Source organism: Coenobita brevimanus, chromosome 56, assembly GCF_032717465.1.
Source record: "Coenobita brevimanus isolate Jiangsu-jjx chromosome 56, ASM3271746v2, whole genome shotgun sequence".
Lineage (NCBI taxonomy): Eukaryota > Metazoa > Arthropoda > Malacostraca > Decapoda > Coenobitidae > Coenobita > Coenobita brevimanus.
Window position 1 is genome coordinate 28,373,142 of NC_137009.1, and position 60,450 is coordinate 28,433,591.

General features: G+C 34.3%; 1 non-coding gene across 1 annotated transcript; it reads right to left on the reverse strand.

Annotated features, from left to right (window-relative positions):
* Positions 1-28,187: 28,187 nt before the first annotated feature.
* LOC145401829 (small nucleolar RNA SNORA69) lies at positions 28,188-28,316 on the reverse strand. The gene has a single exon (XR_013897671.1). It is a non-coding gene; the product is annotated as a small nucleolar RNA SNORA69 (small nucleolar RNA).
* Positions 28,317-60,450: the final 32,134 nt, after the last annotated feature.

A 60,450-nucleotide genomic window follows, 5' to 3' on the forward strand; every position in this document is an offset into this window, starting at 1 on the left:
CACACTGCGTTTGAAAGACTGGAGATCATAGGCAGCAGGAAATACAGAGGGAGAAAGTTCCAGAGTTGACCTGTTGCATAAATGAAGGACTAGGAGTAACGGTTAACTCTTGCATTAGAGAGTTGGACAGAAAAGGGATGAGAGTTTGCTGCTAGACGGGTGCTACGCGCCCGTCGTAGAGGTGGAGGAATGCATGCAGACAGTTCAGAGGAGCAGTGACCATTAAAACAGCGATAGAAGAGAGATAAAGATGCAACAGAGACAAAGGTTGAAGGGAGTCAGTAAGAGGAGGAGAGTTATTGAGGCGAAAAGCCTTTGACTCCACCCTATTGAGAAGAGCTGTATGTGGGGAGCCTCCCCACACATAAGAGTTGTACTCCACACAGGGGCGGATAAAACCCCTGTATAGAGTCAACAATTGTGCAGGGGTAAAGAAAGAACGGAGTCGGCTTAGCACACCCAATCTTTTGGAAGCAAATTTTACAAGAGATGTAATTTTATCTTTCCAAGATAAGTCCCGAGTAAATGAAACCCCAAGCATGTTCAAGGATGATGCAGGATTAAGCTGAATAATATTAAACATTAGTGGGTATACCTGTGGAAGATATTGTCGGGTTGACAGGTGTGAGAACTGAGTCTTAGATGCATTAAAAACAAAAATATTATTTTTACCCCAGTCAGAGATACGAGCCATGTCAGAAGTAACTGCTGAGATGGGCGTTGCGGGAAGCATTAGGATATAACTGGACCCTGTATCGGGTGTCTAGTTTGGTTTGGCTTGTGGGATGGGGAGGGATTGGAGGGGGGAGAGTCGGGCTCTTCTGTTTCTTCAAAACAGTTCGACATGAGCTAAGAACCGTGCCTTTTTCTTCGGTGAAAACGCTAGTTATGAAACGTTAATAAATGTTCTTAAAACTCATTAGGATACCCAATAAATTGTTTTTAAAAACCAGGACACATTTCAAATGATGAAAAAATGCTGCGTAGAAAAATTTAAAAATCTTACTTCTGTATGAGGAGGTGAAGTAATATAATATTTTTTATTCACAAGTGAAATCAGCTGACTTTGGATGTTTTTATTGAACAATAAGTTTCTTTGATGACGGGTTCGTCAAATAATTTCAAAAATTTAGTTATAAGGGCTAAGGATTTAAAATGGCATTTTCAGCACTGATATATATATATATATATATATATATATATATATATATATATATATATATATATATATATATATATATATATATATATATATATATATATATATATATATATATATAAAGTTTACATAATCTATGACAAATGTCGACCATGATCCTCTGGATATTTCACTAAGCAAGCCTTGTCCGTTGACTTTCATTCATCACAACGGTCATCTCATGGAAGAAAGGTGGAATCTGGTTGGGATTAAAAGGACAGTTGAAGGAGTAACTGATAAAAATTCAATTGCAGTAAAGTAAAAAGCCGCATACATTTAGATGAGAATGTATTCAATATTTGCTGAAAAACCTAGCTAATTGTTTCTGAAATTCCGAACACAGATGAAAAACTGCAGCCTAAACTATCTTCCTGTAATGAGCTATGAAGCAGTAAATTAATAATAATCGATTAACCCGATGAAGAGCAAGTATTTCTGGTGTCTATTGCACAATAGGTCGCCTGATGAGGGATTCGTCGAGAGAAGTGAATAAATTAGAGCAAACTGGGATTTCATTTTCGTTGTTCGACTGAGACTTTGAAATGGCACCTTGAGGCTCTTGATTAATAAGGGTCATATTAGAGCAGTGGTTTTTATCCAAGGGGGGCGTGGGTACGTTTCGGGGGGAGGAGGGACTACATAGAAAAAATTGTGAATAGTATTAATGTGTGTGTGTGTGTGTGTGTCACGATGAAGCACTGATTAATACTCAATCATATTTTGTAACTGCTTCAGCCTTCACAGCTCATTTATCTTTTTACCTGTTAAAAGCTAGTTTCCTTCCTTCTTTGTGAGTTTCCAACAATCACCTTCCTGGTAGTGGAGTCTGAAAGGTGTCGGTTACGATAAATTTTGCAAGAGCTTTTGCGATGTGCATACGAGGTTTTCATAAGTGGTATTCTGAGGAGTGTTATTGACCGTCTTAAGACCAACATCAGCAAACAGTAGTCTGCGCCAGCGCGTGTTCACCAGTCAAGTAGAGGAAGGTTTCTCTATTTAAACCTGGGTAACCAATCACCGTTCACCAGAAAAATTACGTCATAGTTGTAGCACGCGATGTTTCCACACCGCCAGTCATAATTTCCACGACTATATTGAAGAAGTGGAGGATCACCAAAATATTCTGTATAGAAGAAGGACAGCGAACTTCTCAGAGGAAGCAATAAGTGCGCTGATTCATAATTTTTTCGACATTGTATCATGTAGCACCATAATTTAGATGTTTCTTAATTACATTGGCTTGTTTAATCGAATTTATGTGAACACAAAATCATGAGGCTGTAATTTGTAATAGTACCTGCTCCGATATCTTATACTGGGATCGTCTACAAAGGTCCTCTACCACATGTAGTTAGTTTTTTGTAGAATAAGTGATTTAATTCTAAGGATTTGGGAATGTATGATTAACATGATTTTAGAAAGATAGGAGAGTTGTAAGTCTTAAGATGTACTTAGGCTTGCCTCCCACGCAGCATAGGGTTTTCTGGGGCTCCAGAATATGCAATGAAGTGAAAAGTTGCTCTTACTCCCAAAGATGGTGGATTTGTGAGGATTTTTGAGCTTTCAGAATCCGCTCCCTGCTTTTCCACTCTCCAGTTTGGTCGTTTCAAGTTAAAATAAGAAACTAATAAATCTTCTTCTGCAAGACAAACCCCAACACAGTTTAAATGTGTCTGTTCCTCTAATCTCCCCTTATCTCTTAAAAAAGAGGTAGTAAGACAAGCTAATGAAGTTTGAATTGAAGAGTTAAGGTCCACTTGACCCTGTGGCAATCATTTATGTAGAACAAAAAACAGATTTCTGTTGCGTGTTATTAATGTCGCATTGAGATTGCATTATCTTAGAACAACGAAGACAATAGAACGTTGTTTTTCCATCGACGGTGGTCTCATTAAAAAGATTCAGAAATTGACCAAAGGGTGAACTTGTGTTAACTGAAAGCAACCGCTTTAGTAATAAAAAAAAAGTTCTGGAATAATGATAAACACCATATGTTTTCAGTACAAAAGCAGAGTATGCAACTTCGACAAATTTATTGTACATTTATTGGGAAACTGCCAATTGATTTAAAATTTCGAATGGAGCTGATGTAACAAAACAAAAAAAAAGAAAACGATTCATATTTGAGGTTCGTTTGACGAAGGGGTCATCGAAAAAAAAAGAAAAAAGAAAATTACTTTCGTGTATGGCCAAGGATTTAAAATATTTTTATATTCTTGATCAAACCAAAAAAAAAATAAATGGATGTTTTACATTACAGAAGCGTGTATTTGACAACATTAGGATATGAAATAATTGTTTTGAATGGCCCCTAAGAATTTGGTTACTAGAGCCCATAGATTTTTCATGCAAAAAAAAGAAAGAAAAAAAAAAAGCTTACCACAGGATTCACCCGAACCGCTCTCGATGCTATGGCATTTTTACTTGCAGGCATATATATATATTTTTTTATTATTAAACGTTTCCATTCATTCAAGTATAATGATATTACCAGCCATAATCTCAAAGCAAAAAAAAAGTTTCAAAAAGGAATTTGTTACGACTGAAACGGACGTTATAGCGGTCATTCAAATTCTATTGCAGTGATGCTAAAATCCATTTCAACCAATGCATACTAAATCTGTGGGAACCAAATACTTCTAATCTGAAAAGTTTTGAGGGAAAAATGCAATCTAGAAAAAATGAACATTTCTCTTTGATGAGAGGTGAAGTTGCATGTAAAATATAATCGATTCATACGTTAAACAAGCTAGCATTTCATGTGTTTATTGCACAGTGAAAAATGTTTGATGAGGTCGTCGAGAACTGAAAAAGTTACAGCTGTGATTTTATTTTCACATGTTTTGACATGGCGTCTTGAGACTGTTGATTAAACTTAAATGAAAGAGCAATTCCTACACAATAATAGATCGTGTTATTCCAAATGAAATATATTTGTGGGTAAAATAAGTTCCATCTCGTATAGAAAAATTATAGTAAGAACATGATGAAAGTCCTCTGATTTTCATGCACGTCAGAGGCAAGAGGGTTCCTGATTTCAGTAATATTTACAAGTTTTATAAATGTCGGCATGATATGAACTGGATTTTTATCTCAGCGAGCAGGGGCTGATTTTTAAAAGTAAGAAGTTGGTAAAAAAAAAAGTATGTGAACTTGTTTCCAGTGATTGCAACCGCTTTACAAAACAGTTCTACTACAGTGATGTTAAAGCCCTCGTTTTTTCCGAGAGACAGTTGAATATGCATCTTCGGTAATATTTATTAAGACACAAAAACAAGTTTTTTAAACTTCTGACATTTCTGAGAGAGGAAAAATGCGGCATAAAAAATAATGTTTGCTACTATCGATTTACATGTGATATTAGCTGGTATTTATGGTTTTTATTGAACGAATTTTTGAAGCATGGTTCTTTTGATGAAATGGTGGTAGAGAATTATATAAAAATTTTGGATTTTTTTTTTCTTATCTGACGAGAGACTGTCATTGTGAATCTTGTTTAAATTGAAATAAAAAACAAGGATTTTTTTGAATTTATAGAGGGTGATGTTAGACCCAAAGACTTATTTCCAAGAGAAAAATCGCTCTGAACCCTGATGATTCACATAACAAGAGTAGCACTCAACAGAGCGAGTACCTCTACCAAGGCCCAACAGCCCCCGTATTAAAGCATATTTAAATCCGGTAGATCCGGAATAGTATATGGACCTCCGCTAAAATGTACACATTCGTATATACAAATATCGAAAATATACCTGATTACTTTTATCAATATTCAAGCAATATTCATGGAAATATTAACAATTTCAAAGAGCCCTGTCACAATGTTCAAGAGAAAGGAAATTCCTGGATAAGCATCTTTATCCGGATCAGCACCAATATGTAATGGAGTCTACTCCGGGCCAACACCCATTCATCTACCAGGTTTCTTGGAAATCCATAGTAGTTTTTGTTTACTCCTGCTCACAAATAAATAAACATGCAGACAAACAAAGAAACGGACATGGGTAACCACCTTGGAAAAGGTAATAAAACTGAGGACGTACTGACAAGAAAATAAACATGACCTACTGTTAAAACCTTTAAAATGACGAGATATATAATAATTAAACATTAGGAATTTGGTTGCTCAAGTCAAAAGGTAATGCATGAAAAAAAAAAAAAATGTTGACGAGGCTTTGATGTGAACGTCACCAGAGATTTTTACTTTCGCACGCATTATAAGATTTCTCATTCATCGCATCCGTCACTGCGTGGAATAAAATATAGATCAAGGTTTGAATCTGTTACGAATGAAAACAAAAATTGTGTGTAATTAATGACTGGAGTGATGTTAAAAGCAGTGATTATAATTATATGGGTGAATATGCAACTTCGACATATGTACAAATTAACTCGTTAGGGAACAGTCAATTCCTTCTGAACCTGAGAAAATATTTTAGGATGAAATAAATGAGACCTAGAAAAATAGCAATAATAATCGATTCAACCGATAAAGCTGGCATTTGAAGCGTTTATTGCAAAAGTTTCGTCTGATCGGGGGATCACGAACAAAATGAAAAACAGAGCTAGAACCGATTTCATACCAATCTACACGACGTTGGCATTGAAACTTAATTTTGAGACGATTAAACTGAAAAAAAAGAAAATAATAATCTCTGAACCTGATAAAAGGTCGTGATAACACGTATAAAGAAAATGATAAAGCGTTAATCGTCGTTTAAAAATTAAATAAATATTTCAAAACCACACTGGAAGACAGCAGATTTTTCGTGCTCTACAGATAGAAGAAAACTGCAGATTATAAGAGCAGTGATATAAATGTTGCCTTCCGATTGTTCAGATTTTTTTCTTTGCAAACAGTGTCTGTTAGAGTATCTTTTGTAATACAACGGTCGTCTCGCTGAAATTGTTATGAGTATTCGTATGAACTTGTCATAAGTGAAGGAAACCTCTGTATAATTCAAAACAGTTGTAATAGAGTGATGGAAAACCCCGTGTTTTGCGGAGTGAAAATTTATTTAAAAATTTCAGATAATATTTTAGAGCAAAAGTGGAGATCAAAAATGTTTTCCAATAAATGAATGTCAAGTAGCAAATAAAATATTATTACTTCACACGTGACGTGTTTATTGAACAATAAGTTTCTTTTGATGGTGTTCGCCAATAAATCTAAAAAAAATTAGATAGAAGGGATTTTCTTTTTTTCTGTATGCCTAAAGACATAAAATGGCATTTTAAGCTTCTTGATTAAGTTTAAAGAAAAGAATAATGGGTTGTGTTACAGTAGACTCAAAGACATACTTCCGTAGGTTAATCTTTCCGAACGATGATACATAGTATTAGAAAATAAACGAGGTATTGATACTCAGGCAAAAATAACCTCCAGAAAAAAAAAAATGCCCATGAAAACCGGAGATATGTAGGGTCTAAACCTGAAGAATTTTGTTACTAAAGTCCGGAGATTATTTGTTTATGATAAATAGAAAAAAAAAATGAACAACAACATTTTCTGAATTTTTAACTTCGAAGAAAGTCTTTTTTTCTCCATTCAAAGTAACCGTCACTTCAAGGTTAAAAAGAGTAAAAAAAAATGTTACAAATGGAAGTAACCGTTGAGAAAGTAATTCATAACATTTCTACTGCAGTGAAGATAAAAGCAGAATGTGTTTGGGTGAAACCGCTAAATATGAAACAGAGAAATATACCAAAAATTCTGTGGAATCTCCTAAATTTCAGAAAACTTTTGAAAAGGGGAAAAAAGGCAAGCTGGAAATTTTTTTTTCAAAAATCCTGCTTTAAGGAGAGATGTAACATAAAACAGAATCTCACGACAAGTTTAACTGGCTCGTATTACTGATATTTATTGCATAATGATTTTCATTTGATGAGGTTGTTGAGAAAACAAAAAAAGAAAGCTAGAAGGGATTTTATTTTATCTGTATGACGGGGTTTCAATTGGCACATTGAGCCAATTCATTAAAAAAAATATATATATTCTTGCACATATGAAAGGGTTATGTTTGTCGCTGACGATCTCGAATGTAAAATCTCTTCGACATGTGATTACTCGTATAAAAAATATTGTTATCTAACATATCGCCAAAATGCCGGGAATTGAACCTTGGGAAAAGAACGAGGTCCTCCAATTTCCAACCGTTAGTTCGGGAGGATGACAATCTCGGCATTCGGACAAGTAGAAGCACTTAATCTATCCCCATCACTTACGGGATTGTCTCATCTCCGGTTATCAGTTGGGAATCGGAGGAACTGTCTTCAATGTTGCAACAAGATAACTTTTACCTGGTCGTGATGTACTGGTATGCTTCTTGGTTCGCACCTCAGAGTCGCAAGTACAATTCCCAGCATATTTGCAATGTTATGTGATTTACAGGTTTCTCCGGTTGAGACTGTATTGAAAGAAATAAAATGGCTCCAAGAAAGAAAAAAAAAAATGGAAGTCCAAAGATTTCTAATAGATTGGCATATATATATATATATATATATATATATAAAGCAGTTTTGATGAGCCTCGGCAAATGGTTACGCTTTCTTGAGACTGATTTTCTTCTTATCATGCAGAGAGTGTTAAATGTTCTTTTTTTACTTCATTGGACTCCAAAGGGTTAAAAAAATACATACAAGTGTGAGAATGGCACGTGAACATGCTCTTTCTATTAGAAAGTAATATTGGTTATGAAAAAAATCCTCGTTTCTCCGATAAAAATGCAAAATAACATACCCACTTGTTTTATAAATTACTGCTCTATGGACAGGTGAAGTTACCATAAAAATATATATATATATATATATATATATATATATATATATATATATATATATATATATATATATATATATATATATATATATATATATCATTGAGTACATATATTTCAATTTAGCCAAAAGGATCAGGATCTCATTTTCAAGACTGAATAATTTAGATGGAAATGAAATCCCTGAGGTATTAATGGAGACTGCTTGCTATGTCAAAAATTTAAATATAAATAGCATTTATAATACTTTACTTGAATGCACCTGCAAGCCCTTTTTTTTTTTTTTTTTTTTTTTTTTTACTTACTGTGAACTAATAATCTACGGACGAGTAACAAAACTCTTAAGTTATTTTCATGTGTAAGAGGATGAGAATGCAAATTTAATTTCTTAACCATATAGGTAAAAATAACCGGTCTAACTGTAAATTTCACAAAATGTGATTGATCTTATCATTTTTTAAAGCATGGCTTAATATCAGATAACGGATGAATCGATATTTTGTTCAAACACCCCATGAAGATAAAATTTTTAAGAATTTCTCTAGACCGCATTTTTCTATCATGTTTTCTGAATTTCAAAAAAAAATCCAAGTAAACCTAACGTACATTCTTCAAAATATCATAATTAGCGGTTTCACCGAAAAGACAAGGATTTTAAAATTAACCCTTTTGATTTCTTTCGACATACTCCTAAACTATTTGGTTTTTGGCTCAGTTTTTTAACCTTTCATTAAGACCACCATTAATGTAAAACAAATGTTATTTAATAGTCCGTGCTGGCATAGGAAACAATTATGTCAATTTTACTGCAATCTGCATATTTTTTTTTTTTTTTTTTTATGACGCACGAAACATCTGTGGACAAGAGGTGTTCTCATTTTCTATATTTCATTTTCATCCTACTTTAATTACACCCCTACCCAAGATTTTTGTTTATACAAGTAATCAGAGTTTTAATTGATTTACCAACAAATATAATGTCCCTTAATAATGTGCAGATTTTTTTTATTGCTTAATAAACATTATATTCTCTGGTTACTCGATTATTATTTTATGCTTCTTCACTTCAGCTTGGCAAGATTTTGTTTTTCCAATTAGCATTTTTTCGTTCTCTGAAATGTTTTCTGAATTTAAGAAGCAATTGTGTATGTTTAAGAAAGAATTTATTGTACATTTGTTAAAAGGTGCATATTTTGCATTTTCACACAAAAAATCGAAATCATTTAATATTAATTCAAAACAAATGTTTTCAATTACTCGTTTAAAGGTTAGTTACATTCGTAACTAGTCCACACTTGGCACTTTTTAATCCCTGAAGTTTAGGCTGTTTAAAAAAAAAATTGATTATGCTAGCTGATCTAAAAATGGAAAGAATCTCAGGCGATATTTATAATAGTTCATATTGATTCTTCTACAAGCTGCTCCATTTTTATATGAAATATCTGGGGTCAAGAAACCAAATTCCTTTTGTTTATTAATGTTATATCTCAATTCTCTAATAATATTTTTACGTCCTTGAAGTTTTTGTTAATCTGCCGGTCAATACCTCCATATTTTTATTTTTTATCACTATTCTGAGTGATTCTCCGCACGGAGGTATATCTCCATGTATTTATAAACTCGATACTTATTTCTTTTTTCAGGTTAATCAAGAACTCAAAATGTCAGCTTCAATGTTTTGTAAAAAAAAAAAAAATTCTAGCTATGACAATCACTAGAGGTGGCAGTCACTGTTGAGATGTTCAAACGTGCACTGATTTTATCTTTCAAAGGATATGACCACATCATTTGAAAAAAAAAAAAAAATCCTTCATGATGGGATAAAGATAAATATCCCAGGGCGACATTTATTAGTAAATGTCAGTGTTCGTGAAATCTGCAATAGTCATTTATCCGTCAATCACGAAATATCTGACCGTGACGTTTTTATATTCTGGAAATCACCTTAATCTGACAGTCATTACCTTCTCAGTTATTTTATACGAGTTTTCACAGTCCTAGGGTATATTATGTCCTATTGTTATGTGTAGAAATTACTCTTTCACTTTAGCCGAGTCTCCAGATGCCATTTGCAAACATAAGAGTACACATTACAGTAAAATTCTTTCTAGCTCTAACTTTCCTAGTTTTCTCGACGAAGTCCTTGTCAAACGATTATTATTGTGTAATTAACACCTGAGATGCTAGCTTATGTAACGTGTGATGCTATTATATTCCTACAGCAACGATGATTACGTATACATTTTTTGTTAGTATTTTTTGATCGTCAAATGTATCTTAAATTTTGGTACGTATTGATTGTTTCCAACATATTTAGTTATCTAACAAGTGGCATATTTAGCGCTTTCACCAAATATACGTGGTTTCTAATATCACCGCAATAAAATTGATTTTAATTACTATTATAGCGGTTGCCTTCGATCGGTAGGAAATCCGATTGGGAACTATTTTTATCCTTCAATCAACGGACAATCGAATGAAAAAAAGCTCATCAGTGGAAAACGCATGCGGTGAAAAATTCATGGTAACACATTTTTTCTTTTGTCATTCACGATAAATCTACTGACCTTAATAACCAAATGATTAGGGTTTAACAATTAACATGTCAGATTTTCCAAGAACTTTTTTTCTAGAAGCTAAAAACCTCATCACTATTTTTGATAAAAGATATTACGGTTGGGAGAATTACATTTTGGCGTCTAACTCAACCTTATATACAGTATTGCCAATGATATAACTTTTTGTACAATTTAATCATGAAATATTAACCATTATAAATAACAAGAAAATAAAATTAATCCTATCTCTAATGTTTACAGTTTTCTCAATGAACTCCTCGTCAAACGATCTTAGCCCTACAATTAACACCTGTAATACTGACATGTTTAAAATGTGAATCGATTATATTTTACTGTACAGTCGTGGTCACAAAAAATCACCTATCGTCCGCTACTCCGTATCTCAGACTGCCTCATTTATGCGCGGCAAGTCACAGTGGAGTACGAGGGGCTGAGAGGGAGGGGCCAGAGAGAGAAGGGAAGGTGGATGGGGGGACGAGTGATGGTGTGAGGGTGGAGTTAGGGAGGGGACGGAGGGCTGGTAGTGGAGGGAGAATAAAATGCGAAGTGGTCGGTGGTCGCATTACTTGTCTATTTTCTTTCATTGAGGGCATGATAAAGGAGATAATATTCGGTAGATATGTTATGATAGATAGAAACAGCAAGTCAGATGATGAGAAGGTATTGTGTCTGCGAGAATCGAGCAATGCTAAACATGCTTACACACTCTAATGCTTGATAGGCACACAACAGCGCCTCGTGACCATACACACACATACACACATACTCACACACAGGTTTCTAGAACTTTCCAACCATAGTGTAACACACGTGACACGACCCCTGCTACACTAGAATTTTGGAAGCAGAGCTCAAGAGACAGGCCATAGAACCGGCAGGGAGTAGGGAGAACGAGCCTAGCAACATGGGAGAGAGAGAGAGAGAGAGAGAGGTAGCAGGCGGGACTCCACTTATACTTCACTCGTGTGAGACTGTTAATATTTCCAAGACAAATAAAAATAGTCCCATACTATTCTTTACCTCTCCTGTCATTGCACGACAAAAAGGAAACGAAGATTATCTGCTTACAAGCTACTCACATAAAACAACCGCTTATCCACAAGTCTAATATATATACATATAACTAAACAACAAAACCACTACAAGAAGATACTTAGTCTCTTATGAGATGGCGCTGCATTATATCTTGTGTAGCGGCGTAAGATAACAAGCTTTAGATCAAATGCTGGCTCGTGAGAGAAATATATTGACATGACATCAAACATTAGTGCGAGCCATGAAGACTATGTGGGCCTAGATTGTCAACGCGTGGGAGCCAGAGAACGAGAGGACACAGGCCTGCCTCCTCCAGCTGTTCAAACGAAACCATGCAGCAAACCATCAACAACATTGTTTCCTCGTTTCCGTGAAGACTGCAAGAGGTTATTACGAGGCAGGAGGAAACTGGACTACTTACTAAGGCTTTCCATGTTGCTTTGGCTTTATCAATGTCAGTAAACACTGACATAGATATATTTTGGGAGTTTGGGTAGGATTTTATTTTCCTTTAACATTTTAAGAGATACCGTAATTATATCCATCCATGTGCAGACATCAAATTTATTTATCTGTTATGCACAGTTTTTAAACAGCCTTTTCATTTAAAGATGCCATAAAATTGTTGGCACGATTGTGACTATATAGAGGGAGTGTCCACCGAGGGTATGATCATATTTACTGTGGACACGCCATGCCAAAGGTTGCATATGATATTTAGTTCCAGCATTACGGGTCAAAGTCATCCAAATTCCATTCTGCGTCCGAAATCAAAATATCCGGATAATCACAAATATCTGGCTCCGCACTAATGTTTGATCTGATACGTCAGTATATTTCTCTCACGAGCCAGCCCTTGATATCACCACCAATCTAAAGCTTGTTATCTGAAGCCGGTATTCAAGATGTAAAGCACCATTATCTACCGAATATTAACTCCTTGAAATCATGTCCTGTATGAAAGAAAATAGAAAATAACGTGACCACCACTTCGCATTCATTCTCCCTCCCCTACCTTCCCTCCCTCCCCTCCCTTACTCCTACTCCACCCCCACACAATCATTCACCCCCCACCATTCTCTCTCGGGACCCTCCCTCTCAGCCCCTCTTGCTCCACTGTGACGCGGTGCATAAAGGAGGCAGCCTGAGTACTGGAGGATAGGTGATTATTTATGACCACGACTGTACATAAAACTTCACTTCTGACAGCAACAAGATTTATATGTTTAGATATTTATATTTTTTAACATTTATGGTTTCTGAATTTTAAGAGGTATTGTTTGTATTAATTTACTCATCTGAGAAAAGCGATTTCTCCGAAATGTACGTGGCCTTTAATATCACTGCACGAGAAATCCGACTTGGAACTATTTTTATCCGTGAATACCAGTCAGTGGAAAATGTTTGCTAATAATTCAATCACGTGACAATGATAGTTTATCTATTAATTTGTCATGCACGATAAATCTACGGACCTTAGTAACCGAATTATTGAAATTTAATAATTTATGTCTCAGATTTTCGAGGATCATTTTATTTTTTCGATATCATACGATATCACGATTGAAAGAACTAAATTTTTTCGTCTCTCAACCCTTTATATAGTCATAGAATTCCCTATCTGTCCAATTTTATGAAGAATCAGATGCTGTTATAAATAATTTTTCATTGAGATGAAAATAAACTATCTTTAATTATATATATATATATATATATATATATATATATATATATATATATATATATATATATATATATATATATATATATTTGTCGTTTGAATATTTAGATATTGGATGTCCAAAAAAAAAAATGACTAAAAACATCAACTTAGGTCCGTTTATATCTCTTGCTATACTTATACAAATAGAATTTTTCGGGAGTATTTTGCTGCCTTCCGATTCTTTGTAAGAATTTCCGTTAGCAATCAGTGGTTTTTTAATTAATTTCTTTTGGTTCAAATGCTAATTTCAAAAATTTGAATATTCTCCTGTTATTGTAAACTTGTTTTTGAATCTCAGAAAACATTTCATATGACTAAAAAATGAAACCAAAAATTTAACATATCTATTATGGGATTAAAAAAAAAAAAAAATTCACTTTTGACCATCCTGCTTTTTGAGGTGTTTATTGAATACATTGATTTTTTTTTTAATGATGGGTTTTAGAAATGTTAAATGTTTAGAGCGAAAACAATAATGTAACTTCCTCCAACGACCTCTAAATTTGTCGAGACAAACATTGCAAATGACGAAAAAATGCTAATTAGAAATAGAACGTGCTGCTATATAGAGAAATGAAATTAATAGCATATAAATAGAAATCGAATCACAGCTGATATGGTCCTGTATTTGAAGTGCGAATTGTAAAATTAATTTAGATTAATAATTGTTATCGTCAAAATTGAAAAATGTAGAGGTAGAATATAAAAATTATTTCTAGATGAAAGAACTTTGAAACGCTGAGATTTGAAATATCTAAACCAGAAGAATTTGGTTACTAGAGCCCATAGACTTTTCGTGCATAATTAAAAAAAAAATTCACAGGATTCACCTGAACTATAATGAATCCAGCTCATGATACTGTGGAATTTTTACTTGGCAAGCATTTTTTTTTTTTCAATTAAGGTGTCCGTTGATTCAAGTATTGCCAGCCATCATCTCAAAGAAAAAAAGTGCCAATAAGGAATTCGTTATTACTGAAAGGACCATTTTAGTGGTAATTCAGAAAAATAATATTGCAGTTATGATAATAATAAGCCATTGCAACATGTTCTAAATATGTCGAAACCAAATGCGTCTAATATTCAGAAAAGCTTTGAGATAATAATGTAAACTAGAAAAAAAAATTCTCTTTGAGGAGAGGTGAGGCTGCTTGGTTAAAGCGCTAATTTCAAAATTTTGGCGAATATTCCCTACATTTTTATGAAACGTTTTTTGAATTAAGAAAACATTTCATATGACTAAAAAATGCAGCCAAAAAATTAAACCCTTACTTTTATGAAAGTAAGGGTTTAATTTTTTGGCAGCATTTTTGAAGAAGAAATAAAACAAAATGTTTTCGATTCACTTGAAAAATCATCGGGCATTTAAGATGATTATTGATTTTTTTTTTTTCCCCCATGAAATAAGTGTTTAAGGCGAGAACGATAATGTAACCCCGTCAAGCGCCCACTAAATTTGTCGAGAAAAACAACGCTGTTGATAAAATTCAGGAAACATTATCAAGGACGAGAAAATGCTACTTAGAAATAAAACATGCTGCTATGTGGAATGATGAACTAGCGTATATGAAGATATTGATTCACAGATGACAAGGTTCTGTATTTAAAGTGCAAATTGTTTAATACGATTAGATTGATAATTATCAACAAAAATGAAAAATCTAGAGGTAGGATTTTTTTTTTTATCTATATCACTTAAGTGATACCTTGAACTTACATAATAATAAAAAAAAAATATATACAGGTTCGTCTTAGACCACAAGATTTTTCATTGCGAGAAATACTTAATTGCTCTGATGACCTGAGCAAAACAACGTCATTAGAGTCATAAATGTGAAATCGACTAGCGGAAAATACCACTGCTCGTCCATATATTTCAAGAAAAAGAAAAAAAAAATCGTATATGAGTATTTTCATAAACGATTATTAATGTCGACTTTGAAACTTTTGATATTTTATTCAGTAAGGAAGACTTTTAAATCTTTTTTTCAGCACTGGACGTAGACGTCATTTATAGGAGAAAAAATAGTGTCAATTTGGAACTCGGAGTAATGTATTATAGCCACCGTACGAGTTATTGAAAACAATTATTCCGGACCGATTATTTAACCGAGTAAACGAAACGTATGCAACTTCGTCCAATGAGCCAAAAATTGGTCTGAAACACAGTGAGGATGGATATTCATGACACACTTCAAAAAAAATTAATGGCTACTATGAAGAGTCGACACAATATATTTAAAACATCAGTTCGCACGTGAAATGAGTTACAATAATAGGTGAGAAATTCCCAGTTTGCTTTCATACAGCATTTTATCTTAATCTCTATGGTAAAGGACTTTAAGAGGCGTCTGGACCCACATCACTACAATAAAAAAAAGGAGGGAATATTATACTTTGCACATAGTTTCAAGGAAAACATGCATCTTCGACAAATGAACTCTAAATTTATCGGAAAAGACATCCAATTGCTTCTAGGATTCAGAAAACGTTTCAAGGAACGAAAGAATGTGCTCCTGAAAAATAAACAAGTATCATTCCATCCGAAAAAGAAAGTGTTAGTATTTCACGTGACGATGTTTCGTCTGCTTAGGTGAGTTGTGAAGAAAAGACTAAACTCTATAGCTACAAGGGATTTCCTTTATATCTATATGACTAATGTTTTGAAATGTCGAGTCCCTTAAATTAAATTTAAAATGTAAATAATGAAAAATATCTGACTATTATTGTAGGGTTGTGTGTAAGGCATATTTCGTGGGTTAAATCATGTGGAACCGTGGTAACGCGTATAAAAAATTTCAAGTAAGAATAACTTCGAGAAAGTAAAAATCACTTTGTCCGCAGATTTTTCAACCGCTATCGTCACCCCTCAAAAAAAAGAAAAAAAAAAATTCCAAGAGTACTGACATGCATGGTTACTAACTTCAAAATGTTAACTATGTAGGAGGGAAAGCAACACTTTTAGGATTAATTCAAAACAGCTTGAACTTTTTTTTTTTTTCTTTGTGAAAACGCTAGTTATGGAACTTTGATAAATGTACTTAATACTTATTAGGATACCCAATAAATGGTTTTTAAAATTCAGGAAACATTTCAAATGAAAAAATTCGGCCTAGAAAAATTTGAAATTCTTACTTCTGTAAGAGGATGTTAACAAAATATTTTTGTCACAAGTGAAATCAACTGACTGGATGTGTTTATTGAACAAGAAGTTTCAGGTGATTACGGGTTCGTCAACTAATATGAAAAATATCGTTATAAGGGATTTTATTTTTCCTCTACGACTATGGATTTAAAATAGCATTTTCAGCATTCTGATTGATTAAAGAAAAATGGTCAATCTAAAAGTGTCGTGCAAAAACCAGTCATACCTTCGGGGAAAAAACTACGAACCATAATATATCTTATAAGAAAAAGAGTAGGCATGGACAGTTTCAAAAGGTTTTGGTTACCCGTCGGCAGATTTTTCGTTTATAATATACAAAAAAAAAAAAAAAAAGCGCAGGAAAGTTCGCATATTCCAACACAAATGCCGACTATGATCCTCTGGATATTTCACCAGGGAAGCATTGTCCGTTGACTTCTTTTCATTCATCATAGCCGTCATTTCAAGGAAGAAAAAAAGTGCAAAGTGGTCTCTAGTTTCGATTAAAAGGACAGTTAAAGGAGTAACAAAAATTCAATTCCAGTAAAGTAAAAAGAAGCATATATATATATATATATATATATATATATATATATATATATATATATATATATATTTAAAATGTACTCAAAATTTGCTGCAAATCATAGCCAAAAGTTTCGGAATTTCAGGAAATATTAGATGAATGCAACGAAGAAAAAAAAAACTGCAATGAGCCATGAAGCAGTAAATCAATGATAATCGATTAACGAGATAAAAAAGCTACTATTTCTGATGTTTATTGCGCAATTGGTCGCCTGATGAGGGGATCGTCGAGAAAAATGAAAAAAATTAGAGCAAAAAGAGATTTCATTTCCGTTGTTCGACGTAGGCTTTGAAATGGCATTTTGACACTCTTGATTAATAAGGGTCGTCTTAGGCCATTGGTTTTCATCCTGAGGGGAATTCCTCCCTAGGGTGTGTGTGTACTTTTGAGGGGGGGGGGTGGACTACTCTGAGAAAAAATTGTGAAATATATGAGTGTGTGTGTGTGTGTGTGTGTGTGTGTGTGTGTGTACGATGAAGCACTGATTAATACTCAGTAATCATATTTTGTCTCTCCTTCAGCCTTCACAGCTCATTTATCTTTTTACCTGTGTTATAAGCTAGTTTCCTTCCTTTGTGTTTTTCCCACCTCACCTTCCTGGTAGTGGATTCTGAAAGGTGTCTGGGTTACGATAAATTCTGCAAGTGCTTTTGCGATGTGCATACGTTTTGACATGTGGTATTCTGAGGAGTGTTGTTCGACAGTCTTAAGACCAACACCAGCAAACTTAAGTCTGCGCCAGAAAGAGTGTTGGCCAATCATGTAGCGGAAGGTTCCTCTATTTAAACCATAGTAACCAATCACCGTTCACCAAAAAAATGACGTCACAGTAGTAGCAGGCGATGTTTCCACACCGCCAGTCATAATTTCCACGACTTTATTGAAGCAGTGGAGGATCACCAAAATATTATGTATAGAAGAAGGGCAGCGAACTTCTCAGGAAGAAATAAGTGCGCTGATTCATAATTTCTTCGACATTGTATCATGTAGCACCAAAATTTAGATGAATTTCTTAATTACATTGGCTTGTCTATTCGAATTCATGTGAACACAAAATCATGAGGCTGTAATTTGTACCTGCTCCGATATTTCATACTGGCATCGTCTACAATGGTCCTCTACCACACTTTTTTTTGTTGTTGTTGAATGGGTGATTTAATTCTAAGAATTTGGGTAATGTATGATTAACATCATTTCAAAAAATATGAGTTGTAAGACAAGATGTACTTAGGCTTGCCCACCCCAGGGCGCAACTCAAAGAGGAGAATTGACAACGCAGCATAGGGTTTGCATTCGTTTTCTGGGGCACCAGAATATGCACTTAAGTGAAAAGTTGCTCTTACTCCCAAAGATGGTGGACAGACCCCAACATAGTTTAAATGTCTGTTCCTCTAATCCCCCCTTATCAAATAAAAAAAGAAGTAGTAAGATAAGCTGATGCAGTTTGAATTCAAAACCTGTGGCAATCATTTATGTACCCATACATTATATATGTAAATTATAATTCATGAATGAGGGTTCAGAATATGATGATGGCAAGAAGCCTGGGTGAGGGTGCGTCTGGGGGTGGTGGGTTAATACGTGGACCAAGGCTAAAGGGGGCGCCACCCAAATAAGATTGGGAACCGCTTTTGTAGAACCTAAGAAATATTTTCTTGGGTGAAATCACTTAAATCAGTAATAACTCGTTTTAAAACATGATATGGTATCGACAGATGAAAATCACGTGGAAAATTTAAAAACATCATTTCCCGTGCATTAAAGATACCATAAAACCGCAGATTTCAAAAGCATGATTGTTTTAAATCTTGCCTTGTAAGGATTACTAAACGGAAAAAAAAATATATCCAGTGCGTAGTAGCTACCAGCGAAGGAAACCTCTTTATAATTAATTAAAAACTTAAAACCGTGCTCTTCTATAAAAACACCTAAAATGCAGCCTCGGAAGATTTACTATAAACATATAGCTTAACACAACCATATTTTTTAATTATAAAAGCTTTTCAGGGGATAAAGTAATGCAGCCTAGAAAAAAAAATATCTGCGATAAGGAGAGGTCAAGTACCAAATAAAATAATTTTCATTTCCACTTAAAATCAGGTGGCATGTGGTTTTCATTTCGTTTTGTTGAGGTTTGTTGAATAATGTTCAATATTTCATTTTTTTTTCTGTATTGCTAAAGATTTCATATGGATTTTTGAGCCTTTAGCATAACAAAGGAAAAGGGACATTATATTGCATTATAACATAAAACATGCTTATGTGGGCAAAATTACACCGAAATGTGAAGTATTTAAAAAATAGGACGAAATATTAATATTTAGATAAAAATGAGCAAAGTTCCTTTAAAAACCACAGATATATGTTGTTAAAATTGTATATTTTGGTTTTGTAAGTGTTCATAGTTCGTGAAGGTTTAAAAAAAAAAAAATACAGGAGTATTGATACTACCTATAATAAATGTCTTCTAATTCTTTGGAAGCATTGTTCTTTGACTTTTTTTTTTAATTCAACGCAGCCATCACTTCAAAGATAAAAGTATTACGCAATGAGAACTGATTACGATTGAAAACAACCATTATTGAAGTAATTCATAATAATTCTTGTGCAAGATGGTAAAAACTGAGTTTATCTTTGTGAATTTAATAATTATGTAACTTCGAGAAGTGTCCATATATGTTTGAGAGCACACACATTTCCTTATAAATTTCAAACAAGATTTGTGGATAAAATAAAATGCGACTGATCATATAAAAAAATATTCTGTTGCTAGGAGATATGACGCAGGAAATAAAATACAATTTACTCAATAAACCAGTTGCCGAAAATTTTTGAGCTAGAAGGGATTCTGTTTTCATTTTTATGAATTCTGCTTTGAATTGGCACGTTGAATCTCTTCACTAAACTGAAAACAGGAGAAATTTCTGTGCAGTCAAACGGTAGTGTTAGACATACTTTCGAAGGTAAAATCACTTTTAACAACTCGAATAAAAAAAATTGATGCTATTGACCGGAAAGAAATGGCGGTGAAAATAAAAACCACTGGATTTCCAGAGATTTCTCGTGAATATATAAACAAAAACAGATTTCAGTTGTTGTTAATGTCGCATTGAGATTATTTGGATTATTTTAATGGAACAACCACGAAAATAGTTTCTTTTTCCTTCAACGGTGGTCTCATTAAAAAGATACAGAACTAGACCAAAGGGTAAACTTTTTGCAATTGAAGGCAACCGCTTTAGGGGTAATCAAAAACAGTTCTTCTGGCATAATGGTAAACACCATATGTTTTCAATACAAAAGCAGTGTGTGCAACTTCGACAAATGTATTCTACCAAATTTGGGAATTGCCAACTGATTTAAAATTTCAGAAACCAACCCAGAAGCCAAAAATGCGTTAAGGAAAATAAAATTTACATCTGCTGGAATACATCTAATGTAAGAAGAAAAAAATGTTAACGATTCACATGTAAGGTTCGTTTGACGAGGGAGTCATTGAAAAACAGGAAAAAGAAAATTTCTTTCAAGAAATTTAAATGACTTTCATATTCTTGATCAAATTAATAAAAAAAATTGATCTTTTTTCATTATAAAAGGGTGTACTTGACAAAAATCAAATTAAAAGACACTTCGAACCAAAATTACTCGTATAAAAAAAGGAATGAGAAAAATGATTTCGGGAGTTGAAAGAACTTCGAAACATTGGGATGTGAAATAATTATTTTGAATGACCCCTAAGAGTTTAGTTACTAGAGCCCATAGATTTATCGTGCAAAAAGATTAAAAGAATGAAAAAGCTTACCATAGAATTCACACGAACCGCTCTTGATACTCTGGCATTTATACTTGTCAAGCAGTTTTTTTTTTTTTTGAACGTTTCCATTGATTCATGTATAATGATATTGCCAGCCATCATCTCAAAAAAAAAAAAAAAAAAAAGGAATTTGTTACAACTGATAGGGCCGTTATAGGGGTAATTCAAAAAAGTTTATTGCAATGATGCTAAAAACTTATAAGCCATTTCAACAAATGCATTCTAAAAATGTGGGAACCAAATATTGTGATGTTTTGAAGGAAAAATGAAAACTAGAAATAAATTAACATTTCTCTTTGATGAGAGGTGAAGTTGCATGTAAAATATAACCGATTTATACGTTAAACAAGCTAGCATTTCATGTGTTTATTGCACAGTGAATAATGTTTGATGAGGTCGTCGAGAACTGAAAAGTTACAGCTGAAAGTGTTTTTATTTTCATGTGCACTATCAAGGTTTTGACATGGCATCTTGGGAGTATTGATTAAACTTAAGCGAAAGAGCAATTCCTACACGTAAGAATAGGTCGTGTTAGTCCAAAGGAAAAAATTTTGTGGGTAAAATAAGTTCCATCCTTGAAATCTCATGTAAAAAAAATTAATATGGCATTGACAGGTCAAATTAAAATGTCTTCAAGTTAGTAAGATCTTTATGAAAGTTCTCTGATTTTTATGCATGTCAGAGGCAAGAGAGTTCCTGATTTCAGGAATATTTACATGTATTATAAATGTCGGCTGAAAAATCTTATGTTGAAATTGGAAAAAAAAAAAAAATGTCTTTAATTTATTGGGGGTGATATTAGACCCAAAGATTTATTTCCAAGAAAAAAATCGCTCCGTACCGTGATTACTTAAAAACTAGAGAGGCACTCAATAGAGCGACTACATCTACCAACGCCCAAACTGTACACATTCGTATATACCAATATCCAAAATATTCTTGATATTTTCATCAATATTATGCAATATTCAAGGAAAAATTAACGAGAATGTATCTCGCAATTATAAAAAGAAAATTTCCTGGATAAAAATCTTTATCAAGATCAGCACCAATATTTAATGGAGTCTACTCTGGGTCAACAACCGTTGATCTACCAAGTCTCATGGAAATCCGTCCAGTAGTTTTTGTTTACTCCTGCTCACCAAAAAACAAACAAGCAGACAAACAGTGGTGAGAAAGTAACTACCTTGGAGGAGGAAATAAAACTGAGGAGGTATTGACAAGCAAATAAACATGACCGATTGTCAAAACCTATAAAATGACAAGATATGTAATTATTAAACATTAGGAATTTGGTTGCTCAATTCCATACGTAATGCATGAAAAAAATAAATCAGTTTGAAAAAGCTTGGATAAGAACGATACCAGAGATTCTTTTGATCTTTATTTTCGCACGCATTATAGGATTTTTCATTCAAAGCAGCCGTAACTGCGTGGAATGAAAAATAGATCAAGGTTTGAACTTGTTACGATTGAAAAAAAAAAAAAAAAAAAGATAGAGCCGTGTTTATATATGGGTGAATATGCAACTTCGACATATGTACAAATTAACTTGGAGAATTTGAGAAAACATTTTCGTCGGAAAAAAATAAGACCTAGAAAATTAGCAATAATAATCGATTCAACCGATATAAGCTGACATTTGAGGTGTTTACTGAAAAAGTTTCTTCTGGTCATTGGGTCGCGAGAAAAGGGTAAAATTTAGAACTTGGGCCGATTTCATTTCAATCTACAAGACGTTGGCTTGAAACTTCATTTTGAGACTAGATTAAAATGAAAAATAAAATTAATCTCTGAACCTGATAAAAGGTAGTGATAGACCCAAAGATAAAATTTCTTGAGTAAAATCGGTTATAGCCGCGATAACACGTATAAAGAAAATGATAAAGCATTAATAGTCGTTTAAAAACGGAATAAATATTTCAAAATCACACTAGAAGACAGATTAAAACTGCAGATTATAAGAGCAGTGATGTAAATGTTGCATTCAGATTGTTTAGATTTTTTTCTTTGCAAGCAGTGTCTGTTAGAGTATTTTTGGTAATACAACTGTCGTCTCTCTGAACTTATTATGAGTAGTCGTGTGAACTTGTCATAAGTGAAGGAAACCTTTGTATGAGTAATTCAAAACAGTTGTAATAGAGTGATGGAAAAACCCATGTTTTGCGGGACTAAAAGGCAGAATGTAAACCTATAAATTTATTTAAACACGGAACTATATTTCAATTTCAGATAATATTTTAGAGGAAATGATTTAAAAAAAAAAATGTAATAAATGGAGGTCAAGTGGCAAATAAAATATTAACACTACACGAGACGTGTTTATTGAATAAGTTTCTTTTGATGGTGTTCGCAAAAAAAAAACTAAAAATAATTAGAAAAGATTTTTTTTTTCTGTATGCCTAAAGACTTAAAATGGCATTTTAAGCTTCTTAAGTTTAAAAAAAAGAATAATGGGTTGTGTTACAGTAGACTCAGAGACATACCTCCGTAGTTAAATCTTTCCGAACGTTGACACATGGTATTAGATATGTATTTTTTATACCTGAAGATTTTTGTTACTAAAGTCCGGAGATTATTTGTTTATAATAAACAGGAAATAAAAGTTCAACTATAATATTTTTTGAATTTCTCCATTCAAAGTAACCGTCACTTCAAGGTTAAAAATAGTACAGAAAATATTGTTACAACTGAAAGGAACCGTTAAGGAAGTAATTCATAACATTTCTACTACAGTGAAGATAAAAGGAAAATGTGTTTGGGTGAAATCGCTAAATATGAGACTTCGAGAAATATTCCCAAATTCTTTGGAGTCTCCTAAATTTCAGAAAACATTTGAAGGGCAAGCTAGAAAATTTTTTCAAAAATCCTCCTTTAAGGAAAGATTTAACATAAAATACAATCTCACGACAAGTTTAACTGGCTCGTATTACTAATATTTATTGCATAATGATTCTCATTTGATAAGGTTGTTGAGAAAAAAGAAATACAGGTTGAAGGGATTTTATTTTATCTGTATTACTTGGGTTGTCAATTGGCACCTTGAGGATATTCATTAAAAAAAAAAAAAAAAAAAGGAATTTGTTCACATAAGAAAGGGTCGTGTTAGTCACTGATTCTCGAAGGTAAAATCGCGTCGAAATGTGATTACTCGTATACAAAAAATTATCTAGCATATTGCCAAAATGCACGGAAGAGCCTGGGAGTATACTACTACACCTAGACAAGGGAAAAGTTCTCACACTGTCACAGTCTTGGAACGAGGTCCTCCGATTTCCAGCATTCGAACAAGTAGATGCACTTAATCTATCCCCAGCACTTACGAGACTGTCTCATCTCCGGTTATCAGTTGTGAATCGGAGGAACTGTCTACAATGTTGCGACAAGATAACTTTTACCCGCTCGTGATGTACTGGTATGCTGCTTGGCTCGCACCTGAGTCGCAGGTTCAATTCACAGCATATTTGCAGTTAGTTGATTTTTCATGGTTATAGCACAGGTTTCTGTCTTCGGTTGAGACTATTCAAAGAAAAAAAATGGCTCCAAGAGAGAAAAAAAAAAACTGGAAGTCCGAAGATTTCTCATGCATTGGCATATAGAAAAAAAAAAATGCAATTTTGATGAGCCTTGACAAATAGTTACGTTTTCTTGGGACTGATTTTCTTCAGATCAAACAGAGTAATAAATGTTCTTTTACTTCAACATAGGACTCAAAAGGGTTAAAAGATACCGGCATCTAATTCTTGATAAAATCTCTAACAATATAATGGGTTGAGTTAGACGAAATAATGTAATTCTCTCAACCGTCATAACTCGTATGAAAAATATTAATTTAACCGAGAAAATAAAAAATGCTTGAAAATCTGAGTCGTAAATTATGAAATTCCAGTCATTCGGTTACTAAGGTCAGTAGATTTATCGTCCATTACAAGTTAATAGAGGAACTGTCATTGTCACCTGTGATAATTTGATTTATTATTAGCAAGCATTTTCTAATGACTGGCATTTTTAATTCACGGATAAAAATAGTTCCAAGTCAGAACTTGTACCGATTGAAGCCACAGATAAAGGAGTGATTGAAAATTCTAGTGCAGTGATGTTAAAAGCCACGTACATTTCGGAGAAAGCGTTTTTCTCAGATGACTAACTTTATTCAGAAACCTTTTCAGAGTATCCGAAAATGTTAAAAAATATAAATATCTAAACATATAAATCTTGTTGCTGTAAGAAGTGAAGTTGAATGTACAGTCGCCAAACTTTCCACCTGGGCCACCTAGCAGCGAGAGGGGGGTAACGGGTGCTGGCAACAATGAATCTGTTTGTTCGTGTGTACATGGTCGACGAAAGTTCGGATCATCAACTCTCTTCGTCCGTACTGACCCTCCGTCAGAGTCAGAGTTCATCCCATAGATGGCTGGGTACGGAGTTGGGTGGGGATAAAAATGTCTCAGGTGTAAGGCGGCTCTCCCATCGGCTCAGCCATTTGCATGAAACTGGTGGCATGGAAAACTGTTCTGTGCCACAGGTTGCGTTGACCAACGTCAAATTAATATGACTACTAATTTTATGATAAGGTAATATATATATATATATATATATATATATATATATATATATATATATATATATATATATATATATATATTATTTTATATAGAATAATATATTTTAAACTATACTTACTTGGCCTTGGTCCGTGCAACCTGAGGCACACAACAATTCCACGCGACCTGTTTCCTGCAACTGGTCAAGCCGATGGGAGGGCTGTGTTAGGGGGGAGGCTTGGCATGTAGTGAAGGCCAGGGCAGGCGCCGGATGGAGGGAGGCGGGGGTTGCGTTATTCATACTGCCAGTGATAATAATTGCCGAACTAGTTTTTGAGATCCATTAGCATTCTATTAAATATTTGCATTCTTAACAGTACTAAACATTATAGTTTCTATTTTATTTTTACATTGTTACCATAACATATTAATGCACCAAATACTGGAATCGCCCCAAGTCTCTCTCTCTCTCTCTCTCTCTCTCTCTCTCTCTCTCTCTCTCTCTCTCTCCAGTTACAAGTAAGATTACCTACCATATTCACATCATGAATGACACTGACCAGTAAACATTAGGATGATGTTCAGACACTGTTAACGGTTGCTTATTTCCTCATTGGTAATACGTCAGGTAGGTGTTTTTATGTGTCCTGTGGTGCACCACGATGAGGTATGTTAAAATAATGTCACCTCAACAGGCAAAGAGTTTATGCTTACTCAGGTCGAATGTGGCTATTATATCAGCTATGATAATGACTTACTGTATCATATTTCACATGACTATGGTCATAACAGCACACGTGTATAGTTCATTCATCTAACGAATGACTGAATTACACATTACAAGGAAAATTGATTGTGAGCGGTGCTTTTCTGTGTGAGGTCACATTTACACTCTCATCGATTATTCACCGAACAACATAATCTCACATTATAACAAGATGAAGACACCACCTCTCCATAACAGTATGCAAAAGCTTGTCATTTTAAGCACAACTGCTAATGATTCATGAATTCTTGGGACATTTATATAACCATTGCCTATGATATTACGTATGTGATTGGTAAATGCAACATAACGAACATGAAATTATCATTACAGGCTGGAATATATATATATATATATATATATATATATATATATCTATATATATATATATATATATATATATATATATATATATATATATATATATATATATATCCTACCTAGTTTAAATTACTACCCGCCCAGTGAGTAATCCTTTAACGATTAATGACCTAACTTATCTAACCATGTCTCGGATCAAAAATAGTATTTCAATAGGTTTAATCGAGACCGGTCCAGGACTGGCGAAATGCAAAACGAATAGTTAGACACCGGTATCAATTTTTCTACCGTAAGGGCTGGTCACACGACGGTTCTTCCTCCCAATATTCAGTAGACAATTTTTAGCCATTGGTTTATCATGTATTAGGGAAAAAAATACGTTTATAAATATGTAACATATGTTAAGATGCTGTCTTTTAGGTTATTTTACTTATTGTTTCAATACTAGCACTATCCAATACTTTCAAGAAGTTCCTTTGAAATTCTGTTGGCTAAAAACTGCCTACTGAAAATTGGGATGAACTCTGACGAAGGTTCACTACGGACGAAGAAAGTTGATGATCCGAATTTGGTCGAACATGTACACACGAACAAACACATGTACTGTTGCCAGCACCCGTTAACCACCTCTCGCTGATAGGTGGCCCAGGTGGAAAGTTTGGCGACTGTACAATAAAATATAATCGATTCACATGTTAAACAATTTAATATTTCAGGTATTAATTGTACAGCGAAGATCGTTTCACGAGTTCATTGAGAAAACCGAAAACATTAGAGATAGGATTAATTTATTTTCATACTGGCTGGCAATAGATAGATATTTATAATGCCATATGTTTCATGATATAATTAACAAAGTAATTTCTTTAGCAATATATAGGATTGAGTTAGTCGCCAAGACGTAGTTCTCCCAACCGTAATATCTCGGATAAAAAAAAAAAAAAGGATCAGGTTTATAACCGAGAAAAAAACGTTCTTTCATAATCTGAGATGTAAATCGTTAAACCCTAATCATTTGGTTATTAAGATCAGTAGATTTATCGTGAATGACAAAAAAAATGAAATTGTTCACATGAACTATCATTAATGTTACCTGTGTTTCTTTGAACTATTTACCGCAAGCATTTTCCACTGATTAGCTTCTGTTCATTCCAATCGAAGTTTATACCAATCGAAGGCAACAGCTATAGGAGTAATTCTATTGCGGTGACGTTAGAAGCCACGTATATTAGGCGAAAGCGCTAAACATGCAACGTTAGATTACTAAATATCTTGGAAAACACAATCAATACGTACCAAAATTCAAGGTACATTTGACGGTCAAAAAATACTAACAAAAAATATATATGTAATCATCGTTGCTATAGGGAGAAAAATAATCGCATAACACGTTAAATAAGCTAATATTTCAGGTGTTAATTACACAGTAATAATCGTTTGACGAGGACTTCGTCGAGAAAACTAGGAAGGTTAAAGCTAGCTTTCAAATGACGTTTCGAGACGGCTAAAGTGAAAGAGCAATTTCTACACATAACAAGAGGACGTGAAAGACATAGGACCGTGAAAACTCCTATAAAATATATGAGAAGGTAATGACAGTCAGATTAAGGTGATTTCCATAATATAAAAACGTCACAGATTTTTCGTGATTGACGGATAAATGCATATTGCAGATTTCACGAACACTGACATGTGCTAATAAATGTCGCCTTGGGATTTTCATTTTTATCCCATCATGATGGGATAAAAATAAAAATCCCAAGGCATTTTTTTTTTTTTAAATAATGGTCATATTTCTTAAAAGATAAAAAACAGTTCACTTTTGAACGTCACCAGTGACTGCCACCTCTGGTGTTTATCATAGTTGTTTTTTTTTTCATACGAAACATTGAAACCGGCATTTTGAGTTCTTAATTAACATGAAAAGACATTAGTATCAATAGTTCATAAATACCTAAAGACATACCTCCGTGGGGAGAATTACTCAGAGGGGTGATAATAGATATGAGAATTAACGAAAATGCGAAAATGGCCCTGTCTCGCAATGTTAAGGAGAAAAAAAAATCCTGGATAAGAATCTTTATCCGGGTCAGCACCAATGTTTAATTGAATACCAAATTTCTTGGTATGTTTACTGCTCACAAACAAATAAACAAATAAACAAACAAACGGTCAGTGGTGAGAAAGTAACCACGTTGGAGGAGGTAATGAAACTGAGGAAATCGACATGACCGAGTCAAAAAATTTAAAATGAGATGTAATTATTAAACATTAGGAATTTCGTTGCTCGTCTAAATGTAATGGCTGAAAAAAAAAAAAAAAGCAGTTTGAAGAAGCTTTGATAAGAACGTCACAAGAGATTCTTTTGATTTTTACCTTCGCACGCATTATGATTTTTCATTCAACGCTGCCGTCACTGTGTGGAATTAAAGAATAGATCAAGGTTTGAACTTGTTACGACTGAAAGCAAAAATAATTAAGCCGTGATTATATACGGGTGAATATGCAACTTCGACATATGGACAAATTAACTCGTTGGAGAACGCTGTCAATTCCTTCTGAATTTGAGAAAATATTTTCGTATGAAAAAAAAAAAAAGCAATAATATTCGATTCAACCGATAAAAGCTGGCATTTGAGGCGTTTATTGAAAAAGTTTCGTCATCATGGGGCAGGGAAAAAGTAAAAAATTTAGACCTGGAGCCGATTTCATTTCAATCTACACGACGTTGGCTTTGAAACTTAATTTTGAGACGATTAAAAGAAAAAAAATAATCTCTGAACCTGATAAAAACGTCGTGATAGATCCTAATATATATTTTCTTGGGTAAAATCGGTTAAAGCCGTATAAAGAAAATGATAAAGCGTTAATCGTCGTTAAAAAATGAAATAAATATTTCAAAACCTCGTGCTCTACAGATAGAAGAAAACTACAGATTATAAGAGGAGTGATGTAAATGTTGCCTTCAGATTGTTTAGAATTTTTCTTTTCAAGCAGTGTCTGTTAGATTATCTTTTGTAATACAACGGTCGTCTCTCTAAACTTGTTATGAGTAGTCGTGTGAACTTGTCATAAGTGAAGGAAACCTCTGTATGAGTAATTCAAAACAGTTATAATATAGTGAAGGAAAAACCCGTGTTTTGCGGGGTGGAAACGCAGAATAAACACGGAATTGTATTTAGATTTGATAATATTTTAGAGAAAATGCAGATGAAAAAATATTCTGCAATTAATGGAGGTCAAGTAACCAATTAAACATAATCACCTCACGTGACATGTTTATTGAAAAAGTTTCTTTTGATGGTGTTCGCCAAAAAATCTAAAAATAACTATAGGATTTTTTTTCTATTCCTAAAGTCTTAAAATTGCATTTTAAGCTTCTTGATTAAGTTTAATGAAAAGAATAATGGGTTGTGTTACAGTAAACCCAAAGATATACTTCCGTAGGTAAATCTTTCCGAACGATACATGGTATTAGAAAATTTACGAGGTATTGATACTCAGGTAAATATGACCATAAAAAGAAAAAAATGCCCATGAAAAACAGAGATATGTTGGTTTTAAACCTGAAGAATTTTGTTACTAAAGTAGGAAAGAAAGGTTGAAGTACATTAAGATTATTTGAATTTTTACCTTCGAAGGCACGTTGTCTTTTTCCCAATCCAAAATAACCGTCACTTGAAGGTTAAGAAAAGTAAAATATATGAAGTTGTCTCAACTGAAAGCAACCGTTAAGAAAGTAATTCATAACATTCCTACTGCATTGAAGCAGAATGTGTTTAGGTGAAACCGCTAAATATGAAACTTCGAGAAATGTACCCTAAATTCTTTGGAATCTAAATTTTAGGGAACATTTGATAGGGGGAAAAAAAACCAAGCTAGAAATTTTTTTCAAAAATCCTGCTTCAAGGAGAGATGTAACATAAAATACAATCTCACACATTGAACTGGCTCGTATTACTGATATTTATTGGATTATGATTCTCATTTGATGAAAAAAAAAAAAACTATATGATTCTCATTTGATGAGGTTGAGAAAAAAAAAATAAAGCTAGAAGGGATTTTATTTTATCTGTATGACTTGTTTCAACTGGCACCTTGAGGCTATTCATTAAATGAAAAAAAAAAAAAAAAAAAGGAATTTGTGCACATAAGAAAGGGTCGTATTTATAGCTGACATTTTCGAAGGTAAAATTGCTTCGAAATGTGATTACTCGTTATCTAACATAATGTCAAATTGCCGGGAATTGAACCTTTGACTCTCACGTGAGCGCTAGGCAGTATACCACTACACCTCGACCAGGGAAAAGTTCTCACATTGTCACATTCTTAGAACGAGGTCCTCCGATTTCCAACCGTGAATCTGGGAGGATGAGACAATCTTTTGGCATTCGGACAAGTAGATGCACTTAATTTATCCACAGCACGTACGAGATTGTTTCATCTCGGGTTATCAGTTGGGAATCGGAGTGTCTACAATGTTGTGACAAGATAACTTTTACCTGGTCGTGATGTACTGGTATGCTGTTTGGCTCGCACCTGAGAGTCGCAGGTTTAATTCCCAGCATATTTGCAATGTCAGGTGATTTTTCCTGCTTACAGTACATGTTTCTCCCTTCGGTTGAGATTGTATTGAAAGAAATAAAATGGCTCCAAGAGAGAAAAAAAAAAAACGTAACGAAGTCCTAAGATTTCTCATGGAATGGCATAAAAAAAAAAAAAATGGTTTTGATGAAACTTGACAAATAGTTACGTTTTCTTCAGACTGATATACTTCTTATCAAGCAGAGAGAATTAAATGTTCTTTTTTACTTAAACATTGGACTCAAAAGGGTAAAAAAATTCATCCGTGTGAGAATGGCACGTGAACAATCTCTTTCTATTAGAAAGTTAGATTGGTGATGATAAAATCTTCGTTTCTCCGATGAAAATGAAAAATATGCTATTTGGAAACGTACCCACTTGTCTTTAAAATTCAAAAATAAAATAAAAACTTACTGCTCTATGGACAGGTGAAGTTACGATAAAGTGTATATATATATATATATATATATATATATATATATATATATATATATATATATATATATATATATATATATATATATATATTAGCCATTTTCATGTGAAACTTGCACTCATTAGAGTTATTTATTGACCAATAAGTTTTGTTTGATAATGGGATCGACGAAAAGTGAAAAATTTAAAGCTAGACTGGAGTTTATTTTCATCTCAATGAAAAATGATTTATAACGAAATCTGATTCTTGATAAAATATTATTGAAAGATAATATATATCATTGAGCTAGACGAAAAAATGTAGTTCTCTCATATAACCGATAAAGTAAGATGATCGAAAATCTGACAAATTATTAAATTCCATTCATTCGGTTACTAAGGTCCGTAGACAAAATTATTCTTATCAAGCATTTTTCACTGACTGGATAAAAATAGTTCCAAGTTGGAACTTGTTCCGATTGAAGACAACAGTTAAAGGAATTATTGAAAATGCTAGTGCAGTGATGTTAAAAGCCACGTACATTTCGGAGAGAGGGCTTTTCTCAGATGACTAGATCAATATAAAGAATTCCCTTTAAAATTCAGAAACCATTTCAGAAGATCCAAAGAATGTTAAAAAAAATATAAATATCTAAACAAGAAGTGAAGTTGCATGTCAAATATAATCGATTGTCATGTTAAACAAGTTCGTATTTCAGGTGTTAATTGTACAACGAAGATCGTTTGACGAATTCATTGAGAAAACTGAAAACATTAGAGATTTGATTGTTTACTTTCATGTTATATATAATGGCATATGTTTCATGATTAAATTAGACAAAGTCATTTCTTTGACAATATACCTGGTTGAGTTAGAGGCCAAGACGTAGTTCTCTCAATGGTAATATCTCGTATCAGAAATAATGAGGTTCATAACTTCGAGAAAAAACGTTCTTTGAAAATCTGAGATGATATCGTTAAACCCTAATCATTTGGTTATTAAGGTCCGTAGATTTATCGTGAATGACAAAAAATGAAGTATTGTTCACCTGTTTCTTTGAATTATTCACCGCAAGCATTTTCCACTGATTAGCTTTATTTCATTCGTTTGTCTGTTGATTGAAGGTTAAAAATAGTTCCCAATCGGAGTTTATACCGATTGAAGGCAACCACTATAGGAATAATTAAAATCAATTCTAGTGTGGTGTGATGTTAGAAGCCACATATTTGATGAAAACGCTAATATGCTACTTGTTAGATTACTAAATGTATTGGAAAACACAATCAATACGTACCAAAAATTAAGAAACGATCAAAAAATGCTAACAAAAAATATATACAGTATGTAATCATCGTTGCTGTAGGGAGAAATAAAATCGCATTACACGGTGAATAACCTAGCATTTCTCGTGTTAATTACACAATAATAATCGTTTGACGAGGACTTCGTCGAGAAAACTAGGAAGGTTAGAGCTAGAAGGAATTTTACTATCATATATACTCCTATGCTTGCAAGTGGCATCTGGAGACTCGGCTAAATTGAAAGAGCAATTTTTTACACGTAACAATTGAACGTAATAAATCTAGGACTATAAAAACTAAAATGATTGAGAAGGTAATGACAGTCAGAATGTGATTTCCAGAGTATATAAACGTCGCCGTGGGATTTCTATTTTTATCCTATCATGAAGAATCTATTATTTTTTTTTATTTTTTTTTTTAAATAGAGTGGTCATATCCCTTGAAAGATGAAAAATAGTGCACGTTGAACATGTCACCAGTGATTGCCACCTCTATTGATTGTCATAGCTAGTATTTATATAAATATATATATATATATATATATATATATATATATATATATATATATATATATATATATATATATATATATATATATATATATAACATTGAAACTGGCATTCTGAGTTCTTGATTAACCTGAAAAAAGAAATGAGTATCAAGAGTTCATAAATGCCTAGACATTCCTCCGTGGGGAGAAACACTCAGAGGGTGATTAAAAATAAAAATGAGGAGGTATTGACAGGCAGATTAAAAAAAAAAACTTTGAGGACGTAAAAATATTATTAAAAAATTGAGATATAACAATAAACAAAAATATGGTTTCTTGACCCCATATATTTCACGTAAAAATGAACGCGCTTGTAGAAAAATCGATATGAACTGTTATAAATGTCGCCTGAGATTCTCTGCATTTTTTTTAGCATAATCCATTTTTTTTTTTTTTTTTTTTTGAAATCACAGAATTCAAAACAGTTGGACTGGGGCGATGCTAGAAACCGCGATTTTTTTTCGGTGAAATCGTTAGTTCGACAAATGCACACTATTTTGTTTTTAAAATTCAGGAACCATTTCAGATGATGAAAAAATGCAGCCTAAAAAAAATTAAAAATCTTATTTCTGTAAGAGACGGTGATGTAACAAAGTGTTTTTGATTCAGACGGTAAATCAGCTGGCTTTGGAGGTGTTTGTTGAACAAGTTTCGTTTGATGACGGGTTCGCCAAATAATGTGAAAATATTTAGTTATAGTAGAAGGGTCTATTTTTATATCCATGGCAAAGGATATAAAATAGCATTTTCAGCCTCCTAATTGATAAAAAAAAAAAAAATGCTGTGTTGTGTAAAAACCAAAGTCATACCTTCAGAGGAAGAGACTCCTAACCGTAATATATAAAAAAAGACCAGGTATAGAAGGATAAAAATGAATTCTGGAAAGTAAATTGGATTTTGAATCAGAAACTTGAAATAATGAAAGCAGAAGGGTCTGGTTACTCGTCCTCATATTTTTCGTGTGTAATATGCTAAAAAAAACAAAAAACAAAAAAAAAACGTTTTCCGAAGCGTTCATATGATCTATTACAAATGTCGACCATGGTCCTCTGGATATTTCACTATGCAAGCGTTGTACGTTGACTTTTTTTATTCATCATAGACGTCATCTCAAGGAAGAAAAAAAAAAAATCAAAGTGGGATCTTGTTGCGATTGAAAGGACGGTTAAGAGAATAACTGAAATAGTTTTATTGGAGTGAATCAAGAAACCGCATATATTTAGGTGAAATATTTAGGTGAAAATGTACTCAAAATTTGTTGCAAAACATAGCCAATTGTCTCTGAAAATCAGAACGCATTAGATGAAAAATTGGATCATCCAATCCTACGTTGCCCGGGGCTTGGCAAATTGGTCCTGATATTTAAGATGAGAATGACCAGCCTCACTAACCCCTGAGTGGCATTACTGAGCAATAAACCCCAACCATTCCTTGGATATAAACCTTCACAGGCTGAATCCGACTGGAGCGCAATAATTACCCACTAAACCACATGGCGCCAAAATTTGGCTATATGGTTACCACCCAGCGTAAAATGGTTTCCTGGTGTACAGAAAATTATTTGGCTTGCCACTCAATGTAGGGTAAAGTAGGAAAAAAATAAACTATCCTCATGCAATGAGCTGTGAAGTAGTAAATCAATAATAATCGACTCACCAGATAAAAGAACTGGAATTTCAGGTGTTTATTGTACAATACGGCGCCTGACGAGGGTGTGGTCAAGAAAAGTGAAGAAATTAGATCAAAAAGGGATTTTATTTCCATTGTTCGACGTAGGCTTTGAAATGGCATCTTGAGGCTGTTGATTATAATGGGTCGTATTAGACCAGTGATTTCCAACCTGAGGGGCACGCCTCCCTAGGGAAGCGCGAACATTTTTCAAGAGGGGCGGGAGTACTCAGAGAATTGTGAATGGTTTGAATGTGCGTGCGTGCGTGCGTGTATTTGTGTGTGTGGAGGGTATCATCATGAAGCAATATTCAGCATTGATAGCTCGTTTATCTTTTTACTCTTGTAATAATCTAGTTTCCTTCCTTTGTTTTCCACCATCACCTTCCTGCTTTTTTCTGCTTTCCAGTTTGGTCGTTCCAAGGGAAAATAAGATACTAATGTCTTCTGCAAGACAGACCCCAGTTTAAATAGGTATGTTCCTCAACTCCCCCCTTATCCCCTGAAAAGGTGGACGGTGGCTTTTTTTTTTTCCTTTGATAATGAATGAAGGAAAAACAAAGGAAAAATGTCCATGTGCCTAAAGACATCCTCCATTCATAAAATACTTATAACAATTGGATTTAAAATTGAGAGGATTAAATGTGTGTGGGAAGCAACTCCCAGGAAGTGAATTCCAGAGAGTAGTAGTTCTGTGGATAAATGAATTTTGATAAGTAGAGGTTCTGCTTTGTGGGGGAGAGTGTGAGTTCATGGGTGCTCCCAGCTGGCCGAGTACTTCGGGAGAAAATGTGAAGGGGAGGCACAATTGAAGCCAGTTCGTCAGAGCACTTACGGTAAAAATATCGGAGACAGGCAAATGAAGTTTGAATTCAACAGATTTAACATCCACTTGAACCTGTGGCAATCATCTATGTGTAGCGATGCCGGGTTGGGGGTGTTGGCGGGGTGAGGGGGTGAATATGTGGGCCAAGGCTAATGGGAGAGCAACTGAAGATGGGATGAGAGCCGCTGTTTTAGACCCTAATAAATGTTATCGAGGGTAAAATTACTTAAATCAGTGAGAACTCGTATTAAAAATAATAAGGTATCGACAGTTGGACGAAAATCACGTAGAGAGTTTGAAAACAGTCAGCAGATTTCCCGTGCATGACATACAAGAAAACTGCAGATTTCAAATGATGAGTGTTATAATTTTTGCCTTGAATCTGACCTTTGCAAGCAGGGATTATTATGTTTTTTTTTCCTTTACAACGGTGATCTCACTAAACGAGAAAAAAACACACAGCCAGTTCGAACTTGCTACCAGTGAAAGAAACCGCTTTATGAGTAATTCAGAACTTAAAACCGTGTTTCTTCATTGAAAACTCTGAATATGCAACTTACCCATTTTTTTTTAATTAAGCAAGCTTTCCAGTGGACAAAGTAATGCAGCCTAAAAAAAAAAAAAAAATCTGCGCTAAGGAGAGGTAAAGTACCAAATACAATAATATTGATTCACACGGAGAATCCGCTGGCATATTGTTTTCATTGAAGAATAAGCATGTTTTCATGGGGTTTGTTGAAAAATGTGAAAAATTTATAGTTAATAGGGATTCCAATTTTCTTCTGTATGGCTAAAGATTTGAAGAAGAATTTTAAGACTTGTATAATGGAGAAAAATGGACATTATAAAGGGTTGCGTTATAACAAAAAACATACTTCCGTGGGTAAAATTATACCGAACCGTGATAAAAACTATTTAAAAGATGACGAATGTTCGAAATGCTTTTGAAAACCCCAGAGATATGAAGTTAGTGAAACCGCAAAATTAAGTTTGAAAGTCCGTTTATTGTTCGTGTAAAAAAAAAAAAAAAATTCAGGATTATAATAAATAATAAATCTCATAAAATCTTTGGAAGCATTGTTCTTTGACTTTTTTTTATTTTAAATTCAACGCAGCCATCACTTCAAAGATAAGAACAGTACAAAATCGGAAATTAATACTATTGTAAGCAACCGTTATAGGAGTAGTTCGTAACTATTTTACTGCAGTCAGGTAAAAACTATTTTTGTGAAATCATTAAATACTCTTATGCAGTTTCGAGAAGTGTCCCTGAATGTGTCTGAAAGCACCCCCACTTGCTTCAAAATTAAAAAAAAAAAAAATGAAAATCAAGAAAATGCGACTGAAAATGTAAAAAAAAAAAAAATCTAGCTAGCTGGCGTTTAGGGTATGTGTTACACAATACGTTTTGCTTGATGAGGAGGTCAAGATAACTGAATTATTATTATTATTATTTTTAGCCAGAAGGGATTCTGTTAGATCTGGATGACTTCGGCTTTGAATTGGCATCTGGAATCTCTATTAAATTGATAACAGGAGAAGTATCTGAACAGGCAAATGGTCATGTTAGAGAGTGACATAGAAGGTAAAATCACATTGAACTCTGATAACTCGAATAAATAAATTAAGATGGTTTTGAGAGAAAAAAAAAAATGGAAGGAAAAGTAAAAACATCACTGGACGTCCGGAGATTTTTCGTGAATATATAAACAAAATGCAGATTTCAGTAGCGTGTTTTTTGTCGCATTGAGATTGTTTGGATTATTCTAATAGAAAAACCACGACCATAAAAAGTCTATTATTTTTCCTAAGTAGACAAAAGTGTGAACTTGTTGGAACTGAAAGCAACTGTTTTAGAAATAATCAAAAACATTTCTCCTGGGGTAATAATAAAATCCCTGGGTTTTCAGTAAAAAAAAGAAAGAAAAAAAAAAGGCAGTACGCAACTTCAACAAATGTATTCTAAATTTATGGGGAAAGTGCCAATTGATTTTACAACCCAGAAAATAATTCACAGGCGAAAAAATCCGGTCAGAAAAAAAAAATCTATGCTGGAACAGAGCTGATGTAACAGAAAAAAAAAAAAAGTTAGATTCACATGTTAAAAAGGACGTGTTTATTGACCAATGTTTCGTTTAACGTGGGGATCGTCGAAAAATAGGAAAAAAGAAAGAGACGTATTTGTGTCTGCTTGACCAAAGATTTAAAATGACCTTTTCATATTCATTAAATAAAAAAAATAAGCTGATTTTTTTTACATTAAACGGTGTATTTGTCCGAAAATAAAGAAAAAGAAACACTCCGAACGGTAATAACTTGTATCAATAAAGTATTGACAGACACATATAAATGATTTCGAGAAAGTGGAAAGAACTTTGAAACACTGAGATATTAAATAATTAAGCCCCGAGAATTTGGTTACCAGAGCCCATAGACATCGTGCATAAAGTTAAAAAAAAAAAAAAATAGGATTCACATGTACAGTCACGCGTACTAATTTCTGCTCAGGGGTTACCCCTTCCTTCCCCCCTCTACCCTGGACAGAGGGAAGGGGGGAATCGCGAACAAGTCTACCCCGCCTTCTGCCCCCAACTCCCCCACCCTCCACCTCCAGCTGCCAGTTACTGATTAGACGCAAATTTTCTCATGTCCTGTAAACATGACTAAACTGTCGTCGCACATGCTTTCAACGGCCAAGAGTTGGACTATATTTTTAGAATAAATTATTACCGTATTGAACTGCATTCTCAAATTGAAAATATTCACCATCCAGTGTCGTCAGCTGCACAATTCTGGGCTCCAGTGCTTTCCTTTTCACTTCCCCCAGCTCTCTCTCTCTCTCTCTCTCTCTCTGAATTTACTTTTCCCACTCACTTTCTTTTTAAATTTATATAACTTTCTCTTTGCTTCTCTCCCCCTCTCCCCCTTCTCTCTCGTTCTTTGTCTTAAGTCTTCCCCGCCTCTCACCCCTCCCCTCCCCCCACCTTAGGCCTGATCAGCAGTCAGTTATACCGTCACCGCTACTTCGTATATCGTGTGCAGGCAACATTTATCACACACACTTAGGTCAGATGTATGGTAAGTTAATTTTTATATATATATATATATATATATATATATATATATATATATATATATATATATATATATATATATATACATATATATATATATATATATATATATATATATATATATATATATATATTTATATATATATATATATATATATATATAAAATTGTATTTCTCATTATGTGCCAAGTTCAAAAAGAGAACACCAGATAAATATTCGTAATTTTTATTAGAGTGACCGTTCCACTTCACATAGCTGGGTAGCTGGGCTTATAAACTGCACACACACACACACACACACACACACACACACACACACACACCGCTCGCTGGTGCAGTGGTAACGTTCTCGCTTGCCAACTGGTGGACGGGAGTTCGCACCTCGCTCAGCTTGCGAAAAGTTTCACTGACGAAGTGGGTGGTTACTGTCCCCCTTGAGCAAGGGAACGGGTGTGTGCGTGTGTGAAGGTCACAGCCTTGCCCTTAGATCGGACTATATGAGCTCTCAGCTCCCTTCCGGGAGGGTAAAAGCTGACGATCACGACCATCAAGTGATCCTGACCGACCCGGTGAATTACACACACACACGACTTAAATTTTGCACTGACAGCGTGGCGACTACAAATATAGTCATTCTAACAACTGGATCTGCTGGCTCCAAACCACCCATGTCCCAGTCAAACTCCTCATTCAATAACCATCTCAAAGAACAAAGGAGTTCCAAGAGGAAATTTGTTTTGACTGAAAGGATAATAGTAATCCAAAAAAATTCCATTGCAGTTATGCTAAAAGCCACGTATAAGTGAAAACACATAATAAGCCGTTTCGACAAATGTATTCTAAATTTGTGGGAACCAAATACTTCTAAAATTCAGAAAAGTTTTGAGGAAATAATGAAAACTAGACTAAAACAAACATTTCACCTTTGAGGAGAGGTGTTGCATGTAAAATATAATAGATTCATACGTTAAACAAGCAAACATTTCAGGTGGGTATTGCACTATGAAAATTGGTTAATAAGGTCGTCGAGAAAACTGAAATAATTAGAGCTGAAAGGGATTTTATTTTCATATGCACGATCAAGGCTTTGAAAAGGCATCTTGAGAGTGTTGATAAAAGTTAAAAGAAAGAGCAATTCCTGCACATAATAATAGGTCGTGTTAGTCCCAATGAAATATTTTTGTGGGAATAATATCACTTCCATCCGTGAAATCTTGTATAAAAAATTGATACGGTATTGCCAGGTCAAACTGAATTGACTTGGATGTAGTAAAAACATTATTGAAAGGTCTCTGATTTTTATACATGACAGAGGCAAGAAAATTCCTTCTTTCAGGAAATTTATGTTTTATAATGTCGGCTGGATGAGAACTGGATTTTTACCTTAGCGAGGAGGGGCTAATTTTCTAAAAATACAGCGGTTGTTAAAAAAAAAAAAAAAAGGTAACGTTACGAATGATTGCAACCGCTTTGCAAGTAATTCAAAAGTTTTCTAGAGTAATGTTAAAGCCCGTGTTTTTCCCCGAGAGACAGCTGAATATACATCTTCGGTAATATTTATTAGGTAACAAACTCAATTGGTTTTAGAGGATGGAAAAATGCGACATAAAAAAAAAAAATCTTACTGCTATATGGAGCTGCGAAGTAACAAATTAAATACTATCGATTCACATGTGAAATTAGCGGGCATTTGAGGTATTTATTGCACGAACTTTTGAAATATGTTTCGTTTGATGAAGTGGTGGTAAAGTATTTAAAATTTTTGAAGTTACAAGGGATTTTGTCTTGTCTGAGAAAGACTCATTTTCAGCCTTATGTTTAGAAAGCAAGAAAAAAAAAAACTTTGAATTTATAGAGGGTGGTGTTAGACCCAAAGGCTAACATCCTAGGGAAAAATCGCTCAGAACTGTGATGACTTACATAACTACAATGGGACAAACAGCCTCCCCTATAAAAACATACTTAAATCCGCTAGATCCGGAATTTTACATGGATCAGCGACAAACTGTACCAACATCCTAAATATGCATTATTATTTTTTTTTTATCAAGATCTCTGCAATTCAATGAAAAATTTACGAAAATTAAGAGAAACATCAGTGTATGAAAATTTATTGGGAAACGCAATTATTTTTAAAATTAAGATAACATTCCACAGGATGAAAACTGTAGAGGTGTGATAAATAAAAAAAAAAAAATAATTCACAAGTAAAATTTGCTGGCATTTGAGGCTTTTATCGAACGAAACATTGAACAATGTCTCGTTTGATGAGGTTGTGGTCGAAAACTGTGAAAAATTTACAGCAAGAAATGTTACTTTTTACGTTTGACTAACGATCTAAATTCGAATTTTTGTCATCTTGGTTAAAATAAAAAAAAATCGGTTATACAGGATCATGTTAGGCTCAGAGAAAATTTCTGTGGGGAAAACCACTACAAACCATGATAATGCAAAAAAAAAAAAAAAGGTATTGTCAGACATAAAATTGCATTCGAGAAACTGAAAACATCACTGATACGCAGAGATAGTTATCGATAAGAATCTGATTACTCATTCTTAGATTTTTCGTGCATGATAGGTAAAAGAGAGCAGCTTGTAAGAGCACTGACATGAACTATTATAAATATCGCCTGAGACTATTTGGATTTCTACCTTAACAGGAATTGTCCGTTTGATTTTTTTTTTTTTTCATTCAAGGCAGCCGACACTTCTTGGAAAGAAAATCATGCTAAATGTAAACTTGTAACGATTGAGAGAAAACTGTTTGATAGTAATTCAATGATCGATTCGCCTCCAAAACCTGCCGGAATTTCAGGCGTTTATTGCAATCTATAGTTTCATCTAATAGAGGCTCATCGAAAAGTGAAAAAAAAAATAAATAAAACTAGAAACATGTCTTTGAAATGTCACCTTCAGCATTTTAAGTGAATAAAGGGGAAATTCCTCACAATATAATCCGTCCTTTTAAACAGTAAGATATTTACTGGGGTAAAATCACTTCGAACTGACAAGTTAAAAAAAGAAAGAAAAAAGAAAAAAAGCAATGAAAGAAATAAAAATGATTTCGAGTAAGTGAAAACCATTTTTTGTCCCAAGACTTTTAGACAAAAAAAAAAAAAAAAAAACTAACATCATGACGTGTTATAAATGTCGTTTTGACTGAATTTTTTTTTTCTCAGCAGCCAAGTACATTAAATAACTTTTGTTTTCATTCAACGGTAGTCTCGATTAAAAGATGAAAAATAGAACCATTAATGAAATAGGGCCATGGTGCTAGTGAAAGCAATCGACAATTTTTTGGAGTGATAATAAAAAAGCATTTTTCAATGGAAATCACTGATGAAACTTTGACAAATCTACTCTAAATTTATCAGGAAAGACACAATTGTTTCTATAACTTAGAACACATTTCGGATGAAAAAAAAAATGCGGCTGAAAAAATATAATCTTACTGACACAAGGGGAGGTGAGTAATAATATAAAGATTCAAACGTGAAATTAGGTGGAATTTGAGGTGTTTACTGGATTGATGAGGGGTTCGTCGAAAAACGTGAAAATTTTAGTTAGAAGGGATTTTATTTTTATTTCTACGGCTAAGGATTTAAAATTTCAGTTTGAAGCTTCTGATTAATTTGAAAAAAAAAAAAAAATCGAAATTACAAGAAGGTTGTGTTAACCCAGAGACCTACTACCGTGGATAAAATCACTTTCAACCGCGATATCTAGTATAAAATAAAATTGACGAGGTATTGACAGTCAGTTAAACATGACTTCGAGAGAGTAAAATGGTCTATGAATCAGAAATAAAATTATTAAACCTTAATAATTTGGTTGTCCGAAAAATTTTCTTGGATAATAATTCAGTAAAAAAAGTTTGCTGGAGCATTCAAATTGACAGTTATAAATGTCCCCTGTGATTCTTTGGATTTCTAACTTCTCAATGCATTCAATTAAATATTTTTTTTCTCATTCGACGCAGCAAACACTTCAAGTACAAAAAATACAAGTGAGAACTTTTTGCGATTAAAGGCAAGTGTTATATTATATTAATAACTCAAAACAAATCTATTGCAGTGATTTGAAAAGCCTCATTCTTTTGGGTGAAAACGCTAAATATTCACTATAAAAAATGTACTGTAAATTTGTTTGGAATCATAACCAATTGTTTCTGAAATACCGAAAATATTTGAGGAAAAAAATTTACCTGCAAAACACGAATGTTGCTGCTGTTAACATGTTAAATATAATCAATTCACACATTAAACAAACATGCACTTCAGGTGCTTATTGCACACTAATTTTAATTTGATGAGGTCGTCCCAAAAAATAAATAAAATTTTGGATGAAGAATTTACCTAGGCTTTGATGTAGCACCTTGGGGTTATTTAAGTGAAAAGGGGATTTCTTCGTATAATAAAGGGTAGTGTTAGACCCTGTGACATCCTTTATGGTTAAAATCACCCAACCGAGACAAGTAAAACAAATAATTGAGAAGTACTGACAGTCAGATAAATGACTTCGAGAAAGTGAAAACGTCACTGAGTCCAAAGATTTTTCGTGCATGACAGATACAAGAAAATTGCAGATTTCATTAGCACCGATATGGTGTTATCTATGTCGTCTTTAGATTGATTGAACTTATATTAAATACAGATTTTTTTTCTTTAAGTAAACTGGATGTCTCACTATAAGGATAAAAACAAGATCGTGTGAACTTGTTACTTGTTAATGATTCGATTTCTCTGTCTGTTGCCGTAACACAGCAAACGCGGTGCATGTAGCGCAAATTTTTGTCAGAGGAAATTACTGTTAAAATTCTTTATCGAAGATCAAAATAATTTCCAGTCCAACTGGGCCACCGGTTCCCGAATAATTATATTTCTGAAGAATGGAAATTACGAAATCGAGTGGAGGCAGCCGAAGGTGGCCTTTAAAAGGGTATAAAATAGATAAAATCCATTTCATCTGTACACTTTCCACTTTTTTCGACGATGACCTTATGAAATAAATTTCATTGTTCAAATGTCACCTAAAATTAAAGCTCATTTAATGTGAGAATCAATTTATTTAGATATGGTACTTCGCCACTCCTTATAGAAGCCACCTTCTTTTATCGTTTCGAATTAATCTTTATTTATTCTTTAAAAGTTTTCTTAATTTTATCAGCAAAAGTGTGTTTCAAGATAAATCTAGGGCTCATTTGCCGAACTATTATATATATGGTTTTGGCTCTAAAAAAAGCAATTTTTAGCATCAGTACAGTAGAATGGTTCTGAATTACACTGAATGCTGTTACTCTCAATCATAACGAGATACCACTTAACACTAATTTTTATCACTGAAGTGACAAAGTTGAATTTTTAAAAATGTCATTTAAAAGACTTTTCTAGCTAACTTAAAAATTAAAAGGTTCTCAAGCTGACAATAATATATCGCTAATGATATTACTCCTGCAGCATGCATTTTTTTTTTATCTGTCATGTAAGAGAACTCTATGAACTCTAGCAACTGTTGTCTAAATGCATAACAGGTTCATTCTTCTGTAACGGAATGATATATTTAGTTAATCAAATTCAATTTCTCATCAAAATCTCCTCTACAGTTTTAATGCAAGTTATGACAATTCTCAGTATCCCTGTCCACGAAAATATGTCCTATGGTCTAACATGATGCAGTATAATGTACGAAAATTCTATTTTTTTTTTTTTTTAGTTTAAGAGGCTAAAATATGCGATTTAAAAAAAAAAATCCCTTCAACTTGGACATTTTTTTTTTTTCCGCGACGCCCTTATCAAACTAATTTCATTATACAGCTGACACAAATGACATCTCATTATATGTTAATCGTTTTCTTCATATATTTAACTATTTCTGTCCCGATAGCAGATAGTTTGTTTTTTTAATTCGAGCCTTTTTTAATTTTCTGAAAATTTTCGAAATTTTTATGGACAATTGGGTGCGTTTCTAGAGAAATTTAAATCATATATATATATATATATATATATATATATATATATATATATCATATCTTTCATCGCAAATTATGTATATATATATATATATATATATATATATATATATATATATATATATATATATATATATATATACATAATTTGCGATGAAAGATATGATATATATATATATATATATATATATATATATATATATATATATATATCATATCTTTCATCGCAAATTATATATATATAATATATATATATATATATATATATATATATATATATATATATATTATATATATATATATAATTTTCGAAATTTTTATGGACAATTGGGTGCGTTTCTAGAGAAATTTAAATCTACATATATATATATATATATATATATATATATATATATATCATCGTAAATTATGTATATATATATATATATATATATATATATATATATATATATATATATCATCGCAAATATATATGTATATATATATATATATATATATATATATATATATATATATATATATATATATTAAATAACAGAACGGAGGAAGGGAAAACAAGAGTAAAAAAAAAAAAATCCATACACCAGATTACTGGGGTCCTCCGTTCATAAAATATCTGTAACAGTTAGACTTGAACAGCTGTGGGTTGAAATTTGGAGGGAAACAACTCTGGGGAAGGGAATTCCAGAGAGATGCAGTTCGGGGAATGAAAGAATTCTGATAGGCAAAAGTTCTGCAATATGGGTGAGTGACATTCCAGTCAGGAGCGCTACCAGATGCCCGTGTAGCACGAGGGAAAGCATGGAGAGGTGGCACTATGGACGCAATTTCTTCTGAGCATTTGCCAAAAAAATATCTAAAATATTGCAAGGGAGGCAACATTCCTTCTTCCAGGGGAGGTAGTTTATATGTAATGACAGGGTTGTTAATGATTCTAACAGCTTTGTTCTGAATTTTGTCTAGTTGTCTTAATGCAACCTCTCCACAACCATTCCACAAGGGTGAGCAATATTCAAGCTGAGAGAGCACATGACTCTTATAACTGCTAATTGCTCATCGGCGAAGAAGTTACAGACTCTGTACAATATCCAAGTTTCTTTGAGGCGGTTTTAGCAAGTGATCTAACATGAGAGGTCCAGCTGGGGGCACTGTTAAGTAGACGCCAAGAGTTTCAATACTTTTGGAGATGGGAATATCAGTAGCACTGAAGGTAATGTACGAATGTGGCAATATCTGTCTATTAGTAAACTGTATATATTTAATTTTACTAGCATTGAAAGAGACGAGGTTGTTTTGTCCCCATTCACTGATCGTAGATAGATCTTGATTTATGGAGATGGCTGTACTGAGTTGAGAGGTAGAGATATTAGACTTTGTAAATGGGTGTCTGAGTGTGAATGAACTATGTAGTGTTGAGTCATCTGCATATGAGTGAATGGGATTGTGGGTGACAGATGAGATCATTAATATGAACCAGAAATAGACTTGGCGCCAGAACTGATCCCTGCGGCACGCCGGCGTTAATTGAGTGGAAACTGGAATATACATCATCTAATTTTACTCAATATATATATATATATATATATATATATATATATATATATATATATATATATATATATATGTCGTGCCGAAATAGAATAATTGGCATTTTAAACAAAATGAGCAAGGTTGTTGCTGGTTTATCTAACTTGTTGTGAGAGTTGCCGATTTAGTTCATTCTCTGGATATTTTGTTTAATCGGCCATTTTTCTTTTTTCGAAAGATGATAAACTAGTAGTAAAAGTATAAAAAATAAAATTATTATTATAATTCGTTTCAACAAGAAATCATTATAAGAATGATTTAAACACCCCAAATACGAAAAAATAGATGATTTTCTATATACTCTTTGCAAATTGTTATCAAATTCATACACCATTTTCCTTTTAAAAAAATAAATGGTTTTGTCATCTATACTGAATTCAGTGTCTACATCCTCGGGCGCTCCATTCCAGAGAGGTTTTTGCTACAAACGTCGTATTTATCGATTCCCATAATCTATTTCTCTCTAAGAGGTATGTGTTGTTATTGAAAAACAATCCAGCATTTATTCTGTTTACATTTTGGGGCAAACCTAAGTCATGTAGGTTTATCTGGTGGACCATACAGTTGTTGTATGTTTAAAATATCACTCTCCAGTCTAAAGTCTGCTGAATAATCTCTCACATAGTATGATAGATTCATAATGGAATTAACAAATTGAAAAAATATAAATATCTATAAAGAAATTATCTTATCATTATTAGAATTTCATTAATTATAAGTATAAATTAAAAATTAAATATATATATTTTTGCGGAAAACCAAATCGAAAGTTTGTATGGAGAGATGAAGAATCTCGAAGAAGCGGCCCCTGCATCAGCTTTGGTTCGCATTTTCAGAGCTATGTACAGTTATTTATGGCCACCCAAAAGTGAATATTATAATGCTGAAATTAAAGGAGAAGAAGAATGTGATGAAATTGTCCAAAAGCTGGCACAATATGTGATAATTCAAAAGAGAGAGAATAAATTATCAGATATGTTTCGTTGTTTTGCACATAGTTCCTCGTGCCTATCTCAGACGTGCTCCCCCGTCTGCTTGTTGTTTCGCCGTACTCGTCGCCATTTGAACGGTACAAATGAACACAAATGCAATGTATTAACTATATATCTCACAATTCTTCGCACATATGTGGCTTGGTGTAGCTCGACAAATTGTGATTTACCATCCTGTCCTTTCAAACGTTTAAGGTCCCAAGTGCTAGAAGAAGAGAAAATTAATACAAAGGAATGTGAGGAAGCCGGTAAGAAGCTAAAAGAGTATGTGATAATCCAAAAGAAAAAGAAACTGGAGGATCTGCTTCTTTGTTTTGCACACAGCGCTTCATGTCCATCCGAAAAATGCTCTCCCCTCTGCCTGATGTTTCGCCGTGTTCATCGCCATTTAAACAATAAAGAAGAACATAAATGCAGTGTGCTAAACATATACTCTAAAATTCTACGCCTACATGTGTCTAGATGTGAAAAGCATAATTGTGAGTTACCATCCTGCCCTTTAATACGAAGAGCCGCACCACCTCTTGCTCGTTTAACCCTTTAGTGGACAAGTGGTTGTTTAAACTATTATATATAAATGAAGACTGCTCCGCCAAGACAACGTCAATATTATAATACTGACTGATTTTCGATATAATTTAAAATGAGTATAACTACCTTTTACAATATAACAAATTTTCAAGGAATAATAAATAAGAAAAGAAATGAAATAGAATATTTTTATATTATACAAATATATAGTTTAGATGCCTTTCCAATTGGAACAGGTAAAAGTTTCATTGTTCAGGAAACCCTTAATTTCATTAAAAAAAGATTAATTTTTCCATACAAAACATTGAGAAACTGTCAAGTCGTTCCCGTCCCTAAAACCATAAAAGGTCATTATGATTTTATTCTTTTTCTTGATAATTTATTATCTATCACATTATTTAATGAGGATACTTTTTCTGAAATAGATAGGGAATGTAATATAACTACATATAATCGTTTCAATTACAGATATTATTTTGATTTGTTACGGTCAAAATCAGATTATAATATTTTTAGATGATATTGAGAAGACCGTTATATAATTGAAAGGAGTACAAAAAACGCTGTACTCTCATTAACCCTTTAGCGGGTAAGTGGCTATATCAGGTTATTATCAATAAAGTTGGTTTTTGAATATTTTTTATTTTATATCTTACTATAGACAATTAATATTTCCGACAAACTTCACTCTCGTCGACGAATGGAACACGTCAAAAGTCTGCCACAGATGCAAGGGACCTCTGAATATCGTAAGGTTTAAGAAAGATGAAGGGAAGAAGAATGAGGTGTACCTTCGGGGTCTACGTCGTTGCTCTGCCAAGAGTGATATTAAATACAACGACAAAGTCCCCCAACACAGAAACATTCTCCAAACTTCCAGCTCCATCAATTCTATTCCATCAGCAGTACCAGCAGTTAAAGTAACAAGAACAACAACTACTTTTTGTCCAATCGGTGGAGCCTTTCTGGATAGAGACTGTAATGCGGCAGCCAATATTGCTCAAAAACTCTTTCTAGCGGCACCGTCCACTCTAGTCCGAGGAGTTAAGGTTCAAATGAAAGAGGTGTTATGGTTGAAATATTATTGTAAAACAACAACAAAAAAACAATCCAACACTAACTACTACTACTCACTACTCCGTGCATTTATGACAAAGGTGTAGTCGTATGACCAGATGGTCGTATATAACACTGAGGCGAAAAGGCAATTGCTGACCTATCTGGTTGGCAGTTGGCTGCCTGCTAAAGGGTTAAACCACTTGCTTTTCTGTGATCAACATGACACTTGCGAGTCTGATTTCCCTTTGCTACAGGAGGCGGGGATGAATAACAACTTCAATTCTTGCTGACCCGGAATGGGAGTTGGTTGCCCACTAAAAGGGTTAATCTTCCTTTTTTAGAATAATATTTACACTCTGAAAATCACCAATCCATAAAACACCCAGATAATTATCAAAAACTGAATCTCTTTATATACTTCTCTTGGGGGCCACAAACAAAAAATATTATTCACCTTCATATTTAAAAAATTAAAGAAACAACAAATATTTATTTCAAAACTAAGAATTTTTCTACCTATTGTAAGATAATAATTAATATTACTCAGAGAACTAGGTTTTGAATAAATGGTTTCCATACCCAAACATTGTAAAGGATTAAAATGTGATTTAGGCACGATCTTTATTTTTTCTTTGGTGATATATGTATATGCCTTAAATTCATCTCCTTCACATATAATGCAGTTTCTTTTCAGTTCTTTGATGTATTTCTCACATTTTTCGTAAGATTGGTGTCCAATATCATATAATAAAAAACATATTAAAATGTTATCTGTTTTCATATTCCAATAAAGATTCGCTTGTAATGCCATTGTTTTTATTTCCGAAGCTGTTGCTAGAGGGACTAGGTCTAGTAGATTTTTTTTATTCAAATAATTTGGTAATAATAGAAGGTAAGATCGATCAATGTCTTCTTCAGATGCTTCTTTTATAGATATAGAATTCTTTACCACAGAACAAAATGTAGTGGGTTCCATAATAAATTCAAAACATTTCATATAATTATCCAGTACACTATAAGAAAAGACGGTCGGTAAGGATAAAGAATCTAATTCAAATCTAATATATAATTTACAATTTCCTTCTAGTATTAAATGTCTGATATTATTATTATAGAAATTAACAATGATTAAGCTGGTGTGGACCAACATTGATTGTGAATAGATATAGGCATTATATTTTTGTCTACCCACCGACGGAACAAATAATATAAAATAATTTTCCTTCGTTATAAAACATAGTGGAATCTCATCTGCCGGAATGGGATGATCGTCATCTATTACCATTTCTCTGAATATTTTCTCTAAATCTTCTTTTATTAAATCAATTTCCTTTTTCTCCGATACATGAAAAAATAAAAGTGAATAATTTATAAAAGCGATACGAGAAAAATTAATAATAAATGTCTCATATCCTAAAATGAGTGTAGAAAAAACACCGTCCAGTATATACCATACCATGGTGGGTATCCTCTTACAATATCTTAATGAAAATACTAATAATAGTAGCTGCTTTTATAACAGCGCTTGTACTTTGAGAATCTGGAGGCAAACTTTTTCCTACTGAAAGAATAAAGGAAAAGGAAGAATTTTTTTCATTTACAGATAAAGTATATATTAATAATGATATATGTGATTTAATGAAGAAAAAGAGAAGAGAAGATATGGAATTTAGTATAACAAAAAATAGAGAAAAAATTATAGAAAACTTAAAAGAATATGTACCTTCCTTCATGAATATCGATCCCAGCCGTATTATAAATGATATTGGTGATATACAAAATGCAAAAAAATCTTTTATTTTTATTAAATACATTTAACGTGTTTGTTTCGAGTATTTTCAGTTCCCTTAGAAACCGAAGAGAAGTTTCTTATCAAAGCAAAGTTTGAACATGATGGTGATTCTTATTACATGAGTAGACTCAAAAACGTTTTAAATGTATTCGGTGGGGCGATATCATATTATCTGAAATATTTATATCAGAGAGATAAACTTGCTAATTCATTTTCCAGAGAAATAAAAAACGCAATTAATGAATTTAATTTTGTTATGCAAATTTTTTACCATATAAAAAATTGTCAAGAAGATCATGAAAAAATTCGATTTAAAGGATGTTTCTATGAAGCCATCTTATCAACGGATATATGTAAAGAATTATATGAATTAATAAAAAATACCGAATATAAAGCTCTGGTTGAAATGGGAGCCATTATTAAAAACGTGAGAGATGTCAATAATTACTGGTGGGAAGAAATGGATGCTAGCATAGATTATAAACAACGATGTATTTCTTTTGATAATATTCAGATAGTCCAGTTACTCGTTTTTTACCATATGTGGCCATCTCTCTTTCTCATTGCACTTACTGGAAAGCAAAATGATCACTTTGTGGAATTTATGACCAAACATGTTCATATTATGACTGGATGTATAATCTGTATAAATAATTATCCATCAAAATTATTTGAAGGAGTGCAAATATACAATCTTATTCATTCGCAGACTTTACCTCTTTTATTCAAATTTCTTTTGAATTCAGAAGAAAGAAACAATCACCCACTAAAGGAGAATATAGTTTATCCAGCCAAATGTTATATATATCACACAATCAAGATACTAATGGAAAAGGAAGGAAAGGACATCTATACTGATAGAGAAGCTCTTATTAAACTTGGCAGTTTTCTTTTCCTTTTGCTATTGGTGTTGGGTTCGAATGAAAACCAAATCGACCATTTTAACTTAGTTCAGAAAAATGCACATATCCTATCTCTGTGGATGCTTAGAAATATAATAAGAGTTTCTAATGGAAGGGATTTTTATCCCCTCAACCAACTAATTCAATATGGAGAAATAAAAGAATTAATGTCAGAGTTTTCATTTTTATTTCACAATCATTCTCAAATAATATTTGATGCTATTCAAAAATATATAACAAATTATAGATTAGAATGTTGGATTGAATTATTTAAAAATATCAAACACCAAGTAGAAGAAAATTTCAGATTTTTTGAACAGGTGGTAAAAAAAGATTTTTCTTCTTCATTTATTGCCTTTTTCGAAAGAGAATTCTTAGCCTAGGGTCAAATTAAAGTTATCATAAAGAATGTCTCCTTTGGTCTGCATCAGAGTTATTGATTTCGGTTTTATTTCCCAATTCCTGTCTATCTTGCACTCGTCGAGTTTTTCCACCACCGTTTCTAGGCACTGAGAGTTGCATTCAAAAAGTGATATATGTGGAATGGGGTTCTTACGTTCCGATTTCAAAAAAAATCCCTCTTTCAGATGGGTATCCAAAATCTTGGGAAATTCTTCTAGTATCTGGTAAAAATTTGGTATATTCAAAATAAGGCCAATAATTTTCCGACCAAATATACCAAACTGATTTGTAGAATATATTTTAATGGGATTAACATTCAGCCATTCCTTGATTGTAGTTATATAATCCAGAGGCTCCTTGTTTTCATTGCCGAGATATCCAACAAAAAGTGTTATATGATTTGGGCGTCTTATTACATCTTTCTCTTTCCTGAACTGATTGGTAACATTCATCAGAGTTTCTGTATCTGATTCCGATAATCTTACAGAGAGATAGTATAGTGGAGAGTTCATGTTGATAGTGTGGCCGTTGGGCTATGGGATACTCATCCAACTGCCAACCAGATAGGTCAGCAAGGGTTGGAATTGCCTTTTCGCCTCAGTGTTATATACGACCATCTGGTCATACGACTACACCTTTGTCATAAATGCACGGAGTAGTGGTAGTACTAGTAGTTAGTGTTGGATTGTTTTTTGTTGTTTTACAATAATATTTCAACCAAAACACCTCTTTCATTTGAACCTTAACTCCTCGGACTAGAGTGGACGGTGCCGTTAGAAAGAGTTTTTGAGCAATATTGGCTGCCGCATTACAGTCTCTATCCAGAAAGGCTCCACCGATTGGACAAAAAGTAGTTGTTGTTCTTGTTACTTTAACTGCTGGTGCTGATGGAATAGAATTGGAAGTTTGGAGAATGTTTCTGTGCTGAGGGACTTTGTCGTTGTAGGTAATATCACTCTTGGCAGAGCAACGACGTAGACCCCGAAGGTACACCTCCTTCTTCTTCCCCTTATCATCTTTCTTATTAAACCCTACGATATTCAGAGGTCCCTTGCATCTGTGGCAGACTTTCGACGTGTTCCATTCGTCGACGAGAGTGAAATTTGTCGGACCGGCTCTCTCTCTCATCACTTCGGCAAATTTAGTGTTAGGAGAGGCAAAATGTTCCCCCCTACCAGTACAGGAAAACTTGGCTGAACCGTACGCTACGTGGAATGGTTTCTTAGTATTTCCCAAAACCTTGTTTACGAATGTGTCTACAGTAGTGTCTAGAGTCTTTTTGGTTAGACAGTAGACTCGAAACTTGGCCCTCCTCCATTTTCTCGGAGTCTTGACCTTCCATATCGTCTCGTAGTGTTTCACGTACGTTTTCAGGTAGTACTCTGAGCTCGTCAATTTGCTTCCTCCGCTCAACTCTTCGTTGACTCGCTTGTATTCTCCGGTTAGCCAAGAGTCGACTCGTTTTTTTAACCTAATCATCCCCGAGTCGCAGTAGTACTGTTTTGAAGTGAGTCTGTTCTTCTTAATAATTTTTCGAGTTTCGGGATCCAGCTCTACACAGAAGGCGATATTCTTTCTGCCCGGATCGACTCCGATGATCCTCTTCCCGTCTAACGATGGGGTGGACTTTAATGGCGCCGCCGCGGCAGCAGCAGTCCCGTCGTTTCTCTTTTTCTTCTTCTTGGAAGAAAAAGTATTATCGACGTCGGGTTGATGGTATCTGTAATACCTAACTGAACAAGCCACTCCGTCGGTTGACACGCAGCGGTCAAACGTCCACTTCTTACCTCCCATGCGAGCTAATAGTTTCGTGTCGAAGACGAAGTCCCATCCTTCTTCTTGTTCCAGGTTGATGCCCAGATCGTGACATATACCCTTCACTCCGACCGTATCGAAATCTAAGTAATGTACCTTGATCGTGTTGGAGGGAGCCAATGGAATATTTCTAAGTTTCGTCGACTCAGAGTACTCCCGTCTGAGAAAATAGTAGTAGCGGAGATACTCCATCGGTGATAACTTAAATGTCGGTTGTTGTCGTGGCAGGTGTTGTCTGTGTTGCTCGACGAACTCCGAGTGTCGGTCTTTCAATTCGTTTAACTGGTCCACGGAGTACGTTCTTCCGACGTACTTCCACCCGTTGATGAGAGTCTGAAGTGCATAGACGATGGGCGCTGTTACTGCAGTCTCGATCTTGGATAGGTAGAAGCGAATAGCGCGTCGCTGACGAGATACGAAATTCAACTCCAAGTTATTAAGGAAACACGTCTTGTAGGTCTTGGCGCAGTAGTTTATTAAATTGTAGTCCGAGTGGTATCGAAGAGCAGAAGAAGGATAGGAGATACTTTCGAACCGTTTACTCCACGTCCCATCCATCGCCAAGTTGGGTTTTGTCCTCCTCTTCCTCGCTTCGCACCCTTGGGTGAAGAGTTGTACAAACACATTCATCTTGGTAAAGTCTGGCCATTCGACCAGACTAACAACACCATCAAGTTCTCTTTGGAGTAGATCTTCTATCATCGCATTGCACAGCTGAGAAGCCTTGACGGCCATCCGAGAGATAGCCAGACATCTCTTTTCGAAGAGAGGAATGACATTCTCCGAGTCCAACAGTATTTTGCCCAGGGAACATTTAATATTCTTATAGTATCGTTTGGTCTTGGAGGACCTCATGGCCTAGCCTAGCCTGGCTGACAATTGAGAAGGGAAGGTCTGTCTCATTTATCTACTACTAATTTTTTTTCCTCAATAGGTTTAAAAAGCATTTATGATCCAAAAAGTCGCCCGCTAAAGGGTTGATAATCCCCAAAAAGTCTACTGTGTAGTAGTGATCTACAGTAAGATGTAAAATATAAAATATTCAAAAAACCAACTTTATTGATAATAACCTAATATAGCCACTTGCCAGCTAAAGGATGCGAAATATTAATTGTCTATAGTAAGATGTAAAATAAAAAAAAATATTCAAAAACCAACTTTATTGATAATAACCTGATATAGCCACTTGCCCGCTAAAGGGCTAAAACTTGTCTAAAATTGATTTTTGAAAGTGCTTCTTTTTATGAAGATAAAACTGATGACCACCCTTCATATTATACTACTGAAACTTTATTCTCCTATAAATAAATAAGTATAATTATATCTATGTATAAATAATGAAATTTGGAAAACTTCAACCCGTTACTCAACCAACGACTTTATCAGAGCCAGCGAGGATTGTTTCTATGCTTCTTTCCATTTTTTCTCAACAGATTCATGATCTCGAAGGAGAGAGTATTCTTCTATTTAGAATTTTTATGTTAGCAAAATATAATGATATTAATAATAATAATATAAATCTCCTAACATGGAATTCAGCAGAAGGAACATATACACCTTCTAGCTCTTCTCTCATTTTTGCTCCCGAAAATTTATCTGTAAGTCATGAAATAAATAACGCAATAAATAAATAAACATTCTCTTGTTTTTTCCTTCTTTCCTTTAATTATAAATTTATTTTTCTTTATCCTTAAAATAAAAAAAATATCTTTAAAGATAGGAGATAAAAATATATATATCAGAGGAAATAATGAATACACAGGAAAATATGTACATAAACTACCACCGATAAATGACGTTGAAGAAATAAATATTTTTTCTAACAGGGACTGCGACGAAGAATTGATCCAATGCGATCCTCAGTCTGATTCTACATCTCTAATAGAATGTCTTCAATGTAAAGAACAAAATGCGCGTTGTATAGATGTATCTGATACTCCAATCGTTTCTATTGAGAATGGAGGAGAGAAAGGGCGATTTCCTCCGGGTAAATTCGGTGTATGTTTAGTATCTGAGCAAGGGACTCACTCTGGGGACTTCAATTTTCACACAACTAGAATTGTCGTAGGTGCCATAAGAAGGGGAAACCAACACTATGCCAAGGCTGTAACTCAATGTATAAATGATAATATCGTCACAAAATCATGGTCGAACAACGATTACAACTATTTTCGTAAACCTTGTGATAAGATTGTTGCCTGCCTTCCAAATGGAGCTTTGCGCCATCCACGGACCCAAAAAATTATTTTAGATGTCGGAGAGATCGATTTCGATTTGAATTCAGCCACATGTGAATGTCCAGAGGGGTACAAGTCTACCACCATCTCAGGTGGAGGGCTGCAGTGCATTCCTAGAAATCCTATACCCAGATGTCAGGTATCATGGACATTATTAAATAATGATGATGATGAGAATTACCTGTGTATTTGTAACCCTGCTCTGCATATCAACGCCAGTGTGGCAACCAATGACGAATTGTTATACAATGTAGAAAACCCGGCCTTCACTAATCAGAATATTTCGAACATGAGGTTCGTCTCGAGTACCCTTCTGAACAATTGCGATCATTGTTTGCCCCTTCCTGGAGTGAGTTCGAAGAATGCTGCCTTCTCCTACAATTGTCTGAGTGAGCAGACTGCCGATGTGACTCCCGAAAAGTGCTATGGGGGGCATCTTATTGAATCCCTCCTACTGGTGAAAGATGGACTCTTGGAAACGGGCGTTTACAAAGAGTCTTGTTATGTGAAAGGGGGTGTTGTTACGGTTCGAGGTAAAGGTGGTATATCTTCTTACTTGGAAGGAATGGACTACTATAACAATCCAAATTATATCCTAGAAGGAGGGGGCGATCCGCCCAATTCCAGCCTCAGAGTAATAAGACCCCCACCCTTTGGTGTTCATGGACTGGGAGAGGACTCGGGAGATCACGCTTTGGGACTGTTGGTATCAGCGGGACGGGTGTATCCCGGTTGTGTCTACTCCCGTCTAGGTACGGAGGAGAGAAAAACCGACTACAATGTGATAAAGACTTTTATCGACAGACGAGAATCACGGGAGTTTTATGCAGAGAATCAATGATCCCGGTATAGTGGCGGGAGCTTTTCTGCTTCCGAAGATTTTCACGAGAGAAGGCGAAAACTCCTTCCTCCTTCTGATATGAGAAATTTTCCACTGGGAGTCCTCAATCATAGAAGGGCAGCTGGTTATTACTCCCTGTTCGATCTTATCGACAGAATCGTCATCGACGGATCCTCGGGAAGTTTTCGCGATATTTTTCCACCCTCCGTTCTTTATGAGGGAGTTGCCAATCATTCCGAGTCTGAATTGATCTTCTAGGTGGGCTATTGATAGAACCTACCAATATAAACCCGAGAGATATCGCATGGCGGAGAAATTACGTCTGTGAAGAATTATGGGCTAACACTCCAACTTCCACCAATTTCTATGCGGGTGGCAAGCACATCTTTGGAGGACTATTAGCGCTCTCTCGGGAACCGCAAGTACCCCTGGGTCCAGCTATAGTGGCCAATTTTAATTCCCACTGCTCCGGAGCTTCCCTTCAACAGAACGGAGATTCATCGTACTTGGATTGCAGAGGGGGGCAACCCATCGATTTTTTAACCACCCAGTTACACGGCGCCGAAAATTATCTAGAGAACGAAACCGTTCTGAGTCTTCCTCCAAATGTACCGTGCGGATTTCCGGAACTCTTAGAGTTCTCTTCCAGGAATTTTGTCGGATGATGAAACCATGGCGAGATTCAAAAATCAGTACAGTAACGGAAACAGATCTAGGGGGGGGATTAAGGATTATCTAGCGAGAAAGTATGATTATAAACGCGCGCGCATCCCGGTTTGTGGGACGGGTTACGAGAAGGTAGGGGATCGAGAGGTGGGAAGGAGCCTATACCATCCGCCCCCTTGCGTAATGGAAGCTTTTATTCAGCGCGACACCTTAAGAAATTTCTCCATGGTTAACGCACCATCCTCTCCTCGGGCATCTCTCATGCATTTCACACAGCACTGCGCCAACTACGTGGACTGCCTCCTGACCCACTACAAATTTCTCTTAAACGGCGACTGCTGGATGGGCGCGAGTCTAAACCAATATCTTCCCATTTTTACGATAAACGAAAAAAACACCTATCCGTTGTCTCCGAAGAGAGACCATCACGTTGATGGTACCCCATTTCTTTCTCGCCCCGTCGACTCTCTGAAGAACCCCATAAACGATGAGGAGAAATAAAGCTGCTTCTGCGAGGGGTTGTTGTGATACCACGGACGCCTTTTGCAGGAAGAGACTGAAAGAACCCAAAATCAACGTATCCATGATATGCGAGGCTAGTCTGCATTCCAGAGCTACTCGGTATACTCTCTACATTATGGAGAAGAGACTTCCCCTCTCTTCCATTCAGAGATATTCTGCCTATTTCAAAATTATGAATAATTTAGAAGACTTGGAATAATCGCTGAATAGCGCGTATCTTTTCACTCGTCCCACCAACTACGAGGGTAGAAAGATACCTCACACTCCAAACGCATTTTCAACCTGTCCTCATAACCAAGAACATATATCTTATCTATACGGAAGGCAGATCGTCACTCCGTTTCCAGAGAATAATCCTACCAGTTTTTTTACCATTGACTACACAAATACCAACTACAACGTTCCCCATTCCAGAATACTGACGAATCCCCGAAGGACGCGTTTACTCGAATCTTAAGTCACCGTGGATCCCAGCACCATCAGGGCAAATATGCTCAATTCTCGGGACGACGGGCCGAGCGATATCATCTTGCAGTTGGCGACTCCCGCCCACCGCCACGAAATGAAAGGAAAGGGGAAATTATCCTTCGTTCATAATTATCCGATAAAGTTACCCTGTCGTTATGGCTACGAATCCGGACAAGTAAGTGAAGGGACTTGCGGCCTAGGAGGGTATCTATGCGGTTACAGGCCTTGGCATCAAAATAATAAAGAGGGTTGGTTGGATGGATTTTCGTGTCGCTCGCCAAACGAAACCTACGACTTGGATTTTTTTCAAACCGATTTCTCGGATCCGGCTTCCGTCTTTAGATTTTTTCTCAAGCATTATGGAAGTGGGATGCTTTTTAGAATGGGTAATTCCTGGCCAATGTGCAGTCGATATTCCTATGGAGCATACCCCTTTACTCGTCAAATGACGGATCAGATTTCACAGAACAGAGTATCTATGGGTTTCGAATCTGCCTCATCCAATTTCTCCACAATTATGAGGGAAGAAAATTTCCTTAACCCTTTAGCGGGCAGCTAGGTCAGCTCGCTTCAGTGTTATATACGACCATATGGTCATACGACTAAACCTTTGTCATAAATGCACGGAGTTAGCGTTGGATTGTTTTTTGTTTTACCAACTTTATTGATAATAACCACTTGCCAGCTAAAGGATGCGAAATATTAATTATCTATAGTAAGATGTAAAATAAAAAAATATTCAAACACCAACTTTATTGATATAGCCACTTGCCCGCTAAAGGGTTAATTAATAAATTTTTTTTTTTTTTATTTTTTCTCGTAGTATGGACACATATCCAACTTTGAGTATTGGTTTTCTATATTATCAAAAATATCCTAGAATTTTTATAACCGGACTTCTAAAAAATTCGATGTGATGTTTATAGGAAATGAACTGGCAAAAAGTGCCATGCTCAATTTGGCAGCATTAATCGGGTATAAAGATAAAGATCTCACCGAGATATTTAGGAATATAGAAATTATTAAGGTAAACGAAAAAACTTTTCTGGATATTAATTACGAAATTCGTTTTTTACCAGTCCTCACATCTCATCAGATGGAAATTAAGAAAAATACGCAGGAATTTACAAAGAAAATCAATCCAATCGAAATATGGGCCTCTAATTTTAGACCAGGATTTTCTAAAAAGTCTCACTCCCATCTTAAAAGTGAAAAAGAGGAAAAGATAAAAAAGAAAATACAGATATTTGGAGATCGTTGTCAATATAAGATTGTTGTTTATTTAAAACTTTTAATAGATTCGCATGCTCAGTTTAACCAGTGGTTGAAATACTTTTCAGAAGATATTACGAGACTTGCTGCTTTTGTCATTTTTCCAATACTCATGTTGTTATATGATTTTCTATACTTTGAATTCCTAATTTCTGTCCCAATGCTTTTACGCAGTTCTGCATAATTAGTTTTATTGTTGATTATTTTTCTTTTTCTAGTAAATGATACATCTTTCTCCTCATCTTTTTTCTCCCCCTCTTCTGTCTGGTTTTCCTTTTCTTCAACGGTGAAATCATCCAATGAGAGATAATTAGTGATAATCTCACATTTATTTAAAATCAGAAGATATTTTTCTATGAGATTATTTAAATGTCCACTATTAATGGCTTGGTGACGTTTATAAATACTCTCCATTGTCATCTTTATTATTGATTTTATTATGGTTCGCAGGGTAGTATATCTCAATCGCAACTCCTCTAAATCTATAAGTT